Raw genomic sequence first — 72,089 nt, forward strand, 5'->3', positions numbered from 1 at the left:
AAGGATGACAAAGCAACTCACAAAATACTGCGTTTTTAGACATTAGACACACTATAAAATTTTAAAATTTGATAATTTGAAACAGCATAACTAAATCCTTCCCCCCAAACTTAAATAAAACATTGTCCTCAATGTTTAGAGTGTAAGAAAAAGCAACGCCTCATAAATGAAAGGAAAGAAGATAAGGGAAAGATATAACCAAAGGTTAGAATTTAGAAAAACTCCCCTTTGAAGCAATTAGGACGCAAGCAGGCTTCGTCGCATGTTCTATCTTCTCCTCATCACCTTCGGTTGACTCCCAAGGAGCGCTAAGTCTTATGTCTTCAGCCGGGCGTCCAAATTCTGGTGAGCTTCAAGAGAGAATCAAATAGAAGAGAAGAGCTGATGGTAGCAAGGTAGTTCCTAGGATAGCTCCAAGCTCTCCCTCCTTTGCAACTAGCTCTCTTCTCTCTTTGTGGTGAAGGATGGAATCTGAATGTGTATATGAGTAATGGATGAAATGAAAGTCTATGTTCTTGAATGAGCGTGCAGCTCTTTATTTATAGAGTTCCAAATTTTTCCTCCCTTTTGGCTGGTGAAGCATACCTCTCTTAGCTACTGCCAAACTACCTCAACTGCCCAATAAATGCCTTTGGTGGACAATTGGTCTCTTCATGGAAAGCTTGACTTTTGTTCATCTTTCTGAGTTCCCAAGCTGATTTGTCTCCCATGTGTGGCTACTCTTATGTGTAGCACATGGCTCTAGGGATGTAGCCACATTAAATGTGATGACAGCCAACTATGACTTTTCTTTGAATTTGGTTGAGTCTTTGATGTGCTGAAGGCTCCAGATTTATCCAATTGGGCTGAAATTTGGATATGTTATAATAGACATCCATTGGAACAACTTCTATCAAGGATGTCTTCACATCTGACCTATGTAAGTTGCAGAACGGTGGCTTGCAAAATGACTTACAAAACTGGACTGACAAGGAGTGTGGCCCAAATGGGGTTTGTCTTTAAGCTCATATTGCTCTTATCCCAATCAGCCCTTAACAAGCATGGATTGCATCAAATGTGATCTCTTGCTGTCTTAACCTACAAAACAAACAAAAAGAGGTAAGTGACTTAAAATCAAGAGAAACTAAGCAAAGTCACTAAGTAAAGAAGGCATGCGAATGTATGAAATTATGAACTTATCACAGGAATACTAAGAACAATGCAATCTATAATGGGAAAAAGTTTCATAAATTTTTGATGTCGGGAAGTATTTTTTATTATTTCTAGAAGTCATAAAATTGAAAACATCAATAAAAAATTTGGGAGGAATTTTTTAGTTCTGTAAGTTGGAGAAGGTCCTAAAAATCATAGACTACTTATAGGGAGCTTATTGTGCGAAGAAATTTCAACAAAAATGGGGTTTGACAAGGTATGAAATATTTTGTCAACATTTGAAAAAACGTTGTGCGCAGACATGCAAGCCATGGCAGCACAAGTTTCGAAAAATTCTGTTGACATTTTCAGCGCACTACATGCAGGTTCTGTGCACACTGCTCCCTGGGCCATGACAGGACAAGTTTTGAAAAATTCTGTCGACATTCAGCACACTGCGCACAGGCTGCACGCATGCTGTGCGCACGCTGCGTGCAAGTCATGGCAAGACAAGTTTTGAAAATTTTGTCGACATTTTTTGCACGTTGTGCACATGCGGTGGGCATGATATGCGAAGACAAGACAAGGCAAAGCAAGCCACGACATCGTAAGCTCTCTTGAGCCAGTTAGTTTGTCGGAATGCCTTGAATGGGAGCAAAGGCAAGGCCACGGCATGCCAACGCAAGCCAATGCATGGCTTGAATGGCTTGGTGTAGGCCACATCATGGGCACGGCATGCCAAGGCAAGGCAAGCCATCCGAAGCCTCGAATAGCCTCACTTTCTCGGAATGCCTTGAATGATGAGCAATGCAAAGGCAAGGCAACGCATGGATCTAGGCCACATCTTGGGCATGGCATGCCAATGCAAGGCAAGGGAAGCCATGCCATCCGAAGCCTCCAATAGCCTCACTTTGTCAGAATGCCTTGAATGGGCAAGGCTTGCCAAGGCAAGGCAAGATCCTAAAAATCATTAAATTATAAGGAACTTATTGTGCGGTGAAATTTCAATAAAAATAGGGTTCGACAACATTTGAAAAATTATGTTGACATTTTCAGCATGCTGCATGCAAGGCATGGCATGACGAGGTTTCAAACATTCTGTCCACATTTTCAGCATGTTGCATGCAAGAAATGGCATGACGAGGTTTCAAAAATTATGTCCACATTTTCAACAGGCTTTATGCATGATGAGCACAGGCTGCGTGCAAGGGCAGGCATGCCAAGCTTCCAATAGCCTCACTTTCTCAGAATGCCTTGAATGGGGAGCAATGCTAAGGCCAAGGCCTGGCATGCCAACGCAAGGCAAGCCACGCCATCCCAAGCTTCCAATAGCCTCACTTTCTCGAAATGCCTTGAATGTGGAGCAATGCCAAGGCCAAGCCAAGGCACGACATGCCAAGGCAAGGCATGTCAAGGCCAAGGCACGACATGTCAAGGCAAGGCATGTCAAGGCCAAGGCATGCCAAGGCCACGACATGCCAACGCAAGGCAAGGCTCAATAAAAGTTGCAATAATATCACATAAACTCTCTGCCTATTTAGCTATAAATAAAAAATAAATAAATAAATAGATAAAGCAATTGAATACAAATAGGCCAAAATTAAAATTGACACAATATTAGATTTTGAATTCAAAACAATTAAACTACAAAAGAACTGTTTGCACCTTTTTTCTTTCAAGTATTTGAAACCAAAGTAATTATATACTACACAGATTTGCGAAAATGCAACAATTGAATATTCAAATCAAATTTATCTTCATAAAAGGAAAACTTAGTTGTCTGTTGACCAATAATGCTTTATCCCTCATAATGCATTAAACCACATAAATATAGTGTATAAAAACCCAACGTTAAAAGTAATTAAATGCTAATTAACAACAAAATTTAATGCAGATATGAATATCAATTCAAGACAAAATCATATCAAATCAATTCAAATTAATTTGCAGGTTTTTTTCCAAAATCAAAACAAAGAAGGTTTTAGCACAAAATTTCATTAAGATTCATAACCATGTTAAGGGCAATAATCACCCAAAATTATTAACAAATTTATTGCCAAAATAAATATAGGAATTGAAAACAAGTGTGACCATTAGGCCAAATCTCGAAAATTAATTTCAACAAAAAGTATTTTTGTGTTTTGAAAAAGTATATGCATATGCACATAAAATAGAATAGGCATTTTTTGTATATCAAAATATATGTAATCAAGAAGTCATTTTTTCATGAATTGGCGTTTCTATATTGAATAAAACAACTAACAAACACAATACAAACTCTAATATAAAAAATAAAATAAAAATACAGAGGGACCATGTAAATAACATCAGGAAATAGATTTCCATTTAAATATCCAAAGAAAAGCTTTTGTCGAAAAATTGGCATTAAACCCAATAATAGATTACAAATGACATGCCAAAATCATTAAATTCAATTCAACCTTTCACTTCCAAACAATTCAATTAAAATTAGACCAACGGATTTTAAACACTTAAACAGTTTAACAATGGATGTTTCAACGTAAATTTATTAATGAGTAATAACTAAGCAACTGGTGATGAAGCAATACATGTAACAACCCGATCCTAAATTAATATTTAATTATTAATTTATTCAGGTAAAAGACAATTTTACCCCATAATATTTTAATGGTTTAAAAGTTGACTTTTTATTCTGGAAGGAATTTAGGGATTTCAGTTATACCGTTGTGTACAACACATCGAGATAAGTCCATAGACACGTAGTGGGCTCAAATCCGAGTTGTATCGAGAGAGATACGATCAAAATAGGGGCAAAATTGTAATTTTGCCAATCTCTCTCTCTCTCTCTCTCTCTCTCTCTCTCTCTCTCTCTCTCTCTCTCTCTCTCTCTCTCTCTCTCTCTCTCTCTCTCTCTGTGGTTCGCACAGCAGCCCCTCCCCCCTTTGAAACAGCAGCGACGGTTTTTCCATCTCCACCCTTGCCACACGCCACCGTTTTGGGTGGCACCAGTCCCAAAAGAACTGGGCCACCTCCCTCTTCCCATTCCGACCAACCTCAGCTGCTGGAACTACCGGTGCTGGGCGGAAATTCAAGAAATCCGGGCTGTTTTTGGACAATTTTTGACCGATTTTTCGGAAGCTCATTCAGGTATTTCCAACGGCCAAATTTTGAGATCCAGGTATGCTTTCTCATCCTCTCGAGGTGCTCTAGCTGCTGGTTGTGTTGGATAGGAGACATTTCTGAGTTTTGGAGGGTAAATAAGCGATTGAATATCTGCCAGTTTTCGGTCTCCTATTCCGGCCACTTCCGTCGATTTTTCAGGGTAGGTCCAAGAACAAAAGTGTCTCCAAATGAGGTTTTACACCTAGGGTAGGAAGCTTGGCCCTTAATTTTGAGAATTTTCCGGCGATCGTTATCGCTTTGGGCACCCACTCACTGCCGGCTCGTGGGAGTATAGCAAAGGGGCATTGTATCCCAATGTGATCCTCTAATTGTCACGAGCACATAGGCATGCTTGGATTCCAATTTGGATATCGTTTGAGCCTCGAACGGATTTTGCATATTGTGCGATTTCCTGGTTTGATAGGTTTAAGACCGTTGGACCAAACCCAAATTTATGTATGTTGTACCTTGTATTTCTAGGATTGTATGTGATTCGACGGATTGTGAATCGGAGACCCGGATACTTTGAAATTACGAATCCTATGGTTAAATAACCGTAACTGTCCAATAGTGCGATCGTGATCAATCCGACAGTCCATTTCGAACCAAACTCACAGGACATGGTCATTAAAATATGTGGAACCTATAGAAATTCCCAGAATTGTGATCAGAGGTCGTGGGCCCTGCGGGCCGGTTGACCAAGATTAGGTAGTTTGGACCCTCGGTTGACCATGAGTCTTCCGAGATAGTATATCCTTCCAAAAGTGTTAGAACAACCAGGTAAACGAGTTTTGACCAGGAAGTTGAGTGATTCTGACCCTGTCAGGTTAGAGGATTGTTTTATAGTATTTTATAGAAATTCTTGGATAGTACATCAATAATTGAAGTTATGGAAGTGTATTATCATATGTAATGGTAAACCTAAAGGGTATTGTCGATAATTGGAGATTATGCAATATAGAGGACTGATCTCTGGAAAATTGAGAGGAGAATTTAAGTAAGGCTTGTGAAACAAGAGGAACTTCGAAATAAGTTCAGAATATGGTTTTCAAACCCACTTTAGGAGTAACCCTTAGTTGCCTTTGGAAACGGATTTGTCATTTATGACAATGGCCCACGAGTTTCACGGATGCCTGAACCGTGTGGTGTGAGGAATGCGGCTTGGGTTGACTTGATGTGTAACAACCAGATCCTAAATTAATTTTTAATTATTAATTTATTCTGGTAAAAGACCATTATGCCCCTATAATATTTTAATGGTTTAAAAGTAGACTTTTTGACCGGGAAGGAATTTGTAAATTTCAGTTGTACTGTTGCGTAGAGCACATCGAGATTAGTCCGTAGACACGTAGTGGGCTCAAATTGGAGTTGTAACGAAGAAGTCACGATCAAAATAAGTTCAGTGGAACAACCGTAAATATTTTGAAGTTCAGTTTTAAAACCTAGATTTTCTTCTTCTTCATAAGAAGCTCCACGACCAGCCAACTTCAGACCTTGATTTCTCCCAAAGTCCAGCCACCGTTTCAAGCAAGACCAGTCCCAAACGAACCACCTCACTTCCATCTGTGCTCGATATGTGTAAACAATGGTTGGGAAATGTGGCTTGAGAAAATTACAGCCAAAGCAAATTAGCTTTGGCCTGCTTATGTTTGTTGCAAGTTTGCTGCATATTCAGAAAGGTTGAAAGCCATGGAGCCTTATCAAAGATTGTGAAACCAGTTGCTACTCCAACGGCATGGTGCTGAATCTAGTAACTCACGAATTTTGAACCCAAAACCCTAAAACTAAAAGATAGCTCCTGCCATAAATTTTTGTTTTCTACTGTCAAGATTTCCAACCGGCATGGCTGAGGCTGCTTTTGACGCATTGAGTTAGCCCTGTCTTACTCAGAATGTTCTGCAACTTTTGCCCATGTTTGGAAACAGGCGTAGGGAACATCACATTATGAAGATTATATTTTACTATTCATACAAAATAATTTTAGAAAGCTATAAAAATAATCCCCATTCTTCCTCCAAGTTAAGCAACATATCCTTATTATTCATTAGCACATGAAATATAGGCGTTTGGCTAATCTGGCCTTAAAGTAGAAAACAAAATTCAGGGACAAGTATTGCAAACATTTCTAAGTGCAAGGAAGAAAAACACGGAAAGAAAAGATTTTCTAACTATATGCTAATTACTAATGTCAGTACAAGTAGTTGTAGGATGGATCACACTACTGTTTGAGCTCAAATGCCAATAGGAGAACAAGCAGAAGCAAATTCTTTCTGCTCTTTTGTTCGAAACGATCTTCCATCTTCATGCATTCAAGGGCCCATACCGATGATCTTCTTACCTTTGTTCTGCTTTCCATTTCCTTTCTTGTTCTCTCTGAACACATGGGCACCAGAGCTGCGGTCTCTAGACGGAGCTGCATGTAACAAATGCTTCACATCAAGTACACCATTTCTAAAGCGACCTTCACTTGCTTTCAGAACCCTGTTCTCAGGCCTTTGCTTCTCCATTGATCTTCTAGAACCACCACTGAAATTGCCACCAAAACGTCCAAGAACCATATTCTATCCAGATTGATTATTGAGTTAGTAAAAGTTGACCTTGATTCCCCGTTCAACAAGGGCAATGAAAGAGAATAATCACCTGTTCCAGCAGTTTTTTTTCCCTTTTCTTTTGATTCTTCATTACCACTCTTGCTATACTTAGAGGAAGTCTCTGCTTCTTTGGAGGCTGTTTCAAGGGCAAGCACACATGAATATTTCTGGAAGACATGCAAATGAATATTTCTGGAAACCGGAAAGCAAGCAAATGAATAAATACACAACCATAGTTGAAATAAGCAGTGCTACTTGGAGCTCAGTGTACAACAGAAGGAAACCAATGTCCTATTTCTGTTAATGAGCTGTGTGCTTTACACTGATATTAGCACCATCTGTTTTATTGAACTAAAGTAATAACCTAAACAACGGTATGTCACAGCCAATCACCAGCCCACTGAAAAAGTGATTGGAACCACCACATTAACAGAACAAAACCATCATCATAACAGGCAACGCACTTTAAAAACTAACTGCTATAAGCTACATCAGCCCTCCAATCCACATTAAGCTAAAATGATGGACTATCTCTAAACTCATTAGAACTCAAAGCTTAATATTAATTTCAGGTATGAACTTTTTCCATGGTCAATTATCCAAGCAAGTATTTATACCTTATGATGTACCTTAGCCTTTCAAATCATCGTGGATGGGTTGAATTTAGGAGGAGATGGGTCATCAATAAACTAGCCCGAATAGGATTTACATGCAAAAGATGCTAGAGGATTCAATTGTATCATGATGATTGTGACATGAGATTCTCGATTGAAGGAGGTAATTATCAAACCGGCAAAGGGTACATGACAACAAAGCTTGTAAAGTGTGGAAATAATAGGCACTATGGAAATTCTCCCGCTCACTTATCTTTCCAATAGTGAATCCTTTTCCCTTTCCCACAACAAACCAGAACTCAAAATAAAGCAGTGCATAGCTTGATTGTTACTTTTGAATAAGAAAAGGGCAAAGGTCCATACCTTTCCACCTAGAGAAATCACTTTCCTATTCTCCAACTCCTTCCTTTGCTTCCATGTCATATGAGAAGAACCTGTGATGCAAAAGTTTGACGTGAAAAAGCAGACTAAAACTAGCTTTAACACAACTGAAAAGGCACACATTCAAACATATGAAGTTGTTCTATCATATTACTTATATAATAAGTTCAATGCACAAATCATGAAGATTGATATCTCATTAATACTTTCCTATATATATATATATATAGTGGGCAGATCAATGACACTATGTTTTTTACACAAATTGTATTTACGTATAACTTTATTTCCCAGCTCATGAAATATCTCACACACAACCTAATATGGTTGAATCCAATTTCCCCACATCCTAATTAAGCAAGGTGTAGCAGGTTATTATAAATCAAGACATATTTTACTCATCACATCATGGCTTTTCTACTGTAAGACCTCTTCCTAAGAATCTTCCAAAATATAAATATGATTTTGCAGATATTGACACATTCTCTCAAGAAGGAAAACTTTAGCAATACTATCTATTGTTTCACAAAGATATAAACAAAAATACCTCTTCACTTCCTCGTAATAATAAATACCAACAATTAGTATAGATGATTACGAGAAAAAACCTCCATGATAACAGGTGAACTGGTAAATAGCACCCCTTCATACTGTAAATAAATCTTGATCATTCATAGGGTAAAGGAGTTTTCCCTCATGCTTTAAATTTTGGTAACACTATATCCATTTTGAACTGAACAACGACGCAATTGCAGTTTTCTCAACTAACTATTTACTAGAATATAACCATGCCTCAAGTTTAATAGTGGCACCTCAAAGGTTCCAAATCTTCACTGCACCTTGATACCAATGAGACCATGGATTTCAGAATCCAAATTCAGTTGTTAATGAACCCTAATTAGACAGGACTGTACGTAAATTTAGGAGAATCAAGTTCAAACTCATGAAATATCCCTCCAACCTTTAGAATTCTAGTGCATCTAACCATGTATGACATATTCCATAACCTCTTGATTAATAGCTCTTATGAAACATCTTTGGTGCACTCTAACTCTCCAACTAGAGCATCTCGAATCTAGTCAATTTTTTGATTTGTAGTTTGATTAAACTAAGACTTTATGTCCATCAAATGCCATGATATACTTGCAAATCAAGAATGCAATCCTGGACATGCAACAGAACTTGATTAAGCAAGAAACTAGCTCCGTATTCACATGGTTAAGAGACTGTTGCCATATAAGCAAACATATACTTCACTCTGTTAAGTGTCAATGCTGATTTCCTGATTCAATGACAATCTCAAATAAGCTCGAAATACAATCCATTCACTTCTAACACATATCCATAATCACAGCACAGAGAACATAAGTTCATCAAGAAGTTTGAAAATGATTTCAAGATACAGCTGACAATCTAAAACTGGTGCAATGTACTTTTTGACACTACAGTTTCTTAAGTAATTCAGGTCATCCAAGCCCGAAACTGACCAACATAATCACTATATGCCAATCCTTTACAAACTAGCATGTCTGCGTCATGTAGGACCAACCTAGTTTCATTCATCCTTAAGCTATTCATTACAACTAATTTCTCATATTATGCTGGTTGAATTTACAAGAAGGAAGATGCAAAATAATCAGTTTAGAATAATTAATTCAAATTTTTTATCAGTTTTCACAATATACTTCATATTATCTGTTATCAGCAAGAATCACAAAATTAAGAGCATAGTAAAAGAAACAGAGCTACCAATAGGGTTACAGGTGCTTTTTTCGGTTGATAACCTTCCATTAAAACAACAAAAGAAATTGGATGAACCATGAATGTGAAAAACAAGGGACAAATACACATACCCAAAAGCTCAATCTGTTTCGAAATCTTCCTCATGTCCATTTTTTGGATCTCGGTGGCAATTTCTTGGTTATCAGTGTCCATGTTTTGGTCCTTCCTATCCATTTGTCTCGTAGAGGGTCTCCCTTTGTTTCTTCCCTTATGCATTTTTTGGACTTCTTCGAACAATTTGAAGGAACAAAGTATTGCACAATTTTGTAAAACCCAATAACCTGCCAGGGAGAAACACAGCCCTCAGAGGTTAACCTTCACATTTCGTTTTCTGAACGGAAAACCACAAATTAAAATTAAAATTAAATTAAATACCTCATCCACTTTACCAGCCTACAGGATGAAGCACGGATTTGAAATAAATAAATAGAAAAAAAAACCTCAACCACTTCCACCAAACAAACCACGGAAGGTGAAGCACAATTTTAACATTTTTATTTTAAAAAATGAAAGATGACAGAATGTGATTCCACTCTGTATATTTTGATCAAAATACAACAATCAAACATACAGAAAAAAAAACAAAACAAAAAACAAACAACCCCAGGCAACTAATAGGAAGATAAGAAAATCATTAGGAAAGAGAGGGAGTGCAGGGGAACAAAAGTGAATGCCAAAATCACCTACCCAAGAAAAACTTTAAAGTTAAAATCTCTAAAAAAAAAAAGAAAAAAAAGAAGAAGAAGCTTTTGTTGCAATAATATTTGACACACCAGATAACCATACAGAAATAAGTACATATAAAGTACAGAAAGAAAGAGACAACCCTAATCATTTGAAAAGGAATCCGGTCTTGCATCGAGTAGAGGAAGGATTCAATTTTTAAAAAAAAGATCAAACACCAAAATAACCCCTAGGAAAGAACACTTACAATCAATCCAATCTCTCAACAGAAGAGAGTCACACTGAGCAATACAAATGTATTTCTCTATGATAAAACGTCACCTTATCTACTCTAGGACAATAAATTAAACTAACCTTCCAGCCTACAAGCTCCTGTTTTGATTTGAATAAACAAATACAAATAAATAAAGAATTGCAAGAACAACAATCTATTAGGGTGTCAAATACTGAAAAGGGCACTGCAATTTGCACCAACTATTTTCATTACTCAAATATTGTCTTGTTTTCAGAGAGCACAAACGTAAGAACTAACAAGCGAAAATTCTATTAATGTTCCTATTTTTCTGGATTCAAAACAATAGATATAACTATACTTCTGCAATACACACCAAAAAAAAAAAAACAAAAAAAAAAAGAAGAAAAAGAGATGAAATACAGGAACGAGCTTACTTACAATTAGAAGCTGAGCTGGGCTGAGCTGAGCTGAGCTAGAGCTATTCGGAACGCTAAAGAGAAAAGAGAAACAAAGATTGAGGTCAGGGCGCTGAAGCAGACTTCAATTTTGTTTCAGGAAATTTGGTGTTTTGGGGAAAAAGATGCCCAATATGGCGTTGCTGTAGGATAAAAATTAAAAATTAAAAAAGCAAACGACGCCGTCTTTAGTAGGGGTGGGCACAGTCCGGTTTGGACCAGTTTTCTTAAAAGAATGGAACCTGAACCGAAAATGAAGACCAGTTCGGTTTGGACCGGTTTTGCTAAAAATTCATACGTAAATCCTAACCAACCCAGACCTGTCCGGTTCCGATTCGGTTCTTGCGGTTCCGGTTTGGGCCTGAGCCCAAAATTTTATTTTATAATTTTTTTACAGACCTGCCCAAAATGTTATTATATTACTGACCTACCCCAAATTTGAACTTCCAACAAGCTTTCAACCCATCAAAATGAATCCAACTTCAACAAAATATAAATTACAATTCAAATTCAATCCAACTTCAGTAAAATAAGTTCCAAAATAAATTACAACCCAAATTCAATCCAACTTCATTAAACAATCCAATTAAACATTTTATAATCCAACTAAACAAAACAAAACACATTATACAATCCAATTAAACATTATCATGGCAAACAAGCAACTGCACTTCATATACAAAGACCAAGTTCATATATGCAGCAATTAAATTTTGAGTTAACAGAAATATTATACAAAGACCAAGTTCAAATCTGAAATTTGCATTCATGGCAAACAAGCAACTGCACTTCATATAATTTCACTTCACAGGAAATATTTTCAACATATGGAGCCACGACACTGTTTATGTTTTTGCTCCTATTGTTTCTTTCTGGTATGGTATTTTAATATTTATTTAATATTACAATGGGAATGTTTCGATGACAAAGTAATATTTGGTCAATCAAATATTATAAATTCCATTTTGTAGAAGCAAGTCTAAAGTCAAATTTCATATTATTAATTTCATTATACAACCAATTAGTTATTGACTTAGAGATTCTTTTCCCGAAAACACAAGCCAATTAATCAATATGAATCAATTTGATAAATTTCTAGGGCTGCCATTTTATTTTAATCAAACCTAAATCAATTTGAAAAACACCCTAAATCAATTTGAACCACAACCCCAAATCAATTTGAAAAACACCCTGGGCAAACAACAGACAACAACAAAGCCAAGAACCACAAGCCAGATTCAAAATATATAATCATGTGCTTAAACCCTCCTCATCTTTTCTCAGAATCGCAAACCAATTGACAAATGATCTGTGATTTGAACAATGCAACTGTCTGGATCACAATATATGAATCAAATTAAGAAAGCCTTCAATTCAGTGTAGTTTGTACAGCAGCCACTATGCCCACCACTACCCACAGCTTCAATTCAATATAATAATGCCTACAACTTCATAACAAAGAAACTCAAAAACTCAAATAGTTTATGGCGAATCATACCTGACAGGGAGAGAGAGAGCTAAATAAAATGAAGAGGTGGCTGCGAACTGCTGTGCTGGATCTGCGAATTGCAGACAGAGTTAGCCAGAGATTCGAAGGGGGAAAAGAAAAAAAACAAGAGACAATCTGACCTGTGACGGCGGCGACTGAGAGAGGTGGTGGCTCAGAGAGAAGCGGAGGCTGAGAGAGGCGCTGGCTGAGATAGGCGCGGTTGAGAGAGAGGTTTGCCTGAGAGGAGATTTTCCTGAGAGAGCGCTTCCGCGGCGTGACGTGGATACGGGAGAAGGAGGATGGCTGAGAGAGAGGTTTCGGCGGCTGAAGGAGAGAGGAACGAAATTGGAGAAGGAAGAAAGAAAAAACCTAATTGGGCTATAATTTTTAGCAACACTCAAATTTGGTCTTTGAAAAAAGCGGCTTATTCTTATTATTACATTAAATCATCCAAAACCCTATTTCAAACCCTAAACCCAGTCCCCTGCCTGAGACATTACTCTCTCTCTCTCAAGTTCTCAACCCCTCAAAACTTGTTCACTCATTAAAAATGGCGGACGAAGATTACAACGACGTGGATATGGGGTTCTCTCTCTGCCTCCCTTTTTAAACTGTGGTGGTTTTTGTGTTTTGTGTATATGAATTTGACTGCAGATATGAAGATGAGCCACCAGAGCCAGAAATTGAAGTGAGCTTTTCTTTTCGTTTTGTTAGTTTGCTGTATCTTAATATGGAAGAGAGTTTTTGAAGAAGAATAATGGAATAATGGACAGGAAGGTGCAGAGGAGGATGTGTTTGACCATGTTATTTTGCTGCTTACAAAATCTGGTCCTTGCATATCGGATTTTTTATTATTGCTTTCTTAAATACTCATTTGAACAGTTTGAATAAGAGGTAAAAATGAAGGAGGACTAGAGCTTATGGGGTGATTCTATCTTAAAACAAAAGTGTGAATAATGCTGTTTGTTTCACAAATACTAATGACCTTGTTGACTATCTCACGGTCTCACCTATATTATAGAGGTTCCCAGCAAGGTGTCCGGTAAAGGCAGTCCAGATAGCGAGGCCCTATTGAATTTAATTTTGATTATTAAATTACTTTGATACTCTATTGAATGTTTCGGGGTTTTTTATGAGGTTTTGGGATTGGGCTTGTTTTAAAAAATCGATGGCAGTTTTGTAATTTATAAGAAGCTAAAAAAGTCTATTTGTTATATATAGGATTTCCTTATTGGGCATATAGCAGTGAATCTCTCTAAAAAAATTCTTCTTTTAAAAGTGGCATCAATTTGTATCCATAAGTGCCGCGCCAATAAAGAGCGGTTAACTCGAAAGCAGAAAAGAAACTATAACGAGAATCCTGTGATATCCCTACATTCCATATATCAAAACTTGACTCTACAAGAAACAGAGAAAGGTAAGATTAGGAACTAATTGTTGAAAACATGCTGGTTGCGTACCCAGGAAATTAATATCATTAACCAGAGAGAGAATAAACGCTAGGAAGGTCTTTTTCCATTTTGACGTAGCTGAAGAAGTATTTGTGAATAATCTTCAATCTATTAAATTCAGATGACAGGCCCATTACAGACCAAATTTAAGAGCAATTGCTTCAACCTCTGAAAGAGTAAAAACCAATTGCCGTCGATCCTGAAACACGAACATGACCAAACAAATTTCTAAACACGCACTAGCTTTCCAGCAGTTAAAAACTGAGCTGTGAAAATTAAGTTTCCAAAAAGGAGGATCAGGGATTTTTCATTTAATGTTATACAAGGTGGTGGGATGGTTCCCTTTTTTTCCTTAGATTTTAAGGTAAAGGAGTTATGATGATTCCAAAAGTCCAGTAAAAATTGTTTTGTATGGAGAAGACAATTTGACATCATGTAATATGGAGGAAAAAAATATACCGGTTTCGTTGAACCCAAATTTGCCAGCAAACAGAGTTTTTTTTCACAATCAGGTGAGGTAGACTCTTAATAAACAATATTAATGCCTACAAGAATATTTAGCTTAAGAAAGGGTGAAAATTGAGAACAGATTTGTTGGGCAAAATGTCACTCCAAACAGAGATGATTAAAAAGTTCATCACTTTGATTACAGATGGGAGACGTCTGATGTCCATGAAATTGGCTAACTTTTTCTGTAGTATTTAGCCAATCTGTAGAAACAGCGGTACAGCCAATTTTCAAATATAAAAGGAAAAACAATGAAAGAGAAAAGAGACTGCTACAAAATCTTCCCATAATGTATAGTGACACATGTACACATTTCATTGCCATCATGTTCAAAGTAACATTTTAGATTCAAGGAAATCATGCCAGTCTGGTGCTCAACCAAATGCTGCAATGAGGAAACCCTTATAAATGCTCATGAACTTGGCCACGAACGCTGGAAAATAAAATAAAAATCGCTGGTGAGAAACACCATTAGAGATCCATGACTTCTTCTTATAATGCATCATTTATGAGCACAAGCCAAAGAGGAAGCTGTAATTCCATAAACTAAATAAAATATGATGACCAGAAAAATAACTTCACACAAACTATTATAGATTCATGTGAAGAAAAAAGCGAAAAGACATGACAAGTGTGAAGAAGAAAGGAGAAAGAAAAAGAAAATTGCGAAAAATGATCATGTCGTATCCCAGTATCCATCGCGTTCGGAGTGTACGTTAGTCCATATCAAAAAGTCGAAGTAGCCAAAAGTCAAGAAATAATAATACTCCATTGGTGGACATCTTTGCAACAGCTTGAGGGGAGTGTTGGCTGGGACCTATTTTGATCACATGTTTTACTTTATGATTGTGTTTTATTAGCCTATATTAAAATTTGACTTCCAGGTGTATTTTTGTCTTAGTTGTGTAAACATATCAAATGTACGGCGAGCATTTACAGGATTGATAAGTGAGGATATGAAGACTCCGGCTTCAAGATGAAATTGCATCTAAGATGAAATGAGACCGCCAAGTTGGGAGCACACAGCATCATCATGGAAAGTAGTAGTACAAAACAACACTAGAGACGCATATGAAAGAAGTTGGGGTTCCACCCCAAAACCAATTGGCAATGGGGGGAGTAACCCAACTCCTTATAAGCCATTGCTAGGTTTCTCAACTTTCCAATGTGAGACTCTTTACCTTCACATTCTCACACGCCCCGCATGTGTGGCGAATGGTCAAGCCTAACACGTGGACAACACATTTTGGGTGATGTGGAGCACGTGTGGCCGTTGGGCTTTCACACATGGGCAACCCACTCTGATACCATGAAAGAAGTTGAGGTTCCACCCCAAAACCATGGTCAGGAAATTGGGGGTTAACGCACCCAATGGGCTGACGCATATAAACCTCCTCATTTAGATAGTCGTGGAGGAAAGCATTCTGAACGTCCAACTGACGAACGGGGCATTGAAATTGAACAGATAAGGCCAAGATAAGATGGATGGTGGAATGATTCACAACTGGGCTAAATGTCTCGCCATAATCCAACCCTTCTTGCTGATGAAAACCATTAGCCACTAAACGGGCTTTGTAACATTGAACAGAGCCATCGGAATTGTGTTTGATGCAAAACACCCACTTATTCGGCAAGACATTCAAGGTGGGCTTTGGAGGAACCAGCACCCAAGTACCGGCTTGTTGAAGAGCATTAAATTCTTCGCCCATAGCGGTGCGCCATTCCTGAAATTTATTAGCCTGACTGAAACAAGTGGGCTCAACAATATCATTAGTAGAGGCTAAGAAAGCATGATTTGAATATTTAGGATTGGGCTTACGAACACCAGTTTTAGCACGAGTCACCATAGAATGAGTAGTAGAAGGTCTTACCCGAGAAGTAGCCGAAGGTGATGAGTGTCTTGAGGAACTTGGTAAAACAGGTTCAGGGTCAGGAGAGGGAAAAGTGAGGACGGTCCTATGTGGGGTGCGACGGTAAACTTGGAGAGAACTAGGTGGGGAGTGTTGGATTGTTTGGGAGGCAACGGCTATGGGATTAGATGTGGTATTGGGCAAGGGAGAAGATAAGTGTGGGCTGGAGGGTATGTGGGTTGGCAAGGGTGAGGATGGGTTGGGAGAGATGGGCGTGACAATTTGGTGGCCATGGGGTTGTGAGGCAGCCAGCTGGTTGGGAAGAGACCCAAAAATTTGTAAAGGTGGTGCAAAATCCGTAGAAGAGGGAGAAGAAATTGGGGCATGAGGGCCCTTGGTCTCTTGAAAGGGGAAGCAATGTTCATCAAAAATAACATGGCGTGATAAAAAGACTCTGTTAGTGGTCAAGTTTAAACAACGATAACCTTGATGATATAATGAGTAGCCCAGAAAGACACACTTAACAGATCGTAAGTGAAGTTTATTAGTATTGTAAGGACGAAGATATGGAAAACATGCACACCCAAAAAATTTAAGAAAAGCAAAGTTAGGTTCTTTATGAAGAAGAATTTGATACGGAGACTGCAGACCAAAAACTTTACACTACTACAAAAAAGCAAAAAGACGACGGTAAATCACCGTCGTGTATTCGGTTTTTCAATGGTCGTGGAATCCACCGTCATCTTTTCCCTCATAAACCACGACGCTAAATCACCGTCGTTGTTAAAATATACAACGTCATCAACAAATACAAAACGACATCTTTGTACTGCAAAAAGATCTAAAAAAGCAGTCGAGGATGAGAATAGACGACCAACTCTCTAAAAAAACGGTCGTTAAAAAGGAAAAATATGACACATATTAACAGAACAAGGCCGCAAGATAGACATACAACGACGAAAATTAAAATAAGACGCCGTTAAATATCATTTTCACGACAATAAAAAATATGACGTCTTTAAATACATTAGAAGACGACGTTATTGATACCTACTACGTCGCCTATATAAAAACAGCCGTCGTAAAATAAATTTTCCACTTCGATTTTTCTATAAAAGATGATGTGGAAATAGTTGTCAGTGTCATTATTTACGACGTATGTATTTATAGAGTAGACGTTGAACAATGAAACAACGTCGGTTACAAATATATGAGAGTCGTATTACAAAATTTATACGTCCTATTTTCATAAACAAACAACGACGATAAATATTAGACGTTGTTAAATAAAACAACGTCGAAAACAAATAAAAACAGACGTGTTAAGTCTGCTAAAGTTCTAAAAAATAGTCGAGGATGAGAATAAACGACCAACTCAAACAAATCACCGTCGTTAAAAGGGAAAAATATGACACATATTAAAAGAACAAGGCCGCAAGATAGACATACAACGACGACAACTAAAACACTACGCCGTTAAATATAATTTTTACAACAAGAAAAAATATGACGTCTTTAAATACATGAGAAGACGACGTTATTGAAATCTACTACGTCTCTTATTTACAAACAACCGTCGTGAAATAAATTTTCCACTTCGATTTTTCTAAAAAAGATGACGTGGAAATAGTTGTCAGTGTCATTATTTACGACGTATGTATTTATATAGTTGACGTTGAAATGCGAAACGACGTCGGTGGCATTTATATAGTCGACGTTGTATTTATATGTATTCATTACTCACGACGCACTTATTAATATAGACGACGTTGAACTTCTAAACAACGTCGGTTCCAAATAAATGAGAGCCGTATTACAGAACATATAGACGGCGTTGATTATGATGAGAGCCGTATTACAAATAACGTCGTTTAATTGATATTAGACGGCGGTTATAATGAATTACCGTCGGAATTCATTTCGTTCCTCTTCGTTTATAAAAGAACTTGCGACGTGGAAAATGTATGATGACGTCGTATTTTTTAACGTTCAGATTATATATCTCGTTTTTTAGACGTCGGTATTATGGGATTGGAGTCGTGTTATTTTGAATTACATGGCGGTTCTTAATCCTTCCCCGACGTGATATCCTGAATAATTGCTTCACAATAGCGTCGTGGTTCTTCATTGTTACGTTGCTTTAAGACGTCGGTAAATATGCTGAATAACTGGTTCACAATAACGTCGTGTTTTATTTGAACGTAGAAAGTGAAGAAATCACATTACAATATATTACAAAATTAATGTCATACACTGCCAATTACATAAGCATCATTCAATCCATATATCTTCACACCCATCTCGAATATTTTGACCACCTAACTCACCCACCAGTTCATCAAATGTGTCAACATTTGGCATCCCTCTAGTAAATGGCTCACACTCAATTATCACATCACCTAAGACTTCATCACCAATAACATCATTATATTCTCTATTAGGCATTGATAACACTACCGACCAACCACGATGCATCGGGTCGTCAACAAAAAATATTTGTTTGACTTGAGAAGCCAAAACAAATTGGTCATTCCTATGTCCAATTTTACTCAAATCTACAAGGGTAAATCCAAGTTCGTCGACTACAAGACCAGAACTATCTATCCAATCACACCTAAAGACTGGGATTGTAAACTTTTGGTAGTCAAGGTCCCAAATTTCTTGAATGACACCATAGAAACCCATATTTGAGAGAATTGGGTTTTTATCCTTGGCACTAGCAACTTGCATGGTATGTGCAAGTAAATAAACTCCACTATTTTGAGTTGTACGCACATCATCTTGTGCCTTGATATTGAATTTAATACCTTTAATAAGATAGCTCCTATATAATGGCACTGCCATGTTTGGACCAGCTGCTAGCCACCTTAAATTTTCTGATACGCCATGATTGTCTTCCTCAAGTTCACTTTGAACCTGCAAATTAATCATATCTTAATTCAATCTAACATAGAAATAAGAAGAAAATTAAAAGAGAAATATGTTATTCAACAACATATACCTTGAAGCGTAGCCATTGAATGAAAGTGCTATTGTGCTTATCCTGCAGCCACTTTGTTCTCTTTCTAAATTTTGGATAAGCAGTCTTGATGTGGATCATATGTTGCCTACAGGACACGAAAAATTCAAGCATTACGGTCCCAAATATAGAAGATAAACATAAGAAATAATTTAAAATGGAAACTTAAAGAATAAAACTCATACGTACTCGATATAAGGTAGGACTTCCTCCGTATTCTCCAAGACATATAGATGTGCTTGATTCAACAGGTCCTGATCAACTACGCTCATTGTGCAACCTGATAATGGCTTTGAAACTCCCATCTTTTGGCTTGAAGGCACTCCAACTGTACTAACATCAGATAAATGCTGAGTACAAAACTCTACCGCTTCTTCAGCTATATACCGCTCAGCAATGCAACCTTCGGGATGAGTACGATTCTGAACATACCCCTTCAGCACTTTCATATATCTTTCAAACGGATACATCCACCTAAAATATATTGGCCCACATAGACGAACTTCTCTGACAAGATGTACTACTAGATGAACCATGATATCAAAGAATGAAGGGGGAAAGTATATCTCAAGCAAACACAGAGTAACTACTACATCTTCTTCCAACTTATCTAGCTTGGAAACATCAACAGTCTTTGCACATATAGCATTGAAGAAGAAGCACAAACGAGTTATTGCATACCTTGCAGGCTTCTCCAAAACAGAACGAATTGCCACAGGGAGCAATTGTTGCATTAAGGTATGACAATCATGTGATTTAAGGCCAAGAAGTCTTGAATCTTGTAAAGATACAAGATTTTTAATATTTGAAGAATAACCTTCAGGGACCTTCATACCATAGAAAGAATTGCAAACCTCTCTCTTCTCTGCTCTTGACAAATTCCAAGGCCCAGGAGGCAAACGAGTACGTCTTTCTCCATACTCGGGTTGCAAATCAGTTTTGACCCCCATGTTCAATAAATCTAATCGAGCAGCAATCCCATCTTTATTTTTTCCAGGGATCTCCAGCAATGTACCAATGATACTATCGCAAACATTCTTCTCAATGTGCATAACATCTAGGGCATGCCTCACAGGAAGGTATTTCCAATACTCGAGATCAAAGAATATTGATTTCTTCTTCCAACAAACTCTGTCACCATTTTCAACCATATGCAGCACTTCTTCTCCGGTTAATGGCTCGGGAGGTATGCCATATTCAGGTTTCCCATTAAAAGCTGCATGTTGCCTCCTATATGGATGATTGATTGGTAACCATTTTCTATGCCCAATGTAACAAATTTTGTGGCCATTTTTCAACCTGTGACTAGGTGTATCATCGCCGCATATTGGACAAGCTTTATATCCTTTAACAACACAACCAGATAAGTTTCCATAGGCGGGGAAATCATTAATTGTCCACATTAATGCAGCTCTGAGTGTAAAGTATTCTCCATTATGTGCATCATACACTCCTCTAATCCCATCCCACAAAGATTTTAAATCATCAATCAAAGGCTCCAAGTAGACGTCTATATCATTTCCGGGTTGTTTAGGACCGGAAATCAATAAGGTTAACATCATGAACTTTCGTTTCATGCACAGCCATGGAGGGAGATTATATGTAACTAAGATAACCGGCCAACAACTATATCTGCTACTTAGAGAACTGTGGGGATTGAATCCATCAGATGAAAGAGCCAATCTCAAGTTTCTCGGCTCATTACCAAACTCAGGCCATTTATCATCAAGAAGTTTCCAAGACGGGGAATCCGCCAGATGAGACATCTGACCGTCAATTGATTTTCTAGCAGCATGCCAAGTCAAACTCTTAGCTGTCTCATGTGATTGAAACATCCTTTTAAACCTTGGAATTGGAGGAAAATACCACACCACCTTCGCTGGCACACCCTCTTTCAAGATTGAATCTTTGCCTTCCTTCCACCTTGAGATACCACAAGTAGGACAATTAGTTGAATCCTCATACTCCTTCCTATACAAGATGCAATCATTGGGGCATGCGTGCATTTTCTCATAACTCAGCCCCAATGCACACAAAGTCTTTTTAGCCTCATACATAGAGGTTGGTATTGTATTTCCTTCTGGAAGCAAATCGCCTTGAAGTATCAATAATTCTGTAAAACAGACATCACTCATCCCATGTTTTGCCTTCAAATTATACAACTTCACTAATGCCGATAACTTCGTGTACTTTCTACAACCAGGGTACACTGGTTGATCTCCATCCCCAATCACATTGGCAAACTCATACGGATCGGAACCAAAATCACCAAAATCATTATCATCCATATCAATTTCTTCAGACACAAAACTGTACCTACTATGGCCATCTTCTTCAACATTTCTACTAGCATTAGTAGTTGCTTCCCAAGGTTCTCCGTGAAATGTCCAATTCTTATAGCTTTGGTCAATTCCATTAAAGTATAAGTGATCCCTTATAATTCCAACCCCAAACAACTTCAAATTAACACATTTAACACATGGACAACGGATATGTGTTGTAGTTAGAAGATTTTCTACAGCAAAGTTCAAAAATGCTTCCACCCCAAACTCATATGCCTTCGATCTTCTATCCGAGTGCATCCATGACTTATCCATCTCCGACACTATAACCTATTATCTATAATAAAGTGAAAATACAGGCAATGACCATCACTATAGCAGATTATGCAAAGATCTAATAGCAAGTAATACACAACAGAGACGACGGGTTTTAAACAAAAACAGACGTATTTGGCATATATAGACGACGGATTTTCAACAGACGTCGTCTAATATAAGTAATACAAACGACGGTTTATGAAAAAACCGTCGTTGTATTACTACAACGACGATTTTTTCATAAACCGTCGTGTAATCGTCGTCGTATGCCTAAAAAGGCATCGTGTCTCAGTTTATTTTCAAGAACCCAAAACCCATTAAGAACACAACATATATATGAAACCAAGCAAGAAACCAACATATACATGAAACCAAGCATGAAAACAATAAATCCATTCCCAATTCAACATAACATAGGGTGATTAAAAGATCCGACAAAATTAAATCCATTCCCAATTCAACATAACAGATAATGTAATCCATGAACCCATTAAACAGAAAATCCATGAACCCATACCTATAAGCACATTATTAACAGATCGCAAAGCATATACCTAAAACCCTTTAACAAAACAACCTAATATCATTCAATGAATTTACAAGGGGAAGATAGGGTTTGTACTTACAGGTTGGACGAGCTCACAGATTCGACGGAGCCTGGAGAGTGCAACTTTTAATTAGAGCAGAAGTGAGAGAGCGAAATGTTATGTTGCGCGAAATCTGAAAATTTTAGGGTTCAGGGTTAGAAGTATAAGAATAAGAGCCAAATCTAAAAAATTTAGGGCGCGCGAAAATTTTTAGAGAGCGCGCTCTTTAAAACGTCGAAAGAAAAACCATGGCGAAAGTTCTACAAGAACCGACGTAAATGTAATATTCCACGACGGAAACACTGAACGTAACGCCGTTTATTTTGACGCTTCATTTTTCGGATTAATTTTAAATTTATTTTGAATATTTTGATATAAAGACGACTAAAAAACCACGTCGGGGTTAAGAAATTGAAAACGTTGTAAATTATAATAGACGACTTACATATTAAAATGACGTCGTTTAAAGTGAAAACCATGTCGGATATTTTATTGCACGACGTAACATACCACCGTCGTTAAAAATTAATACCCTAAACCCTTAAAACTAAATTATATAATTTTAAAAATTAAGTTTATAAAAGGGTTTATAAAAGGGTTTATGGTTTTACAGCCTAATATATACCCTAGACTACCCAAAAATTATACTTTAAAAATAAACCCCAATAAATAAAACCCTAGACTCTAAACCCTAAACCATAAAACTAGAAGTGATTTTATGACTCATCAAAACAATTTTGTTTTGGATGGTCATTTTAAATTTTTGTTATTCAAAATGAATTTTTTCAAGGTTTAGGGGGAAGAAAATATATCAATGACTTCATAGGAGTTGACTTTGCATTTTTCTGATTTATTTTAAATTTATTTTGAATATTTTGATATAAAAATAATAAAATATTCTTATCACAACAACAAACCACGTCGGTGTTAATAAATTGTAGACGTTGTAAATTGTAATAGACGACTAAGTTGTTAAAATGACGTCGTTTAAATGAGAAACCATGGCGGATATTTAACTATCCGACGTAAAATATATATTCCACGACTTAACCGCTGTCGTTACAAAGTACTACCCTGAACCCTTAAGAAATTGAAGACGTTGTAAACCATAAACGACTCAATTGTTCAAAGAACGTCGTCTAAATATCCTTTTACGTCGGATTTGTTTAAAACGAAACAACAAAAAACGACGGTTTTTGACTTTATTAGGTCGTTGGAAAAGTATTACACGTCGGTTACGCAATTTGTATGTTAGTTTTTTTTTTAATTTAAGAAAACCTCAACAAATTTTTACATTATATATTATAGACAAAATTTGTACATTATACATAAATATCAAGTGTTCAATAATTCCCCTATTCCAGGTGAAGGCAAACAAACTCTGCCCATTCATTCCGGACTTCATCAATTGCTTCTTGGGGGTATGGCGCTTCCTGTTTTCCCTTGGCATACTGCATAAACAATGACTATTAGGGTTTATAAATAAAAAGAAATTCAATCACAGACGACGATATTTTTCATAACCGACGTAGTATATCTATTCAACGACGGTAATTTTACATGACCGTCGTTGATAATACAAAAAACGACGTAAAATGTATGAAGGTAATTTCTTCTTACCTTCTTCTCAAACGCCAAGGAAGGATCCATGATGATGTCCCTCATGAAGCGCATCACATAATACCCGCATTCGACACTGCTGGGTTGCTTTGGTGTGCCTGACAGAGTTTTCCAAATTACTGCCTTACGGCCTGATCTGGCTATGTGAGAATTATAAATTTTTATAGCACTGTTCACGATGTTTTTGGCCTCTTCATCGACCACACGATTTCCTGGCAGAGGATCCAGAAAATAGACGGTTTCCCTCTTTGCTCTCACAATCAGCAAGATCCAATGACGGCTGCACAAAATTAATATAAAAACGACGGTTATTTACAAAAACGACGTATTATAATATTTCACACGACGAAATAAAGTAGCAATCGACGACATTATATATTTATCACGACGATAAATAACTACCGACGTGGTTAGTAGTTTCAAACGACTCAATAAAATAAAACACCGATGTGGTTAGTTTATACGCTGTCATTTATTGAAAATCATAAAAACAAAATCCTGTTAAGGAGACTAACCCTGGATTGTAAGGCATCATGAAAATCTGTTCACCGTCAGTCCTCTGAAGTCGAGCTGCTACCAGTCGTGATCTGTCAGCTATTGTGCCAAAGTTGGCACTAACTGTAGCAGGGTCGATAAAGCCAACCATGCTGCACATATTTGCTTGTTTCAAAAGATCGTGTAAGTACCTAAATATATAAAATAATATAAACAAGTCAGCACAAAAAAACACACGACGGTTATGTATAACAAAACGACGTATTATAAAATTTCACACGACGTACTGAAATAGACAACGACGTTATAATATATTTATCATGACGGTACATACTAACGACGTGGTTAGTTAGTTAAGACGACGCAATAAATAAACCAACGACGTATTATTTTAGAATGACAAACCTCATATATACAGCAATGACAGTAGCTCCTATTTCTTCCATGCCTGTAAATTGTGTAATATCTTCAGGCAGGAGGAAGGTATCGCGTTCTAGACCAAACACCTCCTTATCAATTGTAAAGTTCAGGGTCTTATCCTGAGGCACGAGTGTCGTTTCCACATAACGACAAAGGGATTTTAAAGAAGATGGCGCCTCCATATTTGAATAATCAACAACTTTAATAACCTGTTTAAAGAAATAAAAAAAATGACGTGGTAATTCAATAAAAACGACGGTTTAAGGAATAAAACGTCGTCTGAAAAGAATTTAAACGACGGTGAAAAAACCGTCGTGGTGAATAATTTATTACGTCTTAGAAAAAAATTCCGCCGTCTAAGTTGTAAACAAACGACGGTTTAAAGAAAAATATTGACGTCTGAAATTTTGAAAAACAAATAAAAAAGGCAAAGTTATGTGAACATACCTGGTCGTCATGCTTTTCTTCATCTTCTTTCTCCTTTTCATCTTGTTTTTCTTCTTTCTTCTCTTCATCTATTACGTCGGGAATGACTAACACCGTCGTCTAAAAACCACAAAGTTTTAAAAATAACGACGTTTAATGGCGTGTAAAACAAGTAAACTAAATACGACGTGGTATTGAAATACAAACGACGATTTATTTTTAAAATCGTGGTGGTATGTATTTCAAACGACGGTTTTATTAATAATAACAACATCTAATAGTTTTTAAAAAAACAGAGAATTCAAAGTTCAGATATGTTACCTTTTCTTCCTGATGTTTCCCATTTTTGGCAGTATCATCCTCAAAATTTAGGGATCTCACATCACCTACAGAGCAGCTTGCTTTGTCAGACATTGGATTTTTGGGACTTTGGCTAATTCTTGGTTTAAGCATGCTTGGATCAAAATTGGGAATTAATTGGGAAAGCTGACTCAGGAAATGCTCCCTCTCAGCCTCTACCAATTGTTTGGTTCTAGCCTCCATCCTTAAAGCCTCTTCCCTTGCCTGAGCTTCCATCTTTTTATTCTCTTCTTGAAGGAGAACTCTTAAACTGTCCTTTAAACGGTCGTCAAAGCTCATCCTCTGTGGTTTGGGTAAATTGAAATATTGCCTTGGGGAAATCCCAGCACCTACCCCTCTCACTCTGCCTGGATGCTCGGGGCCCAAAGCCATGGTCAGCACATCATTGCTGCCAGATACAGTGACTTTGCCTTCCGAGACTTGTTTTTGCAATTCATCCTAAAACAAAGATATATAAAAAAGTAAGAACAAAAAACACACGACGGTTATTTATATACAAACGACGTATTATATAATTTCAGATGACGCAGTAACATATAAACCGACGTTATTATAATTTATCACGACGGTAGTTATACCGACGTGGTTAGTTTTTTAAAACGACGAAATGAATAAACCACCGACGTCTTATGCTTTATTTACAGATAACAGAGGGATGATTCAATATTCACACCTTTAACGACCTTGTTTAAAACATTTCGACGTAGTAATTTAATACAAACGACGCGAAAATGAACCACCGACATCTTATGCTATAATTACAGAAAACAGAGTAGTGATTCCTGATTTAGACCTTTAACGACGTTTTTTAAAAAATTTCGACGTGGTAATATCATTCACACGACGCAAAATATAACATAAGACGTAATAAGAATTATTCACAGTTTAATAAAAATTTAAAACAGAGTGAGTAGGCTTACAATTAATTTTGCTTTCTCTGCCACCTTTGGATCCGGGATGTTACCATGTTTGTCCTGTCTAGCTCTCTTCCATAAGGTAGATCGATCAATTTCTACCCCAGGCATGGTTTCCTCCAATTGATCCCCCAAACCAGCATATCCTTTTCGAGACAATCGATGATTGTACTCAAGTTTCTCCCTAATCTGTGCATGTTGAGAATGCACAGACTCAAAATCTTTGGATAACCTTGAAGCTACAAAGGCATCCCATTGTGCTTTCTCTATGAATTTATATGTTTCAGGGGGTTGGCTTAATCTCTCCCTGTCATTGGTGTATGGAAGGATATAATGCCTCGTTAGTGTAGACTTGAAATCCTTCCATTTCTTGGCAGCAGAAGCTAACACAGAGTTCTTGCCCCCTTGACCTACCACAAAAGCAATGTCAACTGCTTCCCAAATCTGCTCCTTTATATCCTTGGGGATTTGAGCCCATTTCATGTCCACAAGTGGAACTCTGGAGCGTGCCAACACACCAATGTAGGACTGCATCTCACTATGTGCTTGGCCAATTCCTTTCCCCCTTTTATTGTACTCAACAATTGGCCTGAGTTTCTGAAGTTTTCTCTTCACAACACGAGGCATTGGGCTCATACCTCGACCAGACTTTGAATCATCAGAGATTGTTGTCGTGCTGGTTGGTTCTGTCTCAGCAGATGATGAAGCAAACTTCATCTTCTTCGAAGACTTCTCTTGAGGAGTTACCATTCCAAGCTCCTTACCTCCATTTTTCTTGGAGCCAGAGTCCTTACTTTGGTCTTGAGAAACCATTTTTACAGACAAAACTGCAAGTGAAAATATTTCAGGAAAAGATTAAGAACACAAACGACGGTTATTAATAAAATACGACGTATGATATGATTTTAAACGACGCAATGAAATAATCTCAGACGTAATAAATGTTTAAAACCAAGGTAATTAAACAACGACGAAATAATATAAAATAAGACGTAATAATAACTTATTACGTCGATATTTACCGGACGACGTGATAATTAACTATAAACGACGAAATATTTATATAACGTCGTGGTATTGATGTTCACACGACGTCAATAGTAATATACCGTCGTCTATATAAGGATCCAAAACCCTTCTTTCTTTCTCTGTGAATGTTTGATTGCAGATTTGATTTTTCTGAACCATGGTTTTTGTTTTCTAATTTGATAAAATACAAGGCCAAGAAAGAAAGTTTTGGAATCTTATATAGACGACGGTATTTTAATATGACGTCGTGGTATTAACATTCACACGACGTAAAACAATAAGATACTGTCGTCTATATTAGATACCAACCCTACTTTCTTTTTCTTTATATTTTATCAAATTAGGGAAAAACAAAAACCATTGTTCAGAGAAATCAAACCTGCAATTAAACAAGCAAATAAAAAAAAGACTATAATTTTAAAAACAACTTTGTCAATTTTCAGACGACGCTAGAACGACTGACGAACCATCGTGGTCTACATATTTAACCACGTAAATAAGAAGCTACCGTCGTCTTATTTAGTTGAGGTAGTTGTCTTCAAAGTTGGAAACTTTCCCTCTTTGTCTGTATATTTTATCGAACTTGGAAAGAAGTAAAATGATTTTGGCCAGAAAAAAGGTAAAAAGATTTTTCAAACAAAAAACGTATGAGCATGCAAAACAGCAACCAAAATAGTGAAAATGAAAGCTTACCTTTTGCGTGCAATGAAAGCAAGAGGAAGACGATGTTTAAGTTCAGAGACGACGAAGAAGACGAGAGGAAGACGATGAGATACTCTGACAGTGCTCTGACAAGGAAAAAAGTCTAAAAGTTTTCTCTGGGAGATTGAAATTTTAATCGGGTTTGGAAACAGTGCATGTGTAAGTCAGGTAGACGAAAAGTTGCTTACATATAAAACCATTTCAAAAAAATAATACGGCGGTTACATATAACTACGACGTATAAATTACAAAATACGACGGTACATTTAACTTCGGACGTGGTAAATAAATACGACAGTAGTGTTGTAGGTACCGTCGTAGTAAACTCAAAAATTAAAGTACATAAGTAATAACTTGCGTCATGGTAGATTATTTAACACGTCGTTTTTATTAATGTACCGACGTGGATTTCTGTAATATACGTCGGTCATACCGACGTTGATTTTACAATTTAAACGGCGGTTTTTTTGTAAGGACCGCCGTTGGTTTTAAAAATTTATTCTATAAATTTGTTGCTTTCATTCATTTTCGGTTTACATTTAGGGTTCCAAGTTCTTCCTCTCTTAGAGACACTGTCTCTCACATCTCAAAGACAATAATTTGGATGTCTTTCTCAAAGAGAAATTGAGCTTACTCGCATCAAATCTATGTCCACAAGAAGAAGCTTGTCAACTAGCCTTCTCACTTCCTTGATCAAGCCTGATAGGACACTTAGTGCTTCTGAATACTCCTTGCTTTCCATCAAAAGAGATGCAAGCCTGGCCTCCACTCGCTGTCGAAGGAAAGTTCGCTTCTCAGGGAAATCTGAAGATCAGATGTGCCTGATCCTCTGCTTGATTTTCTTGGCTAAGAAGATCCGTCAGATTTGTGATAGCCTCTTCCTTTATCCGTAGAGCTTCAGAAGAAGAAGATGGGTTTCAAGAATGCGATAAAGAATAGAAATGGCTTCAGATGGCCTCTAAAGCATGAGCAATCGAATCAGTGCTTTGAACTATACTTTGAACTATACAAGTCAATGCTTTGAACTATACAAGTCCTGCAGAAAGATAAAGGACCAAACTGTTAAAGAAACTGAAACTGTTAAAGAAACCCTAAACTAACACGACGCAATATTTGTTTTGCGACGTGGAATCTTTTCATTTAACGTCGTTAGGTTTAATATAACCGACGTGGATTTGAATTTTTAAATTATGAATAGAATTTTTTTTCCCGTGACCTTTCAGTTTATTTTTCAATTACAGTGCGTTATAAATAGAGTTTTTTTTCCGGAGGAAATTTAAAATGAAGGAAATTAATGTTCTGGAATATGTAAAGTTTCTTTTTTGGATGACAGATTTAAATAAAATAAGAATATAAAAACAACGACTGTTTTTGTATTACTGTCGTCGTTTTTCATCGTCTTAAGTAAGACTAAGACGACGTAATATATTTGTTGAGCGACGTTGATTTGTTTTTTAAACGTCGTTAGGTATAATATAACCGTCGTTGAAAATTGTCTCTCTGATTGCAAATTTGCAACGACGTTAGGTATAATATTTGTAGATACACAAACGCACACACATCATCAACTTCCAAAAAATTGTCTCTCTGATTGCAAATCTGTGTCATCTGTTAAGATTATGATGTGGAACAGAGTTCCATCTGGTAAGATTTCGTAACCCTTGGGATCTCAGACAAATCTGATTATGTCGGCGGTTTTCTATATAAACCGTCGTGGTTATTTCAATTCTTGTCATTAAGTAGATCTACCGACGTAGGATAAGAAAATCAAAGAAAAAAATTGTTAACAAAAATTCTTATTAAGACGACGGTTTAAATTAAAGGTACGACGTATAAAATGAATAAATACGACGTTAAATTTTATAGTACGATTTAAAGATAACGTCGTAGAACTATACGAGAATGACGTCGATATATTTATATTTTCCGTCGTTGTACATTAATTTAAACGGCGATATTTTGTATTTTAAAGCCGTGGATTTGTTTGTAATTATACGGCGTCTTATACGAAAACCTCGTCGTGTTATTTTATGAGCAAAAACGGCGGTTTTTATTGAAATCGTCGTCTTTACTTTCTACGTCGGTCGATTCATAACTTCTGCCATTCTTTGTTGGCTTTGATTTTACACTGCGGAAATCTGTTTCAACTAGACGTCGGTTGTTTAATTAGGTACGTCGTTGTTTTTGAACAGCCATTTGAATCTCCATTTTTTAGTTGTCTAAGGTTGTATTACACGACGGTGTTTTTAGAACCGTCATCTTTTTAAAAACCACGACGGTTTTCACTTAGACCGTCGTTGTTTTCTGGTCGTCTTTTTCACTTTTTGTAGTAGTGTTAGAAGGAAGACGATTAATTAAATACACAGCAGTATGCATGAGAGGCATGGAAGCATGAGCCAACAAGGTAAGCCCAATGTCAACAATATGACGATGTTTTCGTTCTGCCAAACCATTTTGTTCAGGGTGATGGGGACAAGAAATGCGATGGTCAATACCATGAGTAACCAAAAAATTATGAAAAATATGACTAGTATATTCACCACCCCCATCAGTTTGAAGAGCTTTAATTTTTGTAGAAAATAAATTCTCAACAAGAGTCTTAAATTTAACAAACAAAGAGAAAACCTCAGATTTCAAGCGCATAGGAAATATCCACGAGTAGCGAGAAAAATTATCAACGAAAAGAACATAATATTGAAATCCGGAAACTGATTTATTAGACGAACTCCATATATCAGAGTGAATGAGTGCAAGAGGAGCATGCGAAACAGACAAAGAAGACTGAAAAGGTAGCTTAACACTTTTTCCTAAAGGACAAGAATGACAAGTAAAATTATTAAAAGTCTTAGTGCCAGCAATAGACAACCTATTTGTAGACAATAAAAATTTTAAAATAGGAGACGAAGGATGACCAAGGCACGAATGCCAAACAAGACCATCAACACGAACACCAAGATATGCAAGACGACCATGAGATGACATGCTAGATGGGAGAGAGTAGAGACCAAGATTACTCGTGCCCGGAAAAGAGTCTTCCTCGTCCGCGAATCCTGTACCAAAAAATGATTGGGATAAAACGTGAAGAAACAGTTATTATCCCGGGAAAATTTATTAACGGACAACAAATTACAAGAAGCAGTAGGGCAATGAAGGATATCAGTAAGAGAAAAAATAGAGTTGTTAAGAGGAAGACTAGAGGAGCCAATATGGGTGATACGCAAACCTGTTCCACTAAGCACACCATCAACAGAATCATGGCCATGATATTCTCGGGAAAGAGATAAATTACTCAGATCATTGGTGATATGAGAGTTAGCCCCAGTATCCACAACCCAATTAGGAGGACGAGGAGACGAGGATTGTTGAGCAATCATGGTAGTAAGGCATTGAGTAGGCATCCGACCTTCATACGACAAGTTGAGACAAATGTAGCAATCCAAAGCAGAATGCCCATAACATCCACAAATTTGGCACTGAATACATGAACCAGAAAAGGGAGCAAAATGGGAGGAAAAACTAGCAGCAGCCGCAGGATAAGGACCCAAAAACACCAGGCTGCGAAGAAGAACCACCAGGAGAAGAAGAAAAAGCACGACCAGAACCATGAGAGGAGGAAGAGCCGCGAAACCCAGGATGTCTAATAGCAGAGGAAGAACCAGACCATGGAGCAAAACCACCAGAATGTCCGCCACGGAAAGGAAAGCGGCCACTACCGCTACCGCGACCATGAGAAGGAGCACGACCATGGGCAGCAACCATCGCAGTGGCAGGACCATCACGGGCAAGAGCATGGAGGGCAAGATGGCGTTGTTTAGCAGAGAGCAAGAGAGCCTCAAGATCAGCATAGGTATTAGGGGTTTCACGAGCTTGAGCAGACGCAACAGTTGACTCATATAAGGGCCCAACATTATTCATAATGACAGCAAGAAGATCGGAGTCAGGAAGAGGAGAACCAGATAACGCGAGATTGTCGACAATAGCATTGACCTTGTCCAAGTAATCAGCAACGGAGGAATCACCACGAGCAGTAAGGGAGAGTTCACTACGAAGCTACAAAATTCGATTTTAATTCGGAGAAGCAAAACGGTTTTCAAGAGCCACCCAAGTAGAACGAGCAGAGGTAAAATGAGTGACGGTGGCCAGAACCGTAGAACTAAGAGAACCATTGATACAGGATAAAACCAATTGGTCTTGCTGAATCCAAGTATCATAAGCAGGATTAATGTCATCAGTAAGCTTGCCCTTGTTGTAATAACCCAAACCTAAATTCATATTTAATTAGTAATTTATTAAGAGGAAAAGACAATTTTGCCCTTGGAATAATTTAGTAAAGAAAAGTTGACTTTTTGACCAAGAAGAAATTTGACAATTCCACATACACCGTTGCGTAGAGCACGACGAAACTAGTTCGTAGACACGAAGTGGACTCGAATCGGAGCTTTAACGAAGGAAATACGGTTAAAATACTACGAAGGGCAAAACGGTAATTTGAAAAATCAGATTTTTGTTACAAAACCTCATTTCTCTCTCTTCTCCCTTAGTTTCTCTCTCTCTCTCTCTCTCTCTCTCTCCTGTCGCGAACTCCCCCCTCCCCCCGATTAGAGTTTTGTGGCGCCGTCACCACCACGGAGCACCACCGGCCACGAGGCCGGACTCATTCAAACCGCTGCCACCTCCTCTTCCCTTTCCTATCACTCTTAGCCCTTAGAACCACCGGTGCTGGCCGGAAATTGCAAAAATCCGAGCGGGTGTGATCAAAACTTCACGGCCGTCGTTCTCCGTCGTCCGGCCACCAAATCGGACAATCCAGGTATGGATTTTGAACCTCTTGAGCTGTTCTAGCTGCCTGTTGGGTAGGATTCAATCGGTTCTTAACGTAGGTAATTGATTTTTCGAATTGGAAATTTGGCCGATTTTCGGCCTCCGAGTTCGGCCACTTCCGGTCAGTTTTTGAGGTAGGTCCAAGAACAAAAGTGGCTCCAAATATGGTGTTATATCTAGGGTAGGAGTTTGGAGCCGTGGTTTTGAGATTTTCCGGCGATACGTAATCGCTTTAGACACCCAGCGCTGCCGGCACGTGTGGCGGCGCGTGGGTGAGGGTAGTGAAGTGGCACTATGTCTCGATGAGATCCTTAGGTTGTCACGAGCGCGTAGGAATTCGTGGATCTCAATTTGGATACCGTTTGAGCGTTGAACGGATTTTCCATAGTGTGCGATTTCCGGGTTCAATATGGTTGAGCCATTGGATCGTAATCAGTTTCAGATATGTTAAATTAGACCATTCCAATATCATTTAGGATTCAACGGATCGTGAATCGGAGTCCCGGATACTCCGAAATCGCGAACCCTAGGGCTGGAGTTTAGAAATTATGCAATTGTACGATCATGATCAATCCGACCGTCTGATCGAGACCAAACCCTCGGGGCATGTGTCCTAGGTCTATTGGAACTTCTAGAGGCTTCCGGATCATACTTGCGAGGTCATGGACCCGCGGGGTCCCGGGTTGACTTTTTGGGACTTTAGCGCTTTTTGAGTCCCAAGATACTGCTAAACTATCCCAAGTGGAACGAAAGCTTTTATGGGCATAGGAATAACTTTAATTTGACGCATGTACTTCTAGGAGCCGGGGGTCAGAGTTTTTAAATTAATACTATATTATATTAATAGAATATTATGGTCATTGAATCAGGCACCCGGGCACCAGTTGACCCGCAGGAGGGACCTTCAAGAGGTCCAGCGAGCACGGACTACCAGTAAGTGGACTCTTTGTTTTTATAAATGAATTTAAGCAGTTCAGTTTCAGTTACCGTATTTGATCTTGAATAAATTTTATTCAAAGATTAGTGTTATAAGCTGTTTTATGCTTTTGAATATTTTATTTTGCATGCTGCCGAGTGGAATACCCTTTAATGGATATAAAAAAAGAAATTCTAGTTAATTATCAGATAAATGGCAGCATAATTTTAAAGGTTACAGGAATTCAGTTATCCAGCTGATTTTCTGCAGAAATTGTATATTTTCCTAAATCACCTTGTACCCAGAGATTAAAAGTTGCCTTCGGATTATATTGGTTGCCTTCGGTTTAGTCAGCATACTTGACAGTTGTCCCACGAGTTCTTTGGTACTCGAACTCGTGTGGAGCGAGTGATGCGGATCAGGTGGACTACGGTCTCCTGAATCCTGCGAGTTGCTGCTCGGACTGACTTTGTGTCACTGAGACCTGCGAGCATGTGTCACCCATGGTGATGCAAGGAATTGACGGCTAAGGAATTGACGGAAATAAAGGGTACACCTAGGTGGTAGTTTTAAACTGTTTTCAATGCCTTAAGAAATTAATGTTGACCACGAGTATGCTTGGCTTATATACATGTATAATTATATGAGTGCATTGAATTCAGAAATAAAGAGAATAAATTAGTTTGTATAACTGTTTTTACAGTGGGGTTAATATGTTCATATGCTATTTTCTATACTTTGTTTTTGGGTCCACTCACCCTTTTTAATGTTTTGCGCCCCCAGGCAGTAGACGTGCACAGGAATCCACCACTGGGCTATTTTCCACCTTCCGCGCCTTCCTTTTGATGTAGGACTTTTTGTTTTGTAAAAGGATTGACTCCTTTGTAAATTCTTAGTAACCGCTCTAATGTTTTGCCCTAGACTTAGAATTGAACTGTTGGAATGTATATATATGTATGTTGGCAGTTGGTTGTATATATATATATATATATATACTTGTTTGGCAGGTGTAAATGTTTTGGTATTGATCCAGTTACAAGGGAGACTCTGTCGATTTTTTGGTAGGAGTCAACCTTGTTATTTTATCGTACTTTATATAGAAGGGCAATTAGGTCATTCGTGCCTGACATCCGCCAGGTGTCGGACACGCACAGGGTCCGGCTCGGATTCCAAAGCGAAATTTGGATCGGGTCCTGTCACTTGTCATCCTGAAGAAACAGAGAAGGAGCAACGACAACACTGTTGACGAAGGACATCAGGTTGCGACTCTTGAGGAGAGGGAGAATCTGGGCCAACCAAAGGGGATAGTTATTGCGATCAAGCTTGATATGAACAGCTTGAGAGACAGAGGGAAAAGCAGCAACGGAATAAGAAGAAGAAGCCATGGGGAAAAGAAAAACAAAAATAGATAGATAGAAGAGAATTTTCAGACTATAAGTCAATAGGCTCTTGATACCATGAAAGAAGTGGAACGTATGAGGTAAAGCCTCAATCATCATGAGGGCATATTGTATTGATTTATACAGTATTACAGATAGAGTCCTATATCAAATATGATAAGGATACAATGTCATCAGATAACCAAGAGGAATCCCACATGGGATAAATGTAAATACAAGATAGAGTCCTAAGGACAATAGTCATCTAATAGCATCCTCATCATTATTTCACCCAACATCTAGAAACATAAAAGTACCTTCAAGGTGAAATATAGCTTTCTGCCCAAGACGCATCCTATGTTCCTGTAAAATAGTGAAATGAAACTCCAATGTAAAAATATTTACAGTAATCAAATACTGACTTTAATAAACTATTTCTAAGCTGAGCCACAAGCTTATATTCGGCCTGACAACAAAACCTGCTAGTCTGCTACTCATAATGTGTTCATCACATTAACAAGATAAAGGTGATGAAATTTGTCTACTGCCAGATTTCTGATGCGACTCAGTAACCTTATAGTCGCTTTATCCAAATTGCTCAATTGTGCTTCTGTTTATCAAAAGTAAAGTACGGGAACACCAACAGGAAGTGAAGAATCATCCTTGGTCTTTTATCTTTTCTTTTCCATTTTTCTGGGAGATAGATCAATATTACCCCAACACGACATAGCTCCCAGTACCCTACATTGCATCAGAGATTGATGATCAGATTCCTTCCACCAACTCTACTGCCCTATAATATAATTAACAACAAATAGCTGTTCTGCCTTTTTTTCATCATCTACTATAGTATATATAAATCAGTAGGACATGGGGGATATTTTCAAGATGAAGGAAAATGACTATTAGGGCATTATGAATCGAAATCAATGACTTGCTCACTTTGATTCACTTGTAGCCGGGTCAGTATGATATGTATATGGGCACCAATTGTACAGCATAAGAGATTGCAAGTTCACAAGGGTTATAGATGCTCAGAGACATAAAGCATGATCAAAACCACATTGTGGAAAAGAACTACTGTCAGAATCAAGACTTTTGACCTAGACTTGATTATATACTTACATAATATGCATTTTCGTCCAAAATAAACAAAATACCTACATAATATGCAGCCCAATGGCAGACCTCGTGCTTCAACTCTGCATCCAACTTCTTCAATAACTCATAAAGAAGCCTCTGAGAAAAAGCAATTAGAAGCTTCAAATCAATTGGGAAAAGAATCATACAAAATAATAGAGGGAAAGATCTATACCTTCAACACAATATCTGCAAGAATACATTTATGAAGTAGCTCATACAACTTAAAGAAAATAGGTGTGGTAAAAAAATTGTAAAAAACAACAAAGGGAAAGAAATCTTACCTTCAAGATGATCTCTGGAGGAATACAATTAAGAAGTAGCTCATACAACTTTTGCCGCACCTGATAAAGCCTGAAGCAAATCATAAGATAGTTTTAAGAAATACTAGAAGATTAAAAATGAGAGGTTAGGAATCATCTGTCCTATTTCTATAATCGTGAATATAGTTAGGAAAATAAAAGGAAAAGAATTCAGACTTTAGACATCACTAATTTTATGCAACAAAATAACAATACGGAATGTGTGAAATCCTTTCACGTAACATAATTGCATTATGGTCAACAAGGGACTGCTGGTCACTATTTTCATGCAATTAATTCAATCATAAGTTACAAAAGGTGACGCTTCGATAAGAGAGCAGTATGATCCTGCAAATACATATTCTATTTTATGCTACATGGCACCCATGCATGATGCCTTGAATTTCACAAGGCTTGGCCATTTGCTTCTAAGATATTCCTTTTTTTACCTCCCACTTTCATGCTTTCTAGATATACAACAGTGTCACATTTGTAGATGAAAGACTGACCAAATCAGGACATCATAGGAGGTTAGACATCAAGTGATGGCAGAATGAGTACGTCTCACAAGATTAATCCAACAAGCGTATATACAGAAGTTATGTCAAATTTGGCTATGTTGCTATATTTTGCTTCACCGCCAGAAAGAGAAGCCATAACTATCTACTTAGTCTGCTTGAAGATGAGACATTGAGACTGACAAAGATCTAATGGCAGATTAATATTCAGTAACACGTTGAAAAGAAGAGAAAGGGTGAGGATGGATAATACATACATCAAGATACCACAAAGTCAAGGCATGTGGCAAAGTAATTATGTTACAGATAACTGAGTAGTACAAGCATATTGCACTCTACGTGGTACAGAAAGATGGACAAAAAGAAAGTTTAATGGCAAAACATAGGCTCCCGATGGACAAGAAACTCATCATCATAATTATACCAAAAGGATTAGCCCTAATTCTTTGGTGAAGACACCCAAAAAAGAAGCTAATTTTACTACTTTTTCTACACTATATCCACTTCCTCCATCCTACCATCAAAACCTATTAGTCTTTTTTTAGAAAAATTATCCACATAAGATCCAATATCACAGACCGTCAAAGAGTAAATGCCTTTTTGCTGCCCCATATCAAAGTAATGACGGAAAACCCACATCACTCGAAGCACATTCAAAACCAAGCCCAATTTTGCGTTGTGAAGTGGATATGTACTACCAGGTTACAAAGAGATCAATAAATAGCTTCTCAATCTATCAAATTGGTTGAAAACACCACAAAAGAAACAGAAAAGCAAATACAAGAAACAAGCAACAAACATCACTAGACCACAGCTAGCCAATCCAGCATAAAGAAGAAAAAGAAATCTCTCAAAAGTCAAAAGTAACCGATGCCCATAAAGATAGCCAGACTTTGACTCTATCCCAAGGTGATGACCCGAAGAAATATCTCTTTTAAAGACATAGCTACTACCCTACCCAACATTAGAAGATAGACCTGAAATAAGAATACCAATCAAACTGATTAAAAGGTAAATCTCCTACCCCTAGAAAGGCACCCTTATATTCTACCACGTTACCATTAGATGGGTTTTTTCTTTTTTGTTTTTTTAACACCTAGTAGGGGGTTCAAATGTGTAACATAAATCTGTGGAATTCCCACATTTATCTTTTCGTAATTTATTGAGTTGGATTTGATCATTAACTACAAAACGACAATTTAGAACTAACTACGACAAAAATATTGCAATAAATGCCAATATTGTAAAGTGCAGAAAAACCAAACCTTTTTGGGCTCTGCTCCTTCATTACATCAGATGCAATTTCAGAAACATATCTGCTCCTTCATTACATCAGATGCAATTTCAGAAACATACTCCTCCCAATCCATTGGGGGTATTGCCTGGTTACTTGTAAAGGGATACCTACTGAAGGAATTTGAATCTCTTCGATACCTTTATTGATAAACAATATAGGAAATATATACACAACCAATACTTGGTGATTACACAACATATCTCCTATTCTAGGTAAGGAATATACAGACATAAATACATATAATTGGCAAGTAAATCATATCTCAATCATATCAGCATTAACATCCATTACACCCCCGCAAGCCGACGGGGCGGTGAGGCACAGGCAACTTGGACCGGAGTAAGGAGAACTGGGCAGATGATAAGCCCTTAGTAAAAATGTCAGCAATCTGATCAACTGTAGAACAGTATGCAACAAGTAACTCATTCCAGACCACCCGTTCACGAACATAATGATAATCCACCTCCACATGACGAGTGTGAGAGTGAAAAACAGGATTAGAAGCGAGAGAAAGAGCACTAATATTATCACACCAAAGCTTGGGACAAGGAGCGGGAAGATGAAGATCTTGAAATAAAGCACAGAACCATGAGAGAGCGGCGGCAGTGTAGGCAAGCTAACGGTATTCCGCCTCAGTAGTAGAGCGTGAGACACCGCGTTGCTTCTTAGAACTCTAGGAGAGTAAGTTAGTACCCAAGTAAACACAATAACCACCAGTGGAGCGACGGTCATCAAGATTCCCCGCATAATCAACATCAAAGAACGCACTGAGAAAGAGAGTGCTAGGCGAATAGAATAACCCATGAGTGAGTGTGCCAGTCAGATAACGAAGAATACGTTTGACAGCGAGCCAATGAGTAGTAGTGGGTTGATGCATAAATTGACACGCCTGATTAACAGCAAAGGCAATATCTGGACGAGTGAGAGTTAAGTACTGAAGAGCCCCAACTGTACTACGGTACTCAGTGGGATCAGGAAGAGGATCCCCATCAGAAATGCTAAGACGACGGCCACTAATAGCTAGGGTTGGCACAGGTTTAGCTTTATGCATGTTAACACGCTTGAGAAGGTCGACGACATACTTGGTTTGAGTAATAGAAAGCCCAGATGGAGTATGAACAAGCTCCATGCCCAAGAAATAGTTGGCGGGGCCAAGATCCTTCATAGAGAACTGGCGGCCCAAGTCAGAGATAAGGGTGGTGATGTGAGAAGGATCGGACCGTAGCAAGAATATCGTCCACATAAATCAACAAATAAATGTGAATAGAGCCTTGAGTGTACACAAAGACAGACGAATCAGACTGAGAAGCAATAAAACCCAAGCGAAGCAGGTGAGAAGAGAAATAGTGGAACCAAGCGCGAGGGGCTTGCTTAAGACCATAAAGGGAGCGTCGTAAGCGGCAGACATGATCAGGATATGTGGGATCAACAAAGCCGACAGGCTGGCGCATATAAACCTCCTCATCAAGATAGCCATGTAAAAAGGCATTCTGAACATCCAACTAACGAACAGGCCAACTAAACTGCACAGAAAGAGCCAAGATAAGGCGAATAGTAGAATGATTAACAACAGGACTAAAGGTTTCGCCATAGTCAAGGCCTGGTTGCTGATGAAAACCATTGGCCACCAAGCGAGCCTTATAACGCTGAATAGTGCCATCAGAATTCCGCTTGACCCAAAAACCCACTTGTTTGGCAATACATTCATAGCAGGAGTATGAGGAACTAAAATCCAAGTCCCAGCATGAAGAAGAGCATTAAACTCATCTGCCATGGCAAGACGCCATTCCTTAAGCTTATTAGCCTGCGAGAAAGATGTAGGCTCAAACGAATCATTAGTAGAAACCAACGCATGATGCGCATATTTAGGATTAGGTTTACGGACACCAGCTTTAGCACGAGTAGCCATTAAATGAGTACTGGATACACTTACCAGAGAAGTATCAGAAGGAGGAGAAGATGTACCAGATGGAACAGGGACAGCAGATGGAAAAGCAATTTTACGGTGTGGGTCTCTAGAATATGTTTGTGAGAAACGAGAAGGAGGGGGTGTAGGCTAAGTGACTGGCGGGCTAGGAAAGCGGGGAAGAAAAGGCAGACCTGGAGGGATATGTGACGACATAGATGGTGAGCTCGGAGGAGGAGCGGACACGGCAGGGAGTGGGGCAGGGTCAGAAGGAGGCGGGTCAGGGGAAGCAGTTAGTGCAGCTGCTAGAGCCGAGAGAGAAGGTTGGGCCTAGAGCATCGGAGGAGTGAGGTGGGAGGAGACAGAGCCGCGGGAGGTAAAAGTAGGGCCAGGGAGAAGGAGAACTGTCCAGAGCAGTAGTAGCAGAGGCCTTGTGAAAAGGAAAAGAAAGTTCATCAAACAATACATGACGAGATAAAAAGACACAGTTGGAAGAAAGATCTAAACAACGATAACCTTGATGATTTAAAGAATAACCTAAAAACACACACCTAGAAGACTGAAATTGAAATTTATTAGAATTATATGGACGTAAGTAAGGAAAACAAGCACACCCAAAAGTTTTGAGATAGGAGTAATTGGGGACTTTGTGAAATAAGATTTCATAAGGTGATTTATGATAAAGTAATTTAGAAGGGAGACGATTAATGAGATAGACAGCGGTATGCATAGCCTCAGCCCAATAGGAAGAGGGCATAGAGGCATGGGCCAAAAGTGTGAGGCCAGTATCGACAATATGACGGTGTTTGCGTTCAGCTAAGCCATTTTGCTCAGGGTGATGAGGACAAGAGAGATGGTGATGAATGCCATGATGAGATAAAAAATCCTTAAATAAATTATTAGTGTATTCCCCACCCCCATCAGATTGAAAAGCCTTAATTTTAGTAGAGAACATATTTTCGACCAACGCCTTGAATTTAACAAAATGAGAGAAGACTTCAGATTTTAACTTCATTGGGTAAATCCAAGAATAACGGGAAAAATCATCAACAAAGAGAACATAATAAGAAAAACCAGAAATTGATTTATTTGAAGAACTCCACACATCAGAGTGAATAAGTTCAAGCGGTGCAGTAGAAACATAAATAGACGGACTAAAGGGTAACTTAACACTTTTACCCAATGGACATGACTGACAAAAAAAAGAACCAGACTGAGAGCCAGAAAGCGGTAATTTATTATGAGAAAACAAAAATTGTAAAGTAGATGAAGCAAGATGACCAAGACGAGAGTGCCAAACAGAGCAACCGACACGAACATCTAGCAAAGCAACACGATCAGGCAAAATGTGAAAGGACTTATTCGGGTAGAAGGAAAACGGATATAGGCCATTGCTACTCTTGCCCAGGAAAAGAATCTTCCCCGTCGCCAAATCCTGGATAAAAAAGCAATCAGGGAAAAAGGTGAAGAAACAATTGTTGTCAGTGGCAAATTTATGAACAGATAAAAGGGGAAGAGAGGCATCAGGACAATGAAGAATATTATTAAGAGAAAAGGAAGAGTTAAGGTGAGAGATACGAGAGTGACCAATATGGGTAATAGGCAAACCTGTTCCACCAAGAACACGTCCAACATTGTCGGAACCATGATACTCTCTAGCAAGGGAAAGATGGCTTAAGTCATTGGTGGTGATGTGGGTGTTAGCCCCAGTATCAGCAACCCATTGTTGTGCGCCACCATGGGACAGATGGTGAGCAGTCATGCCTTGAAGATGAGTAGGAGGAGTAGGCACGGAAGTAGCCTTGGAAGGACAAACAGCAGCAACATGTCCAAAACCACGACAATTGTAACATTGCAAAGGCCCACGAGAAGAAGAATTAGACCCAAAAGAGGAGGGAGGAGAGCCCAAGGGAGGAGGCCCAAGAACACCTTGAACAGAATTGTGGTAACGACGCGGCTGTGAAGAAGAGGATTGGGAGAAGCCGTAAGACCCAAAGTTCGAAGCAGAACCAAAACGCGGGGCAGAGAGCAAGTTGCGACGATCCGAAGCACGACCGGCGAAGCCACCGCGATCACCAAAATCGCGCCCACCAAGGCCATCGCGACCACCACGGGAAGCAACCATGGCTGTCGCACCGGAAGAGATAGCCGGAGAAGACGAAGCTTGAAAACATCGTTCAGCCGATAAGAGAAGGGCTTCAAGGTCAGGCATGACGATGGGATTCTCACGAGCTTGAGTGGCAGCAACCGTAGTCTCATAAAGCGGACCAACATTATTCATAACCACAGCTAGAAGATCAGATTCATGAACGGGAGCACCTGCCAATGCCAAGTTATCTGTAATAGAGTGGATACGATCCAGAAAATCAGTGATGGAAGAATCACCACGGGTCGTGCGAAGCAAATCGCTACGAAGCTGAAGAAGACGATTTTCATTCAGAGAAGCGAAGTGAGTTTCAAGCGCCAACCAAGTGTCATGTGCGGTGGTTTTGGTAGCAACCGTAGCAAGAACTTTATGATGAAGAGAACCATTGATGAGAGAGAGAACAAGTTGATCTTTCTGAACCCAGTCCTCATAGTCGGGATTGGAGATGAGAGACGGAGGAGAAGACTCACTTTCCTTGGCCTTGGGGTCTGAAATGGTGGGAGAGGGACTCGGGCAGCTACCGTCGACATAGGAGAGCAAGCGGCAACTGCGAAGAACAGGAACAATCTGAGCAAGCCAGGTCGGGTAGTTATCACGTTCGAGACGAACAGAGATAACGTGACTGATGCTAGAAAGGTCAAGAGCAAAGGAGGAAGCCATGAGATCGAGAAAAGGGAAGAAGAAAAAAAACTAGACGATGGATCGAAGACGTTAAGTCTCAGGCTCTTGATACCATGAAGGAATTTGAATCTCTTCGATACCTTTATTGATAAACAGTATAGGAAATATATACACAGCCAATACTTGGTGATTACACAACATATCTCCTATTCTAGGTAAGGAATATACATACATAAATATATATAATTGGCAAGTAAATCATATCTCAATCATATCAGCATTAACGTCCATTACCTACAACCACATTAATAAGTACACAGAAAGACTATAGATATTAGGAATGTGCAAATTCTACATGGTGCACAGAAGAAAAAGAACGAAAAGAACTGCTTGGTGCAGCTGATGATCAATAAGAAGAACTATGAAACTTAACTGTTGAACACGGCAAGTTTCTAATGACAATATAGCTCCCCTTAAGCTCCTATTTGATGTTTCAGCTATACGAGCAGCAAATCCATAAGGAAGCTGCAGCCCTTCTTTCTTTCCAATGAACTCCAATACTTTCATAATCTGGCACCCGAAAAAATGAATTTATTTAAAGAGGAACGAATTAACAGTGGAAGTCAACATACTTGACAATCTTTTATCTAACACAAGCAATTATACAAGTTGGAAGACAGAAAATTCAACCTGTTCTTCTGTTGGTGCATTTATTCGCACATTAAGACACCGAGACCGGATTGCTTCAGTAACCTTTGACGAGCTATTACAGCATAGTACTAGCCTGCAATAGGCATTATATTTCTCCATAGTTCTTCGAAGAGAATGTTGTGCTTCTCTTGAAAGTTTGTCAACTTCATTCAGCACTAAGACTAATATTGCAAACAGGACATAGTATCAGTATACACTCTTAAACATTTAGACACCCAAATACTTTTTCATCTAACTGCAATTTTTACTTTCCATTTTATTTAATTCTTGGTGCAAGCTGGGGAGGAAAAGGAAGAATACAATGCCAGTTTCACAGTACTGTGAAAATGATGAGAAACCACATAAATAACCATAATATAAACAAGTAATTCATTCAACTAAGAGATAAATTTAACCAAATAAAAAGAATACGACCTGCATACATTGAAGTATATCTACAAAGGAAATACTAATAAATGATCAGCAAGTAAACTTATTTAAAACTACCTTTATATCCTTTTTTCCCTTTTGTGTCAATGGGTCTATTTTTAGCCATTTCTTTAATTATCTCTTGAACAATATATCTGTCCTGAAACCCTGCATCACTAGGGCTCAGTTTAATATGGTTGGTGCTTGATAATGTAGTCAGCTCTATATCAATGGTTCTACTTCCAGCCTGAAAATAAACCAGAGAAGCATTTTAGTTCAAATGCAATACAAAATTAAAGGATAAACTAAGAAAGTGGAGTCCAAATACCAGTTATAAGGTGCTCAAAAATGCACGTACTATGTAATCAACAAGGATGATATTAAGAAAACAAAATACAGATCTATCATAAAACATAAATGTTGTTACTAAAAGTCAACAAACCCAAAATATCTTGAAATAAAGGAGCATGAAAAGATAAATAAATTCACCTAATACATTATACTTAGCTAAGGGGAGGTGTTAGCCATTCATCAAGGAAGACATCTGATGCGGACATCATTAGTTAGTTTCCTAGAATCTCTAGTTTTCCAGATTTCACTAGGATTTTAGTTTCCAAATTTTTAGTCGGATTTGATTTAAGTTTCCTAGTTTATTTGAATTAGTTCCTTGGTGGATTAGGATTTCTGTTTTAGTAAGGGATTTTTATCCTATTGTCTCTAGGTTTTAATTTGCTATATATACCCCCAACGTAGTTCTTTAAAATGGAGTTGTTGAGATATAAAGAAAAGCTTATTTTCTAGAGATTGGAGACTACTTGGCGTGAAGCCAAACCCCTGGAGTGATTCCAGACCTATCCCTTTTGTTCTGTTTTCTGTTTTCCTTGTTTTCGCTTCCGCTAAACTACCTAAATACTCAATTCACCCATATCCTACGTCAACATCTTAATCATTTCCAAAAGCTGCAATCATGTGGATGAAAACAAAGTTCAAAGATTCTTATCAAGAGAAAAAACCCGAGACTATTTTTCTTTTGAAAATAAAAATGTAGGTACAAAACTCTGTTCTTTTTTGGGAAAGCTAACAAGGAGTAATAATAATAAGCAACACATGTTTTCCGAAATGAACAGAAAGTGAAATCTAAGTAGAATATTCAAATTACATTCAAGTATGTAATGATTTGTCAACGTAATGCTTTAGCATGCTCAATGAATTTGCTAAAGTCTAAAGATGACCAGTAATTATCCAATAAAACATAAATCAACGTAGCTTCACCTAAATATTAATGAAAAATAACAACATTTCCTACAGAAGCAGCATTAATGATCAATCACATGAATTAAAAAGAGGGTGAAGCTTGCATCAACTTTCCATGCCTTGTTTTCCACCTTCACCTGCCAACCACAAGAATTTCTCAAAATCCATAATCCGTCACAAAAGAAGCTTTTGTTCTCTTCAGACATATTCTCAGTAGCTGTTGTGCAGGGAAGAAGGCTAGGACCTTCGGTAAGCGGAGAACCTGCATAAGACAAAGTGGGAGAAGCAGTCGTTAAGCTTCGGACACCGGTGTGGTGCCAGCTGAAGGCTCTCCGATGCTTAAGTCAGCTATAAGTGGTAACTTTGGCAAAGTAACAGTAAAGATGAGAAAGTAGTTACCCTTTTTACTTGGGTCCTGTTCCCTATTTATAGGGGAGTGAAAGTGAGAGGTTTGTACAAAGTTTCAATGTGGGACTTTGTGCAAGTTACCTTGGTGGCGACACGTGTCCTGGAGATTAGGTTTGGCAATTGGGAGCTTCGGCAGGTGTCTGGCACTTCGGGAGTGTGTCTTCCTTCGGCAGGGAAGAAGGTGTAGCTGCCTTGGTGCTAGTCGCTTTGATGCTGGGTACGCTCGGTTGATTATGGTGTAAACAGTAGTTCCTCAAGTTCGCGGTCAAGAAGTAACTTTTGGGTTAGAAACTTGTGAGTTTTTTGTGTAATCATGACCGAGCATTCCAGCTTAGTTAGTCTTTAAAGCCTTTGGTAGCTGTGTATCTAGGTGTTTAGCAAGGAGGCCGGGACTGGGCTCTGTGGAGCTGAGCTTCGGTAAGGGCCGGGGCCTGGAAGCTTCGGCAAATGAGCCATGAGGAGCACTCTTGTGAGCCTTACACTCTTTTTGCATGGCCTTTGCCGTTCCCCCCTCCCCCCCCCCCCCCTCTTTTATTTATTTATTTTTAGGCTAGGCCTTTGGTGAGCTAAGATTGTTGTGAGCCCCCAAGAAAAGCCACATGACCCCTGCCGTTCGGCAAGGGGTTTGAAAAGTCTCGGGCTCGGGCCTTGGGTTCGGTTTTGGCGAAAAGGTTGGGCTTCGGCAAGGCATGGGGAAAATAGAGTGGGGCTGAGCCCCAATTGGAACTAGGGTTTGGGAGGAGCAAGGGTATCTCTCTTTGTACAAGAGGTGTCGTTCGACAGTGTATGTGCACAAGGAGGCTAACCCGATTGCAGCAAATGTTGTTTTCGACACCACCGAATCGGCAACATTATCCCTACCGTTCGGCAAGGCATATCTGGGACCAAATCCACTCTTCTTATTTTTCTCGTCGATCGACGGTTTTTCACAAGGGTGCTAAAGCAGATTGGGTCTTTGGTCCTTGGTTCTCACGGAGAGTTGGAGTTGTCTCTATTAGCCAAAGCTCAACCCTTGCCGTTCGGCAAGGGGTGATCAGAAATTTTTGAGAGGCCTCTTGCTGTGTATTCGGCAAGTGGAGATTTTCGTGGGCAAGCTAGTAGGTGGTTTTAGTATAGCATAGTTTCGGCAAGGCTGGGTCGGTTGAGGCTAGGTACTCGAGCTTTGGAGAAGGGTTTTTCGAGCTGGTCCTTCGGCAACAAGGTATGGTTTGGAGTCCCGATTTGTGCTTTCACAGCCCTTGCCGTTCGGCAAGGGTGTCTTGATAAATTTTTGAAGCTCCTCTTTCTGTTGTGTTGATCTAAGGTGTTTTTGCTGTGTTCATGCTTCGGCAAGGGGTGTAGACTTGTTGCTATGAATTTCGTGGGTCTCTAAATAATTCTGCACGGCCCAAGGGTGGCCTTGGAGAATTTGCTAAGTCTTGGTTCGGCGAGAGCACTTCTTTCGTAGCTTCAGCGTGGTATCTAGGAGCTGGGCCCTTGGATTTATGTCAAGAACTTTGGCAAGATAGGGCCGAGAGGTATTTGAGCTAGGCTATTGGCGTGTGGGTGGTGCCTAATCCTTTAGCAAGAGGACGACCATCCTTGCGTGCGTGTCCCCTAGTGTTTTAGCGCAGGTGAGTTTGGAGCTGGGCCTCTTTGGTCGCCACTTGGTAGCTGGGCCATCCCTTCAGCAAAGGTAAAAATTTTGTGACCTCCGAAAATAATTTTCCATAGGACTTGCCGTTCAGCAAGGCCAGCTTTGCTCATTTCGAAATGGTGGTAACTTTGGTTTTTTGTAGGCGTAAGGGGCTAGGTTTCGGAGCTGGATTTGAGGTTGTACCTTCTTTCAAGAGGCTAGGCCTCTCGATTTTTGTTTTAGAACCTTGGTGGGCATTAGCTGGGTCCCGAAGGTTTAGTCAATAACCGGGGTGTCTTGGGGCTTCGGCAAGATAAGGAAGAAGCTGGAGCTGAGCCTTTAGAGCTAGGCCTGCGTTGGAGCTGGGTCATTAGACTTTTGGCAAGAGCTGGGCTTTGAAGGTGGATTTGGAAGCCTTAGGTTGGCTTTTCCGTGTGGGAAGTGCAGCTGGGCCTCTTGCTAAGGTAAATATTTTTTTGTGAGGGCCTCTGTTTCGTCATGCATTGGCTTTGCCGTTAGGCAATGTCTCTTCGACTTCTTCTCTCCAATTATTTTATTTTTTATTTTTTATTTTTTGAATTTCTCTCCTCTTCCTTTTCGCATGTTGCTTGCTATTTGGCAATTTGGTTGATTTTGGTTCTCTAAATTTGCTGCAGGATCTCGGTAAGAGAGGGTGGGGCTTAAGCCTTTGGTTATAAAATAAGGAGCTGGACCAACGAAGCTTGGGTGCTGGGCAGATTCGGCAAGGAGCCTAAATTTGGAGCTTGGGCCCTTCATCAAAACTTGGAATCGAGCCTGCTCAGGGCGTGGATGTGTCAAGGCTTTTTTGCAAAACTGAGGTAACTACTTTGGTGAGGCCCCCTTTTCTGTTTGCATGGCCCTTGCCGAACGGCAAGGGCATGAGTCTCTTTGTTTGTTGTTTCGGCAAGGCTTCTGTGGTGTTGATTCTGGGCAGGGCCTCGAGAGCTAGGGCACGGATTGAGAGCTAGGTCACGGGTTTTGTTGCTTCATTGTCTGACTTTGGTTGAGTACGGTCTGAGTTGCATTCGGCAAGACTTTTTTGTGAGTCCCCTATTTTCTTCTCCATGGTGCTTGCCGCTCGGCAGTGCCCTTTAGGCCCATGTATGTTGTTTTGATGGGTGTCTAGAGGATTTTGGGCCTTTAGAACTAGGGCACGGGTTGGCTTAGCCTCATTTTTAGAAAAATGGTGAATGGTGAGCCCTCCCCGTTTTACTTCCACGGGCCTTGCCGGTAAGGCCCCTTTGAAATCTCCTCTCCGTTCTTTTTTGTTTAAAATTTGAATTTCAAATTATGTGTAGGTACAAGAAATTTGAGAGGGAAATGAGGGGGTGCTAGGGTTTTCTCGTGAACCGAGGCATAGGTACCTTTGGTTCGTTATAAATAGGAACTTGGGGTGGTGAAGGCACCACACTTGAGTTTTGGAGAAAAATTGCTAGAAAGTGAAAAGGAGAAAAGGAGATTTCCAGCAATATTTGGTGGTGGTGCTTGTGGCCAAGGTGATTTCCGGCTATTCTTTCGTGGTGGTGCAAACAAGTTTAGACCTTGTTTCTTTGAAATTTTTGAATTGAAATGTCTTTCTTTGCATGAACATGTTGAAGGCTAGGAAGAACACCTTGAATATGAGCATGAACTTGATGAACACTTTGAGCATTGATATGAACATGGTGAATGCTTGCTTGTAGACCAAAGAACATGTAGATTTGCCATCTTTTTTGTGTTGTGTTTTGATCCTCCTTACATGTGCATTAGTTCCTTTTTCTTGTTTTTGCATATTGTAGATGTCTGAAAGTTCTGATAGAGAAAGTCATGACCCCCCTACCTTTGGTGGGGATGATACTGAGAGTAAAGAGCCCAGCCAATATGTTTGTTCTGAAGAGGAGAGTTCAGAGACAGAGGGTGTGGTAGAAGGTATTATAGAAAGTAGGACAGTAGTGCATGAGGGTGAGAGGGGTGAGCCATCAGTAGACTTCGGGTCAGCTGCATATAGGGAGATGCAGAGGAATTATATAGAGTTAGAGGCTATAGCGAACCGGGTTCTAGCTTTGCCGCATATGCTAGAGGTGGGTTTGAGCAACCAGGCATCACCATCGGGGTCCGTGGGTATAGCCGTGGCTTTAGTTTCAGAGGGAGTGGACATTTGGGTTGGTGTCCCTTTGGCGAGGCAAAACACACTTACAGAAGCAAAGTTGGCCCAGCTTTGGACAGACTATTGTGTTCCACCCTATGTGGGCTTGAGGTTACCCACTGCGGCTGATGTGGTTAGATATCCTTCGGATGGCTCTGTGATGATTTTTACGGATATGTACCGGCATGACTTCAGACTACCATTTCATCCATGGGTGCAGATGATGTTGGCCAAGTTGGGATATGCGTTGGGGCAGTATAATCCTAACTTTTGGATTCTTCTTCATGGAGTTTATATCGCTTGGTGGCTGGCTAGGTTGGGGGAGCCAACATTTGAGCAGTTCATGTACTTGTACTTAATTTCGAAACAACAGGGAAGTTTTGGCTGGGTACAAGCTAATTGCCAAAAGGCGAATGAGAGGGGTTACTTTATGTCCTTGACCGTCTTAGGTATCGTCATGTCTAAGATGGCCTGGATCTTCTCTGGATTAACCTCAATACCCCTCTGGCGCATCACCTTATAGCAGTAGAGGCCACGATCCGTAATGAATGAGGTGTAGGCTTGGTCCTCAGCGTGCATGAAGATCTGGTTGTACCCTGAGTAAGCATCCATGAAGCTAATAAGGGCGTGGCCAGCTGTGGCGTCAACCAGCTGGTCAATGCGGGGTAGGGGGAAGCTATCCTTCGAACAGGCCCGATTAAGGTTGGTGTCATCTACACACATGCGCCAGCCCTTTCTTGGTTTGCGGACCATCACCACATTAGCCAGCCATGTGGGATAGTCAACCTCCTTGATGAATCCGATACTACTCAGCCTATCCACCTCCGCCCTCATGGCCTCATAGCGCTCGGGGTCATAAGCGCGACACTTCTGTTGAATGGGTGGATGACAGGATTAACGCTGAGCCTATGAGATATGATGTCTGGTGATAAGCCAGGCATGTCATTGTAGGACCATGCGAAGACTTCAGAGTTGAGGCGGAGGAAGGCGACGAGGTCAGAGCGAAGCTCTTGTGAGAGGGAGGTGTCGATCCGGGATATCGTCGTGAAGAGTAACCAGCTCCAGGTCTTCCAAAGGTTCGGCCTGCTGTGTGACAGACTCTTTCCTAGGGTCTTCCGGTCGTTCAGTGCCAACTTGAGGAGGGGCTAGAGCCTTGGTTACTGCGAGGGCCTCACTCTTATGTTGGCGATTAGTGGATTTGACTGCTGAAGCATAGCAACTTCGGGCGCCAAGTTGGTCGCTGTGCACCATGCACCGTGCCTGTGCCCCATGCACCGTGCCTGTGCCCCATGCACCGTGCCTGTGCCATTGGGCGTAGGGAACTTCAGCAGCATCATATGTGTGGAAATAAAGACCTTCATTTGGGCCAAGGTAGGGCGCCCGAGGATGACGGTGTAAGTTGTGAGACAGTCAACAATGAGGAAGAGGGTGGTGACCGTTGCCCGCTGGGGTGCGGCTCTAATAGATTTAGGGAGATGGATGCTTCCAATGGGCTGGACAACATCACTAGAGAAGCTCATAAAGGGTGTGATGCTTCGATCGAGCAAGTGAGACGGGACCTGGAGCTCATTGAAAGTGTCAGCAAACATCACACTGACCGAGCTGCCAGTGTCCACCAAGATACGCCCAACGTCGAAGTTAGAAATGTCCGCACGGATAATGAATGGGTCATCATAGGGGAGAATAACACCACGCTCCTCCTCCTTGCAGAAGGTAATGAGGGCCCAGCCCAATTTTTGGGTCTTCGGCAAGCGTCCCTGCTCGGTGCTGAAGGCCTGGTGGGCATAGGTGGAGCCGACATAATGTTTGATGGAGTTGTTGGAGGTTCCAGCCAAGGTAGGACCACCACTAATGGTGGAGATCATGTTGATCTGCCGTTGGTGAGGGTTAGGTGGGGGTGGGAGGTTGTGCACATAGTTGTCCAGCTTCCTTTCACGGATGAACCCTTCAATGATGTTGCGCAAGGCAACATAAGATTCGGTGTCATGGCCGCTGAACTGATGAAAGCGGCAGAAGAAGCTCGTGTTTGGCATAGGCTTGTCGGACGGTCTCCGGGGGGTGGCTTGGGGATGATAGGGGCCTCACGCATTAGTACGTTCTCATAGGTGGTGTTGAGGGTGGTGAAGACCTCGAACTTAGGCCTGGGTGTGAAGGGAAGTGGGGCCCGATCACTTGTCTTGGGAGGGTTGCTTCCACTAGATTGGTGGTGGTTGCCATGTCTGCCACGCTTGTTATTGCTGAAGGGATACTGGTAGCTATCCTTCCTTTTTGGGTGTGAGGTACCTTAGGTACTTGGGGCCGGAGTAGAATGCTGAGGTGGGCTGGGGCAGGTACTGAAGCAGGTGGAGGATCAGCGAAAGTACTACGCGCCAGGTTGGCTGGGCCACACTTAGAATTGAAGTATTCAGCCTTGGCGTGAACCGCTGCCTGCTTCATTAGCTCTGCATATGTGTTCCAACTGTTGCTATGAACCAGGTAGCGGAAGTTAGATTCGCGGAGGCCACTCTTGAAAGCCCCGAAGGCAGCGCGATCGTCAGTCTCTGGGCAGTGGGATTATTCATGACTGAACCGGGCTGCATACTCCCGAAGGGGTTCGTCCTCACCCTGCCGAAGCATGTACAAGTCGTCAGCGGAGTATAGGCAATCAGTCTGGGTCATGAAATGGGTTGATGGTACGGGGGTGTAGCCTATAGAACCAGTTTAGGGCCGCGCCGCTGAGGGTGGAAAGGAAGAAGAGGCACATGCCTTCGTTAGTGAGGCCCTTGCACCCAAGGGCAGACTGGAAGGAGTGGATATGGGTGAGAGGGTCCTCCGTGCCAGTGTAGAAGGCGATACGGATCGGCTAGATATCCAGTAAAGGGCCCAGGTCGTGGTTTTGCCCAGAGAGGTTGATGGCTGCGATGTTGTTCGCTCTCCAGACGCCGGACCTTCTCAAATAGAAGCCTCATGGCGGGTCGGTATGAGGGAGAGTCTCGGGTGCTGAAGGCCTGTGGGGTGGGCAGACAGAAGCTGGGGAAGGTTCCCATTCTTCGAACGCCTCAGTATGGTGAGGTGGCCAGGCTTTTGAATTATAAAATTTCCAGCTATCCAAGTCCTTTACGTCCTCATCGTCGGGTAAGTGGGTGGGGTCTGGTGGGGGGCCCAAGTGTGTCACTAGTAGGTCTTCGAGGTTAACAGGAATAGGGATCAGCTCCGGTTGACGGTTTGAGATGCAGTCCTTGCAATCTCTATAGATCTTGACTGGTTCATGAGGCCGGTCCTTCGGCGGGGGAATGCAAAGAAGTCCCGACTGGGTCGGCTCCGGATGAAGATGGCCTTTACCCTTGCGGAGCCTAGATTAGGCCGGGGCGCTGTGACTCGAGTGCACTAGTTGGTTTGGTTGGGTATGCCCAACATTCTTGGTGTGGTCTTGTTGAGCATCCTGGGTGTGAGTCCTCTCCCAGTTTCGCTTTAGAACACGATAGTCATGCTCCAGCTCAACATTCCAACAATGAAGATGCTCGTATTTCTCCGACATTTTATTAACACTGTCGCGGAGGCGCTCCACTTCTGCTTGGAGCTTGGCATCTGCAGAAGATTTCCTTAGGGAAGTACCCTCGCGGGGGGTATAGTGCTGGGTATCGTGGCTATCCTCAGTCAGCATAGCAGAGTGTGGGGTGAAGAAGAGGCGACGGGGCCTGATAGGTGATGGAGATAGCTGGGCTGGTAGAGAAAGAGGGGATTCAAGTGTCGTTTCCCACAGACGGTGCCAAGCTGTTGATGCTCAAAATGGCCCGGCCAATATCGATCCTAACTTAGTGATGAGTGTGGGGTCTTCGGCAGGGAAGAAGGCTAGGACCTTCGGTAAGCGGAGAACCTACAGAAGACAAAGTGGGAGAAGCAGTCGTTAAGCTTCGGACACCAGTGTGGTGCCGACCGAAGGCTCTCCGATACTTAAGTTAGCTATAAGTGGTAACTTTGGCAGAGTAACAGTAAAGATGAGAAAGTAGTTACCCTTTTTACCTGGGTACTGTTCCCTATTTATAGGGGAGTGAAAGTGAGAGGTTTGCACAAAGTTTCAATGTGGGACTTTGTGCAAGTCGCCGTGGTGGCGACACGTGTCCTGGAGATTAGGTTTGGCAATTGGGAGCTTCGGCAGGTGTTTGGCACTTCGGGAGTGTGTCTTCCTTCGGCAGGGAAGAAGGCGTGGCTTATGGTGCAAACAGTAGCCATATAAAGGGTGAGGGCCAAAATACGCATAAATTGATAATTATTACTGGGCTGGGAGAAATTTAAAACAATAAAGAGTAAGTTAAAAAAAGCAGGGACCTTATCGGCGCTGGGTCCGAAAATCTGACGAAGAAGGGCGATGATTAGGGTTTTCTTGCTGGAACCAGAAGGGCCATAAAAGAGCAAATGGGGGCAGTCCTACTCTGAGACCTGTTTAAGATCAAGATGTCAAAAATTCAATTATAAATAAAAACTAGAAATTGGGAAATGAAACCAGTAGATATGAGAGGATGAGGGTTTGGGTTCTACGAGTTTCTTGAGGTTTTGTGCGATGTCTTGGTGGACCATTGCCTGGTCTAGGGTTTTGGGTCTGTACTTGTCCACTCACAGCATCTTCTTCAATCTTCAATCTTCACTTTTGAGACTACTGCCTTCACTTTTCAGTCTTCACTTAGAGAACGAAAGGGCAAAAGTGGCGGGAACTCACAGTCTGCTGCTGACCAAAGTTACGGAGTGGTGCGGACTTCTTTTCATCAATTATTACGAAAATTCTGCGGTGCCTCAGCTGTACCGGTACAGCTGGCTATCCAACGACTGCGTTTCCATGTTAAAAAAGGATGGCTGAGATTCAATGACTTAGTAACCTGTTGAGGCATTTGTTATTCAACACGTGAGTGGCATGTGAGGAAAGAGAAAGGCAGGTTTGGAGGATGAAGAAGACGCGTAGAGAAAGGCAGGTTTGGAGGATGAAGAAGACGCGCGCTCTCCTCTCTGGTTGCCCAAATCGAAAATCCTAAGAGCCCATCTAATCCTTAGCGCCTCCAGGAACTCTTCTCTTTGCTTGCCCAAATCCAATCCTTAGCGCCTCCACTAACTATTCTCTCTGCTTGCCCACTGTCTCTGCTTGGCGACAAACTCTTGTCTCTGCTTCGCCAGGAACTCTTCCTCTCACTTGCCCAAATCCATCCTAAGCGCGTCCAACTCTTGTTTGCGCTTGGGCAAAATGCATCTGCAAGAAGGTAATGCTCACCGAATTGAGGTCCTCAACTCTTCTCTCTGCTTGCCTAAAACTCATATGCAGATACCGAATTGATGGTGGGTCCAACCTCCGTGATGAAATGGTCACCAAATTGGAGGTATTTAATTAATTTAGTTTGTTATGTTGGCATTGTCTGATATAGAGTTTCAATTTTGCAGGGGAATGGATTTGTAATAACAACGTTGTTGTAAAGATTTCGAAGATCCTTGACTGTTAATGACGACATTTGAGTTGGTGGCAAAAGGAAGTGTAAGGAGGAGGCTTTAAAAGTATGGAAACATCAAGTAAGATTTCAAAGAACCCCCTTTCTGGTTTAGGACTTGAATGTATTTTGGGTAATGAGTTTATGCAATTGCATGCTTTTAGTTGCGAAACAATTATACGTTGTGCAATTATTGATCTGAGTATGTGCAATTGCATGAGATTATTCATTTGTGTTTTTTTAAGAGAAAGTATGTTAGCACATAGAGTATAATGTAATTTCAGTTTGAAATTATGTTTCTCATGCATGGAGGGGTCTGGTAAGATGGACAGGGGTGTAGAGACATCAAAGGGTGGTTGTAGTGATTCAGGGTATCTGGGTGGTTGTGAAAGGTCAAGTCACAGGGCACCGGCAACAGAGAGTGGGCATATGTCGGTCGAACATATGGTTAGTCAAAGTAGTGATGATAATGGTGTTGACATGATTGCACCGAGGAAAGAAGATGTTATGGGGAAAGAGTTTAAAATGATAGAATTAGCAGAAGAATATTATATGAGTTATGCAAAGGGCATTGGATTTAGCATGAGAAAAGATAAATTGGTTCGAAATTTGGAAGGGAAAGTATGTAGGAGACGGTGGTGTTGTTCTAAAGAAGGTTTGAGAAATGAGAAGTTTAATGATCGATCAGATAGGATTCGACCACCAAAGCCAATTACAAGAGAGAATTGTTCAGCCCATTTTTGTGTGGGTTATGAGAAGAAACGTGATGTTTACGTCGTTACAAATTTTGAACCACATCAACTAGTTACTCCACTTGAATCGCCATATCTCCGATGTAACCGTGTCATTCGAAATTCTGATTTAGCACAAGCAGTGGGAATGCGAAGAGCATTGTTTAGAACATGTTAAACATATGAGTATATGGTCGACCAATGTGGCGGGTATTTAAATGTTGGTTTTCAAATAAAGGATATGTACAATAAGTTGGATGCATCATGCAGGGAAATTTTGTTCGACGGTGACACAAAAGCCGCACTCTCTTACTTGAAATCGAAAGGAGCAATGGATCCATAATTCTTTTGTAAGTTCAGTGTTGATGAGGAAAATAGGCTTGGTAATTTGTTTTGGAGGGACTCCACTTCACTTTTGGATTACATTGCCTATGGCGACGTCCTCATATTCGATAGCACGTACAAAACAAATGTTTATGACAAGCCCCTAGTGTTGTTTGTCGGTTCGAACAACTACCGTTCTACTGTAATGTTTGGTTGCGCATTATTGCAAGACGAGACATTTGAAACTTACAAGTGGTTATTGGAAACATTCATGGCATCCATGAAAGATAAGAAGCCAATATCAATATTGACGGATGGCGATGAGGCGATGCGTAAAGCCATTGATGATGTGTTTCCCATGTCTAACCATCGGTTGTGCTCATGGCATGTGTCAAGGAATGCACAGAATAACTTGAAGGATGATGAATTGCTAAGAAATTTTCAGGCATGTATTTGGGAACCATTTGCATTGGACGAGTTTGAGAAGAAATGGGAGGTTTTGAGGAAAAGAGCGAGTACTCCGAAACAAAAAGAATGGTTGGAAATGATGTATGCAAAAAGAGACTCATGGGCTGAATCATGTCTGAGAGGAAAGTTTTTCGGTGGTATGTGCACCACTCAACGCGTGGAGTCCATGAACAAGTATGTGATAGATTACTTGGGGAAAGGCGTGAAGTTGTTTGAATGTATTCCAGCAATTGATAGGGCTATGTTATGTTTTAGGAATACCACGGCGAAGGATGGTTTCAACGCAAAGTACTCAATACCAGTCCTTAAAACTGGATTGACAAAACTTGAGCAACAAGCTTCTCTGATTTACACGCATAGGTACTTTGTATTGGTTTGTCATGAGATCGAATCTTGTTCAGCACTCATCCATGATAATGTGATGCATAATTTTGGAGGTCGTGTATACGTATTGTCAAAATATGGTGAACCGCATAATAATTGGACTTGTGTTTACCACGGTAGGGAAAATATGCGGATAGAGTGTGGATGCCGAAAATATGAAAGTGAAGGGATCCCGTGTTGCCACCTGTTTTATGTAATGAAGTGCGGGCACCTTACGGAAATTCCTCCAGCACTCATAATGAGGAGATGGACAAAGAATGCCCAAACTGATACATGTAGGGAATTTATCAGCAAAGGCGAAGACACTACCAACGAAGTTGTAGAAATGGCGAGGTATGGAAGTTTAAGTGCTATGTCAAACAAAGTATGTTTTTATGCATCGAAGAGTGCAGATGGTTATGCCATGTTGACGAATGAGTTTAGTAGATGGGAGGGAATTTGTGAAGGCTTACGGCAAAAGGAAGAAGAGACAAGTCTGAAATTGGGTAGTGCTGAGCAATGTCCTCGAAATATTGTGAAAGATGCAAACATCGTTAGGAAAAAAGGCACTCAAGCAAGGCAGGGTGGAACGCTCAAGCGTCGACAATGTCATTTGTGTCGCGGATATGGACATACAAAGCGTAATTGCTCTCAAAGAAACTTGCATCGAAGTAGAAATGTAGGTGTGAATATCCCATTAGGTAGTGAAAGCTATCAGTATAGTTCTGATAAAGGGCCGTCCCCGGACATTAGCTACAATTATCCTAGTCAAACGGTTTCTCAATGCAAAGGCAACTATGTGGTTGATTTGTCTGGTTCTGATAGTTTTTCTACTGCAGACCCAACCGGTTCTACCCTCAACAATAACGATGATTTCTCATTCGACAATGGTGAACCTAATTCCCTATGTACTGTTTCAACCCAAAACAATTGTAGTTTTGGCACTTGGTTTACATGTAACAATTAACATTAAATGTAGATTTAGTGATGGACAAGATGTTTTCATATGATTGATATATTATTGTTTTATGTATGTATTGTTGAGAAACGGCGGTTTTATGATTTGTAAAGGGTTGGATGGAAGTTTTATGTAGGAGGCGGTGATCCGAACCACATTGCATAAAAAGGGTAAGGGAAATTATTTGAACATATTAGAATCGGTAAAGACCAATTATCTGAAAATACTTGGTATTACAAATTTGTTGGCCTGAAAGTGCGTATTACATTCCAAAATATAGCCAATTTCGTAAACGATAATTGGTTAATCCTAATTTTTAATCATATCCTAGGGTCATAATGAAATTGTTACTTGCTTTTGTTATTCTTTGCTATATACATTCATTAGCTTCGCGTTTACGGTCTGAACAGTTTTGCCCACAGCCGATTGGCATTTGCATTACAAACATGCAATTTCATGACGGTGATGCAATGCAAGGGTGACTGGGCGCAAACCCCTAATAAGGAAAAAATGGATCATATTTTTTTTGTACATGCATAATTAGACCTATTTTTTGAACTATAAATTGAAGGGCGAAATGAACCGAAATACAGAGCATGAGAAACAGTAAGGAGCAATAAGCCAAACATATTATATTACAAAAATGACCAATTATCGAAATTATGTAGTAATGGACATTGTCATGTAGCACAAATGATTTTTCAAAAGATCCCGAATTTCGTAAAACACAATGTGATTAACCCTAATATTGAATAATAGACATATGGTCATAATAAAGTATTTGCTTGGTTTTCTTTGCCTTTGCGCTATACATTAATTACATTTGCGTTTTCAAGCTATTTTTAGTTTGCACAGAACCGGTCGGCATTTGCATTGCACACATGCAATTGCATTACGGTGATGCAATGCAAGAGTGACTGTGCGCAAACCCCATAATAATGAAAAATGGATCATAATTTATTGTACATGCATAATTAGACCTATTTTCTAAACTATAAATCGAAGGGCGAAATGAACCGAAATACATAGCATGAGAAACGGTAAGGGGTAATAAGCCAAACATATTATATTACAAAAACGACCAATTATCGAAATTACGTAGTAATGGACATTGACATGTAGCACAAATGATTTTCCAAAAGATCCCGAATTTCGTAAAACACAATGTGATTAACCCTAATATTGAATAATAGACATATGGTCATAATAAAGTATTTGCTTGGTTTTCTTTGTCTTTGTGCTATACATTAATTACGTTTGCGTTTTTAAGCTATGTTTAGTTTGCACACAGCCGTCTGCATTTGCATTTCACACATGCAATTGCATGACGGTAATGCAATGCAAGAGTGACTGTGTGCAAACCCCTAATAATGAAAAATGGATCATATTTTAGTGTACATGCATAATTAGACCTATTTTTTCCTATAAATCGAAGGCCGAAATTAACCGAAATACAGAGCATGAGAAACGGTAAGGGGCAATAATCCGAACATATTATATTACAAAACGACCAATTATATGAAATTACCTAGTAATAGAAATTGTCATGTAGTGCAAATCACATTCCAAAATATCCCGAATTTCATAAACCAAAATGTGATTAACCCTAATATTGAATAATACACATAGGGTCATAAAAAAATTTGGAGGGGTTAGGGGATTTAAGTAGTTAATCATTAATTTCATCTATCTCATTCTCTCAAAGATTTTCTTCAATATGGTAGTATGTTTGTTCAAAATTTTGAAAGATGTCTTAAGCTATCTTTAGTTTGCACACAGCCGGTCGGCATTTGCATTGTAGACATGCAATTGCACGACATTGATGCAATGCGAGAGTGACTGTGCACAAACCCCTAAAAAGGAAGAATGGATCAAATTTTTTTTTTACAGGCATAAGTAGACCTATTTTTTGTACTATCAATTGAAGGGTGCGAAATGAACCGAAATATAGAGCATCAGAAACGGTAAGGGGCAATAAACTAAACATATTCTATTACAAAACGGACCAATGATTCGAAAAATTGAATCGTATCCATAATTCACTTGGTTTTCTTTCTCTTTGGGGAAAGTGAACGAAGACTTTTCTCAAGTTTGCATTTTGGTCTGTGGAGTGTTGTTCTGCATCCGGATTACCCTTAGTTGCGGCCCCGTCCTCATCGGCTTCCTCATCCTCATCCCTAACCTCTTTCTCTTCAATCCAAGCTTCGTCTTCATTTTCCTCTTCATCTTCCTCTTCATCTTCCTGTTTTTCTTCCTGTTCTTCTTCTTCTTCCTCATCTTCTTCATGCTCTTTTGGTATCACAATTTTGGTCTTTCCTTTTCTACCCATGTCATGTTTAAATTTTGTGCGAAACTCCTACATATAGGGAAACATTGACACATATAAATAATCAATTTTGTTCAATTTTGTTGTGCACACGAGTGATGATGGTTTGCATTGCAGAATGTAACATATTATTTAAAATTGAAAAATTGAACATCTTATAAATCGAACTTTACAATGGAGGTAATAAACTTACATGTTCTGCATCATCAGCTAAGACGTCCTGACCAATTCCTGAACTTGCAATGGTTGTTCCCGAGGTGTTCTTCAATGTCTCCTATTACAATATAACATCGTTCATGTTCAATACCATGGTCTGTTATTTTAATATTACATCCATGATGTTTGTTAATTTTATGAAACCAGTATGAAATGAATCTGAACTGACTCACAATCTCTTGCCGTAGGCGCCTGATCTCTATGCTTGCTTCCAATGAAGTTGAAAATAGTACGGCATTCAACCCAGCATTCAGCTCCAAAATCTTGGTTGCAGCTTCAGCAGTTACCTACATTCAGGCACATGCAATTACACCAATCACCACAGGAAGCCATCATGTATGAATATATTTATGCAATGGAAGCTACTTACATGCGTTACACCAGCAGGTAATGATAGATGAGGGCTATCTCGCCCACGGGGTATCCGCACAAGTTTATTTCCATTTTCGGCGGCCCAACATGGTATACGCACTGACCATGGCTGAGGAGAGATCTTTCCTACCCTTATATTGGCCCCTTCGGGTGTTCGATGTTGTCCTTCCAGCGGAATTCAGGTATCATTTTTTATTGTTGAAAAATGATATGAATTTCATGCAGCAAGTGTAAGTACATAACACGTGTTCAGTGTAGAACGTACCGCTTCACTTAAGTCCTCATAGTGGCGGTACCTTATGTACTCATCTCTGTACTGGACATAGTCGGATGAATTTGCAAACCATTTTGAAGCGGGGTACCCATTCAGTGCTTCCTTGACTTCTGACTCATCAATGAGCTTATAATCAAAAAACATTGTCCTCGGTGGAATTTTGGTTACTTGAGGTTCTGTGGTGCCTAAACTTTGCATTATGACTCGCTTTCCCAAAAACCAGGTTGAACCATCTGGTCCCTCAAGTAGGATTCGTTTACGGGTTACCGGGACACTATTTTTGACTTCTTCCGGCATGTCGGATTCATTGGTCCCCCATGAGTTCCAATTTACCTGCAATACAAATTGGTTACCTTTGCGTATCATACACTTTAATCTAAATAAAATATTGGTTCAAGGGTCAAGGCTTTATGCCTGATCATTTGTTAGATGTCGCATCATCACTCTAAAATGTTCCAAGTGATGTTGCAAGTCCCTTTTTGATTTTGCACCAACCCACCTCAATGTTCGGGGCCACGTGTTCATGGTCCCACTGGGCCTTGATAAAGCAAACGGCTTTAGGTACTCGCAAGCCCATACCTACACAAAACAAGTTTACAAATTAGTAATTTAAGCAAAAAAGTATGTTGCACTTTGGGGACATTCAATTCGATTACACTAATCTCCCATGCCCTCCAATACCTGCCCATTCTTGATGACCTGCCCCTGGAACAAGAATCCATTGATCTATACAAGCAAGCCAAAGCCGCACCACCCCAGTCGTATTTACCAATGTTTGAGACAATTTCCAGATAGGGGCATAGTGCATACTCACGTATTGGCTCTTATCATTTAGGAATGAGAAGCTAATCAAGCACAGTATAAATGCCCTTGCAATTTGGTCTACTTCTTTATCATCTTTCAGATTTTTGTTCCAGTACGGGGTGCAAAGACTTTCAATATGGCACTCTCCTTTCCCCTGCCAGTAGGTCTGCAATTGGTTTCCCAAACAATTTCACCACCTTGTTCTTATTTTTGTAAATGTCCAAATTGTACGTTAATCGCTTCCCACCAACACGCAATCCTGTGATTGCTGCGAAGTTCGTGGAGGTCATTGTCATCTCTCCAACTTCATCGAAGTGGAATGTGTGGGTAGTGTCCCACCATTTCTCAGCTAAGGCCATAAGTAATGGCCTATCCCCTTTCTTTCCATGGCCCAGTATTGACAAAAAGGGCAAAATTCCAGCTTCTTTCACCTTTGCTTTCACCGTGTCGTGCATTGCTGTGTTATACCATGTAGCACACGTGTCGTTGTTTCCACACCCTCTGATTTTTTTTAAAGTCAGCTACATAAAACACAATGGGTTTAGTAATCTGAATTTGATTGTGACCCACTTAATTACAAATTATTCCAAAGTGTGAAATGCCAAATGTAAAATGAAATAAGAATACCTTGAAGGAGATATGTTCCTCCAAATCCAAGTGAAGCAAGGGTGAACAAGGGTTGCGGTCCCTTGGTATGAACACACGTACCCCGAACACCCCAGTATGCATAGGACCCGATATTCGTTTTGCTGGCTTCCGTTTTTTCGAGCTTGAGGAAGCCACTGAAGAGTTACCTTTCGTACCCTTTGCAAGTGTGGTCTTCGGGGCCCGGGAACCTTCATGAGATGCTCCAACCTCAGTGCACTTGTTCTTCGTCGTCATTGTCGATTCGAATATCCTTCATTATTGATTTAAAACAGCAAACAATGACATAGATTATCTCTACCTTAGCATCAAACAATACAGTAACTCTTTTGACCAAAAATAAAACAATACAGTAACATGAGATAATCTTAACATACGTTCAAAAACATTTCACAAGCTTCCGTACTCATTGCATTTCTTTCTCTATGTTGTTTACAAACAAAAATTCATTCCTTCCCAGCCCAGTGGGCATTGCCTCACATGTGCATTGTTAACTGAAGGCTTCATTTCAATTAGGAATCTCTTATGTAGGTAAGAACAGATAATTTGTGGATTCACTTCAATAAAGCAGTTCTTTGGTTTATATTAGAAACTAAACTATACATTAGGTCATCACTGGTTGTATTGAATAATAGAACAAACAGGGAATAGATTGCACTAGAAGGACGCAGACAAAATAATAGAAAAACACAGAAACACACACACATTGCTCCAAAAAAACCCACAAGCATCAATACCATACCAAGCAATATCAACAAGTAATACACTACATGAAAATCCACAAAGAATTTCCATATGCAGTCTCCACATTGTACTTTTGATGACAGTCTCCCTTCATAATTTATAAAATAGTAGTTAAGAAAGCAAGGCCAACCAGTCAGAGCTATTGATCTTGCTCTAAATTATCACCTATCTCCTATAAAATCATCTTTTTAGTGTAAAACGCAATGGAACTAAAAAACAGAATTCTACAAAACATCAAAACACAAGTAAGATAGAAAAGGATCAAAGCACACCTTTAATAGGACAACATCCAGTATTGGTCTTCCTACCCAAAGATTTTGATAACTAAAGAGTCATTTGCAAGAGAAAGTTTCATAACTAATAGATAACGGCAAAACATACAAATGGTAAGCTCATACCAAAGCAAAACTACCCAACAAGATAAACGCTACTAGCTCCAAAATAATTTCAATATCAAGAAGGAGAGGAGGAACCCCAAACAGCGCTCGAGAGTGAGAAAGGGAAGTTGTTCCAATTCAGATAGGGTTTGGGCTTTACAAATCATATGAATTGACTTTGGGCTTTAAGGTTGAAATTCAAGTGTTTAGGGTTTAGGGTTCGTTGTTGTTTAGGCTTAAACATTAAAATTGAATTGGGTTGGGCATTAGGGTTAAAATTGAATTGGGTTTGTGCTTTAGGGTTAAAATTGAATTGGGTTTGGGCTTTAGGGTTAAAATTATATTGGGTTCGGCTTTATGATTAAAATTGAATTGGGTTTGGGCTTTAGGGTTAAAATTATATTCGGTTCGGCTTTATGGTTAAAATTGAATTGGGTTGGGCTTTAGGGTTAAAATGATATTGGGTTTGGGCTTTGTGGTTCAAATTCAAGGGTTTACAGTTTAGGGTTTAGGGTTTATGGTTTATGATTTACGGTTAAAATTGAAGGGTTTGGGCTTTACGAATCGTATGAATTGGTTTTGGGCTATATGATTCAAATTCAAGTGTTTAGGGTTTCGGGTTTGTGGTTTATGCTTAAAAGTTAAAATTGAAATGGGTTTGGCTTTACGGTTAAAATTGAATTGGGTTTGGGCTTTACAGATCGTATGAATTGGGGTTGGGCCGTAGGGTTAAAATTTAAGGGTTTAGGCTTTAGGGTTTAGGATTTACGGTTAAAATTTAGGGTTGGCGAATTGGGTTTGCTCTTTAGGGTTCAAAGTATGGTTTATGTTTAAAATTGTATTGGATTCAGGTTATACACTGTCCTTAAGCTTGGGTTTTAATAATTTTAACTGTTTCAAGTAGTATGTAATTGTTATATATAATTTTTAAAAGTAGCCATACTTTTACAAATAGTTACAATTTCGAATGTCCATTAATTAGGAAAAATATGTTTTTGATTTTTAAAAAAAAAAACACTCAAGGAAATGTTTTTTGCAACAAAAAAGAAGGTTATTTGAGGGAAGTATTTGTTGTAATTTTCAAATGTTGAGATAAATAATTTTTGAAGGCGTTTATTCCGAATGGACAATTTTACCCCTAAATGTTTCTATAAAACAACCTCTCATGTCCAACCAAATTTAGAGCATATTATCATACACACTCTAACTTATCTATCTGCACCAAAATAATGGGAAAAAAAATTATGCTGTGAAGAAAGGGTTTAGGGGTGATATACCTAGTAAAGTGAAAATCACTACACGGGATTCGTTTACTGATGCGAACAAAGGCAAAAAACAAGGCTCTGCAAGTGAACAAGTGAAGGAGTTAGTTCCCGTGGTGCGTTCTGTGCCAGAAATAATGGCACGATTATGTCCTCCGAGGGAAAATAGTTTGCGACCCTCATATACGGTGACCCACCTCCGCCAATTATTGAGCCCTACTTGTACTCATATGTGCCAGAGTATGAGGACCAGGAACCCCTTACGTGTATGATGACCGGGAACCCCTCCACCAATTATACGTTAGTATCTTACCGTCTTTGTTGTTGGGTTAAGGTTAAGTTCATGCACTTGTATCGTCATATGTTTTCACCTTATGTTGATACCTACGTTCGCTTTTAATCTAAATGCAAACAGTTTTGTTTGCATGTAATTACATACGGCCACATGTGAGACAGGGAACCTGCATAAAATAATATGCAATTGCAGTAATCAGATGCAGTTCAGAGGTACCTATGCGCAATTCCAAAATTCATAAAACGGGAGGTTATAATTTTCACTTCGAACGTACAAACATAAATTTGAACAGGCCAAACAGTAATCTACATAGCACAATACTGAAAACACTAACATAACATGTTATTTTTGGATCACACTTCCAAATTGCAAACATGACAAATTTAAACTAAAACATTACACTCTAATCCCTGAACTTGTAGTTCTCATCATCCGAGTCATCCGTGGACTGCCATTTTTCAACTTCCTCCCAATGCGTAATGAGCTTGTCAGTGTAGCAATCCCTGCACCATTCCGTCTTTTGAGGGGTGCACTTGCAAACAAGAGGAGATGGTGGCTTTGGAGGCGAGGGAGTCGGAGACCGGTAAACTTGAACATTGTCCGGATTTACAGAAAAAAGATCCTTGCAAAGTCCACATGCACGCAAATCATGCGGGACATGGTTACAGAAGTTAGTCATAACACGAACTTTGGGATCATTTGGATCTCAGCCTTGCTGTTTTGGGTTTTTGACAACGTGAGGTTGGTTTGAAAAGGAAGCCATGCATTTGTAATGGATAGAGTCAAAGAGGCAGTCACTCAAATGCCCCTTTTATAGAAGAATAGAGGGTTTCAAATGTTAACGCAAGGGTTACCCGGAAAAATTAACCCAACCAACTAATGTTTTCAAACAAATGAGGGTTTTGTTCACACAAACGAAAGGATTGCGTTCGTTGAGAAAAGTTACCCGTTCGCTAAAAAAATATCCCAACCACCATACTTTTTCAAACAAACGCGGTGTTTGAACGACCTAACACCTTCACATAAGAAGTTGAATCCATGGTCGGCCCAGTTCTTGGTCTCTATCTTCCCTGGGATCGTCAAGAAAGTTAAATAGTTCCCGGTCACTAATGGTGAAGATGTGGGGCAAAGTACAATGTCAAGTGCAAACATCACAAATCGAACTTTAAAGTCCTCATTTGCATTTTCGCACTTTTCCAATTGTTCACCTAAACCCCTTACTAATACTCTCTTGCCATTTCCACCGAAACTCTTCATTAACTATTTCATCTTTTCATCTTCTAACGGCCAATCGAGTTCAAAATCTCGCTGGTGTTCTTAAGACCCATAACACGCCCAAAGTCAACAGCACATTGCCGTGCAGTTCTATAGAAGACGTATCAGAATTGAACCTTTGAATCAAAAATTGGCATAGTTGGTAGTGTAAACGAGTGCAGGACAAAGATGACACATTACCGAACCCAATAGCATTAATTGCTAACCGCTTCTCATTCGACAATTTTTCCACCGTACGATGGAATCGGTCCGGCCTGCATCTATTGATAAAACCCATCTCATTCACTGAGTCGTTTACTTGCCCACTCGAACCTTCCAAGGCAGAACCATATGTTGCCTTCCCTTTAGGGTTCAATTTCCTCCACTTATTAGCAATCTCTTCTTGTACCTAAAATAAAAAATTCTCATTAATAGAGCCTTCTTAATAAAATAATTAATAAACTGACCCAATCCATTGCCATCTCTCACCTTACTGTCCAACTTTGCATTGGCCACTTTACCCATTTCATGTCGTTCTTTTTTCCTGTAAATCATTTATTTTTAATCAAAAAACCATCATAATATTAAGCAACCACATTTCCAATTTTTAGATGTTCGTGTAACTTACATGAAATTAAAAAATGCATCTCGACCAACTCTTGATTGTTGCACATTACTCTCGGCCTTGTGCTTTCCTTTCGCTGATCCCCTTTTTTGAGCTTCCATAACTTGCACAAATCAAGTACAAAATACTATCATGCAATTGTCTCTAGTGCCGACAATTTGAATACTAATCCAAAGCCTAATACACCCTAAACCCCGTAAACACCACAACATCACATTGCTTAATTAAAAAAATACGGGGACCTGGATTTGCACACAATAGCTTAGTAACTGCATATATTAATATGCAATTGCAGGACACTACTTGCAAGTGCATCAGCCCTCGATTATAACATTGCATAGATAATGCACACAACCCACCCATGCATTTCTCTATTGGGCCGGGATTCTTACTCATTTCAAATCCCAATCCAAATCTTAACCAATCCTAACATTACACTTTCGGAACACTTTACTCCCCATAAAAAAAAATTCAAAAACACAGTCAAACCTACCTACCTACCACGAAATCACCTCACTTGCATAATTTCAAAACAACACTATATACTGTAATTGCATTCAGTGACTTGGATTTGCATACAGGCGATTAGTAATTGCATATAGAGATATGCAAATTGCATGAACATTACAACCATGAATGTGAGATACCCACTTCACCTCACAACACTTTCAAAATGAGAAACTCACTTCATCTCATGAATGTGAGAAACCTACTTCCGTCTTGCCCCAATTCATCACCACAGAATTCAATTAAAAATAACATAAAACATAGTGTTAACTTACCTTCACAAGGAACTAATACCAAATTCTTTCACAAGGGCTCGATTGCAGACGAGAGGAGTGCCAACAACCCACCAGTGACTGGAAAAACTGAATTCCAATTCCTATTATCAACCCAAAATGCTAACCCTAAAATTTTCCCCAAAATCCAAACCCTAGAACAGGGGGTTTTTTACAATGATGACAAAAAAGAGAGAGAGGTTGCAGAGAGGAGGAAGAAACTTTGTACAGAAGAGGAGTTGAAGAAGATGACTTTGAAGACCATGAAGATTATCAGTTTGAAGTTGAACCAGACCACTTTGAGGAACAAGAACGTCGATTGAGTGTGCATGTGAAATTGTTTACCTGTTGACCTTAGGAGCAGCGCGTGAAATCATTTACCTGTTGACCAGGTCAGCAGGTTTCCCTTGTTTTTTTTAAAAAGTCACGTGATCGACTGTACTGGTACAGCTGAGGCACCATAGAAACGGCTGCATTTTAATTCCTATTATTTATTTGATTGAAAAAGTTAAAATGGAAAAACTTATCAAAAAAAAGGGTGATTTTATTTTAACCCCATAATTTGCTCTTTTGACCTCATACAAATTTTAAACATGAATAACATATTTTACCCTTGTGTGTAAATACTGTTAAGGACAAAAATATTTAAAATAAAAATTAAATTTGCTCACTACACCCCACATACTTTCTTGCAACCATAGTTAGACTTTTTCTCAAACCATCATGTTCCTACAACCCTAACAGGGTTTATACGCTTCTATTGATGAAAACATACCTAATATGAAAGGTGAGACTAAAGTTAGGGAGGCTTCAAAAAAGGTATGAGTTTATTTTTTGGTGTTTTTCAAGTTTAGGGTTGTGTGGTGGTCATTGGTTACATGCAGCACACCAGTACTAAACGTGATAGGAAAATTCGGTGGCATGCCACTAAAACATTGAACTTATTTTGATTGTGTTTAACCGGCCATTAACTTAAGATGCGGTGGAGGTCCATCGTAACTTGGAAAGAGGTTTGGTATCGTATGACCGAATTTTACCTATTATTCAGTGACGATGAACCGAAATATATTTATTTTTTCAATAATTTATTGTCGACCACAAATTTAATGCAAGCTATTTTGACCTTACTATTGAAGGAACAAAAATAAGGTGACGCCACTACTACTGAAGACAACAATGTTGGAACATAATGTGTAATGGACTATAGTGATTAATTCACAACTTGAGAGGTAATTTTTTTGAGTAATTTTTTTTATGTTTGAAATCCATTTAGTATCATTAACATGGCATTAATGTTTCGAATTTTAACTTCAAATAACATAAGTTTAATGTGTAGATATTTAAATGTAGAGATGCATTAATTAGATGGGCTCGTATAGGGATGGCAAAATGGGAATCGGGTGCGGGTATCCTCGAAGTTTAAAAATCCTCGTTAGGTATAGGTAGGGGATGATATTGATATCCTCGTCCCCGAACTCGGCCTGATAATTATATGTTTATTTTTAAATTAATAAATATATAATAGAATACTCTTAAAATATTTAAGTGGCGAAGGCAAGAGGTTTCAAACCCCCAACTACACCTTTAAAACTCACAACAGTGCATTGGCACTCCTTGTTTTTCTTTTTCTTTTTTGCTTTGCCCCTTGCTTCTTTATTTCCCTTCTGCCTCTGTGGCTCCTGTTGAAACCTTTCTAGTTTTATTTTTATTTTTAATAATTATCATAATGGAAGGTGTCAATTAGTCATTTCAATTGGTATAATGTTCTTTCAATTTATGAGACCTATATCGTGCTTCCATATTTTCCCAATTTCATAATCAAAATGCAATATGATGAGAAAACTTTCCTTTTCTTTTCCTTCATTATTATTCCACTGCTGGTGGTATGATGTGTTTTTCTTGTTTGAATAACTTCCTCGAATTTGGGAACTGTAATGACCATGACCACGACCTCAGCCACGTCCATATTTGCTTGCATTTGATTAAGGCAATAATGTATGCATATTCTCATTTGCATTCGCTTTAGGGAAAAGTTTTTAGCCCAAGATATTCAGTTTTCAATCCTCCATAAAGATGACAACGAAGGAAAATCAATGCTTCTGCGTGATCCTGCATGGATGCTTGATTTCCTTGCTTGATGGTATTTCCCATGTTATTCACATGTAGATGAATTTCCCCATTGAGAACCCACGTTAGATAGTTCATGCTAGAAATATCTAGTACAATGAAATCAATCTTAGCAAGATTTGATATTGTTGTATATCTATAAAGATAGAAATAGAGAATTAATAAAAATAACAGTATGCATCAATAATATAAATGTTAAGGATAATAATTTTAAGGAGATGACTGGATTATAATATGTATTTTATGTACTTGAAGCTACAGGTTCACGTTTAATAAAATTTAAGCCTTTTGGCTCTTAAATTATTTTGTCACTAGAACTTATGGTTCTAAGATTATTTTGATTTTAAAGCTCAGGTTTAAATGATTAGGATGTGAACTTCAGGTTTCCACTCAATGCAAAACAAAATTCATTTCTTGTAAAAGTATTCATGATATTACAATTATCATTTTAGTTTAGAACTTCGGGTTCCAAGGATATTGATCTATGAACTTCGAGTTTATATATAATAAAAATTCATCCTCAGCATATCAATATTGTAAGTTTATAGATTAAAAAAAGTTGATATATAAGTTTGGCCGTTTACTATGTATATATATTTAAAAACAATTAAGTATGTTATATATAAGATAAATACCCTACACAAATGTTAGATATAAAAATGGATAATATTGAAGATTCATGCTTTGATATAGCTTCCACCTGTATCAATTAATATGTGTATAGTTATATCTAAATGAAACTTGGTTAATAAAAATAGCACTCATATTAACGATTGAACTAGTAAATATAATAAAAAAATGAAATATAAATTTAGAGGGAAGAAAATTAAACGAAGCTCAAACCAAGATCCTCTGGTGGTTAAAGACGTGTGCTGATAACGTGATATAGAACTTAAGGAATTATGGAGAGAATTTAGAAGAAGATAATAACTATAGAGTTGTCAGGTGTTGAGGCTCAAAAATCCAAGGGCTAGGCCCGGGTTTATTCTTAGCCCAACGCGAATAATTAATCACAAAAGAGGCCTAATCAGGACATGAGTGAAATCAAAGGATGCATTTACATAAGCCATTGGCCATATGTCACGCCAAGCAAACATGCACAAAATGGCCAAAATGCACCAGCTTTATAAAATCATGCTCACCAACCTAATCCGATGCTACTTGACCCGATCATGGCCTATTGTGGCACAAGAAGGCAAAATAGACACACAAGGCCATGCCAAGTCATGCTACAGGCTTAAGTGGCCCAAGCCATGTAATTAATTGGGGCTTGCTGAGAAGGTTGTGGTATGGAAGGAAACGCGCGATCACTGGGCCCATTGAGGGTTCGAGGAACGTAAGTTTTAAGCCACTTGGGGGCATTAAAACTCAAGCCCGTTCCTCGAGCCCAAATACATGGGTTAGCATGAGAGAAAAGGGAAAAATGGTCCAATGCCTTAGGAGGACATCTAGAAGCCTGACAAGCCCACATCAATAGAATGCCCAAAATTAATAAAGCCATTTCCAGCAGCTTGACGAAAACCTATCAAAAGCTGGAAATAATAGGCCAATAATCCAATACCATGCATACAAGCCCATCCCAACAACTTGTAAAATCTGGCACCAAGTTCCACTCCGGTTA

General features: G+C 39.4%; 3 protein-coding genes across 9 annotated transcripts; 1 reads left to right on the forward strand and 2 right to left on the reverse strand.

Moving 5' to 3' along the window:
- LOC18779655 lies at window positions 6,254–13,344 on the reverse strand. Of its 7 annotated transcripts, none has more exons than XM_020562170.1 (7): window positions 12,647–13,344; window positions 12,516–12,562; window positions 11,001–11,052; window positions 9,715–9,924; window positions 7,844–7,914; window positions 6,916–7,002; window positions 6,254–6,836 (listed from the first exon to the last, which is right to left on the reverse strand). In XM_020562170.1, the coding sequence occupies exons 4-7, from the start codon at window positions 9,857–9,859 to the stop codon at window positions 6,585–6,587; spliced, it is 555 nt and encodes a 184-aa protein (XP_020417759.1). In that variant the 5' UTR covers window positions 9,860–9,924; window positions 11,001–11,052; window positions 12,516–12,562; window positions 12,647–13,344; the 3' UTR covers window positions 6,254–6,584. The 7 variants fall into 7 exon arrangements, with proteins under 7 accessions (XP_020417759.1, XP_020417758.1, XP_020417757.1 ...); XM_020562169.1 differs by having other exon boundaries at window positions 12,516–12,565; XM_020562168.1 differs by having other exon boundaries at window positions 12,516–12,570.
- On the reverse strand, window positions 14,692–46,111 carry LOC109948707 (replication factor C subunit 3-like). The gene is made up of 10 exons (XM_020562407.1): window positions 46,043–46,111; window positions 44,730–44,898; window positions 44,223–44,404; window positions 43,966–44,102; window positions 38,919–38,966; window positions 38,828–38,878; window positions 37,027–37,096; window positions 36,767–36,841; window positions 35,920–35,965; window positions 14,692–14,897 (listed from the first exon to the last, which is right to left on the reverse strand). Exons 1-10 carry the CDS (start codon window positions 46,109–46,111, stop codon window positions 14,839–14,841), a joined length of 906 nt encoding a protein of 301 aa, XP_020417996.1. The 3' UTR covers window positions 14,692–14,838.
- LOC18779324 (protein FAR1-RELATED SEQUENCE 5) lies at window positions 56,785–58,377 on the forward strand. The gene has a single exon (XM_020562408.1). It carries the CDS (start codon window positions 56,785–56,787, stop codon window positions 58,375–58,377), a length of 1,593 nt encoding a protein of 530 aa, XP_020417997.1.

Source organism: Prunus persica, chromosome G4, assembly GCF_000346465.2.
Source record: "Prunus persica cultivar Lovell chromosome G4, Prunus_persica_NCBIv2, whole genome shotgun sequence".
NCBI lineage: Eukaryota > Viridiplantae > Streptophyta > Magnoliopsida > Rosales > Rosaceae > Prunus > Prunus persica.

Excerpts from the sequence above, each read along its gene's own strand:
- LOC109948707 (XM_020562407.1), bottom strand. The coding sequence starts at position 46,111 with ATGTCTGAAGAGAACAAAAGCTTCTTTTGTGACGGATTATGGATTTTG. Across the intron at positions 38,967-43,965 it reads GAAACTTGCCGTGTTCAACA|GTATCCCTTTACAAGTAACC; the intron begins GTTAAGTTTCAT and ends TTCCTTCAGTAG. Across the intron at positions 14,898-35,919 it reads AGCTATATTTCACCTTGAAG|CGTTCGTGGCCAAGTTCATG; the intron begins GTACTTTTATGT and ends TTTATTTTCCAG.
- LOC18779324 (XM_020562408.1), top strand. The coding sequence starts at position 56,785 with ATGTTTGGTTGCGCATTATTGCAAGACGAGACATTTGAAACTTACAAG.
- LOC18779655 (XM_020562171.1), bottom strand. The coding sequence starts at position 9,859 with ATGCATAAGGGAAGAAACAAAGGGAGACCCTCTACGAGACAAATGGAT. Across the intron at positions 7,003-7,843 it reads TGATTTCTCTAGGTGGAAAG|CCTCCAAAGAAGCAGAGACT; the intron begins GTATGGACCTTT and ends CCCTTGAAACAG. Across the intron at positions 6,837-6,915 it reads AAAAAAAACTGCTGGAACAG|AATATGGTTCTTGGACGTTT; the intron begins GTGATTATTCTC and ends CAATCTGGATAG.